The sequence below is a fragment of the Wolffia australiana genome, chromosome 8 (assembly GCF_029677425.1).
Source record: "Wolffia australiana isolate 7733 chromosome 8, ASM2967742v1".
Lineage (NCBI taxonomy): Eukaryota > Viridiplantae > Streptophyta > Magnoliopsida > Alismatales > Araceae > Wolffia > Wolffia australiana.
The window spans coordinates 11057415-11129503 of NC_135842.1; the positions used below are offsets into that span (position 1 = coordinate 11057415).

Consider the following 72089-nt stretch of genomic DNA (forward strand, 5'->3'; position numbering starts at 1 on the left):
GTACCTTGTCATTTTATTTTTAAAGGAAACTTCAATCCTACGCTTTACTAGTAAACATCAGAGACAAATTTAAAAAGGTAATATGTTACTTACATGCAATAAGAATAAAAGAAAGAAGAAGGAAAGAAAAAAAGAAAACGAAAAGAAAGAATTGAAGAAGAAGTAGCCGATCAAGAAAAAGAAGAAGAACAGAAAAAATAAGGAAAGAGAGAAGAAAAAGGTAGAAGAAGAAAATAAAAAAGAAGAAGAAAAGAAAAGAAAAGAAGAAGGAGAAAAGAAACAAGAACAGAAGAAGAAGTAGTCGACCAAGAAAAAAGGAAGAAGAACAAAAAAAATAAGGAAGGAGAGAAGAAAAAGGTAGAAGAAGATAATAAAGAGGAAGAAGAAAAAAAAACAAGAAGAAGAAAAGAAAGAAGAACAGAAGAAGTAGCCGACCAAGAAAAAAGAACAAGAACAGTTAAAAGAATGAAAGTGAGAAGAAAAAGGTAGAAGAAAATAAAGAGGCAAAATAAAAGAAACAAGAAGAAGAAGAAAAGAAAGAACTGAAGAAGTAGCCGAACAAGAAAAAAGAAGAAAAACAGAAAAAATAAGGAGAGAATAAAAAGGCAGGAGAAGAAAATAAAAAGGTAGAAGAAAAGAAACAAGAAGAAGAACAAAAGAAAGAAGAAGATGAAAATAAAAAAGAAGAAAGGAAAAAAGAACTGAAGAAGAAGTAGCTGAACAAAGATGCCAGGTGGAGGTTCAATGTTGGAAATTGAGCACTTAAAAAGTAAAGTACAGGTAGATATCCTGGTAGTGGAAGAGTAATTAGATGAGTTTCATGTAACAGTAGTCTTCTCAAAGCTTGATCCCATAATAGGTTACCATCAACTTCTAACAGAAAGGGATATCATAAATATAGCATTCAAAACTGACAAGGTTTTTTCAAAGTTCAGAATCACACCATGTTGGCAGAGGAACTTTTCTAACCCTTCTAACCCTTCCTAAAGCAACTTTTCTAACCCTTTTCTAAAGCAACTTTTCTGACTGAACTTTTTGAACCCTTCATAAAGCAATTTCTAGTAATCTTCTTTGAATATACTTGATTTGTTGTTGTTCTTGGTGAGAGCACAACGCGCACTTCAAGCAAGCCTTCGTAGTCCTCCAAGAGAATTTTCTACATGCTAACATGATGGAGTGTTACTTTGGATGTATGCAGTTGGAGTTCGTAGGGTAGTGTCTTGACAAGAACTAATGGCCAAATAGTCTAAGTGGAGGCAATGTTGAGATGGCCCTCCTTCCAACATCAAAGAGTTGTGAGGATTCCTTAGAATAACAGGTTACCATTGAATATTTGTGAAGAACTATGCATCAGGCATCCTACTTTGAAACGAGGCCACTTCATCTGCATTTGAGTCTCTCACACGAGTAACGAGTACTATAGCTGTTCGAGCATTCCCCGACTTTATCATCACTTCTTTCAATTAAATCACAAATTCTACAATGCGCTACTCTACTTCTACATTCGGACAGTGTTTTAAGCATTCTAATCAATAGAAGAAGTTGAGAATTGTACTGCTTCTCAATGCTTCAATATTCTTCTTAAATGCATGTTTGCTCGAGTGGAAATCTTAACCTAATGGATCAAGGAGGCAATCCTCACCTCAAATTAAACCTAAAAAACAAACATGATCACATGATATGTTCAAATTTAATGCATTTAGAAGCATCAAATTATGAGTGAAGTGACAATAAAGATGGAGGAAGCCATGATTTCAAGTAGTGATGGACGTTTGGCTAGGTTAGATCTACTTTTTAGAATATATTAACCACGGTATATTGTTAATCGTGTCACACTTCAGCTAAATGTTCGGACAATATTTTATATATTACAATGGGTTGGAAGAAGATAAAAAAAGCTTGCATTCTTCAATCTTTTTTATTGAGCTTTCTAGATTTTGCCAGATCTATGAGCATCTCCAACTTCATACGAACACCAATCAAATGCAAGAAGTTAACACAAACATGTGACATTATCATGTTTAACAGCAATCAAAAGCTCCTCCAACGCATCCCCATAACACAAATTCTTGAAGTGACAAAAATGAATAAGGTAACAAAAGGGAAGAATGGAAGAGTTTATACGAAAGGAAGAAAATGAAGAAGATACCTTCGCCTTCCCACAGTCACATGGGACGAGAGATGGCGTCTTCTTCAGTTCTTCTGAAGGCGAAGGCAGCATCTTCTTCACACGATAGAGGGAAGTGTGCAGAAGCGGGGGGGAAGGGGGGGGGGGTCCCAAATTTTTTGCACAATCGCACACAACCGCACTGCACAGACCTGTGTGCGGTACGGTGTGCAAAAATCGTGTGCAGTGTGAAGTGCAAATTTAGCACCGCACCGCGCATTGGCACATACGCGCATTCAGTCGCACGAACAGACCTTCTCTACTTGTGACTCTTAAAAAATCCTCACATTTTTTCACATTCGAACTGCATGAAGGTTTGTGCGGGTCCCGTATATGCTGTGCGAAGTGTGGTGCGAAGTTCGTACCGCACCGCACTGCACAATCTCACACTTCTCAATCGATCGCACAAGAGGACCATCTCTGCATACAACTAACTTGGATACGTGATAACTAGTTTTTCTTTTCCTTGTGTTTGTCTTTCAGTGGCAATCTCTCTCCCTCTCCGTCTCTCTCTTTCTCTCTCTCTCCCTCTCCCTCTCTCACCATCCCTCTATCCCCCTCTCCCTCTCCCTCTACCTCTCTCATCTGTCTCTCTCTATCTATCTCTTTCAGTCTCTATTTTTCTCTCCCTCTCCCTCTGCCTCTCTCACTCTATCTATCTATCTATCTATATATCTATCTATCTCTATCTCTCTATCTCTATCTCTCTCTGCCTCTCTCTCTATTCATCTCTCTCTCTCTCTGCCTCTCTCTCTATTCATCTCTCTCTCTCTCTGCCTCTCTCTCTATTCATCTCTCTCTCTCTCTGCCTCTCTCTCTATTCATCTCTCTCTCTCTCTGCCTCTCTCTCTATTCATCTCTCTCTCTCTCTGCCTCTCTCTCTATTCATCTCTCTCTCTCTGCCTCTCTCTGTCTCTCTATCTCTATTCATCTCTCTCTCTGCCTCTCTCTGTCTCTCTATATCTATTCATCTCTCTCTCTGTCTCTCTCCATTCATCTCTCACTCTCTCTGCCTCTCTCTGTCTCTCTCTCCCTATCCATCTCTCTCTCTGCCTCTCTCTCTTGATATCCATCTCTCACTACCTCTCTCTCTGTCTCTCTCTCTATCCATCCCTCCACCTGCCTCTCTCTATGTCTCTCTCTATATATATTTATGGTGATGCACACGACCATGCCACATCATTTGACGTGACACTACCACCGCAGGAGGAGATGACCTGTTCATGACACATCATCATCGTCAACCTCGGACCCGGGATCCAAATTTCATTTATTATTAAGATTTTATTTCTGAGCTTTGTTTGAAATTTCTAGTTATTTTCTGTTTCCTCTAAGGCCTATAAATAGGTCATTGATATATGAATCATTGGTAATTTTTGGAATTGAATTTTTCTTCTCAAGATTTTCCCTGGTTTCCTCTCTACTGTTGGCTAATAGCATGATACATGCATAGTTACTTTCATACATTTTAGATGGTATTGGTCTTATTAATCTTGAATTTATCTTATTATTATTTGAATTAACTGAATATTTATGCATTAGATATAAATTCCAATTTCTGCACATAATGGCTATTTTTAACTAACCTCCTTGACCTCTTTGAATTCAAGCAGTTCTATTACTGATGAGTATTTTATAGTTCCACATGTGCAGAAATTTTCAGGAATCAGAAGATACAATTCTTAAGGAGTTTGAGAATTTGGGGAGCTTAATGACTCTACAAATGGGCTTGAAAGGATGAAATGGTGTTGTGGGCCTTTAAAAGAGCAATCAGAGGGAGATGGGCCATGAACTGACCTGCCCATTGGGCTCTCAAATGCCTTACTAATAAAGAAGCTGAAAATTACATGGGAATGCTCTCCACCAATGAGAAAAAAAGAGGCAAAATGGCAAAAGGAAAGAGAATAGAAAATGCCGAACGGGTATTTTGATAATTCTCCATATGTATAAATACTCTTTTCCTCCCTCATTTTCCCTCATTCTAGATGTGCTCTAGCAAGTGGCTGGCCAGCAGGACAAGGCATTTTCAGAATTCAGGTTTTCAACATGCTTGATGTAAGTTTGTTGAAGTTTTCTCTTAATCTCATCTCTTGTTTGCATTGAAAAATGCCTTATCCTGGCAAAATATAAGAATCCATACTTGAGAGGAAGCTTTGAGAGCCCAATGAGTAGGTTAGGTCGCGGCCCATCTCCCTCTGATTTCTATTTTGAAGGGCCACAACATCATTTAATCATTTCAAGCCCATTTGTAGAATCACTAAACCCCAAAACTTCTCCAACTCCTTAAGAGTTGTATCTTCCCATTCTTGTAAATATCTGCACATGTGGAACTATAAAATACTCATCGGTAACTAAACCACTTGACTTCAAAGAAGTCAAGTGCACATCATCTGTTGCCGCCATCAAGCGCCTCCATACTTCCTGCATTGCCATATCACGCGTCGCATGCGTGAAAGGTCCACTCTTTCCTCTTTGGGGATCCACATTATTTTATCCAATGTTTTCTCATGTATTTTTTCACTGCTGTCAAACTTTATAGAACATGTTAGTGGAATAGGTTTGCATCTTCTCATAGTCCATCATTCATGATATTGGATTTGAAGCTTTGTTTTCACCATGACGGTTGTAAGATATTCATCCCGCTCTCCATAGAGAAAAGAGGCTGTTCCATCATCATTTTCCCGGATTCAAATTTTTGAAATCGATCGTGTTGATTTGTGGTCTATTTTATCCTACCGTAGTTGACCTTTAGTCTTCCCTACCCACATCAGTCCTAGCCATCCCTCATCAATCTATCTGTATCTCTCTCTATATCTCTCTATCTTTATCTATTTCCATCTCTCTCTAGAAATCTATCTCCCTCTACCTCTCTCTCTATGTTTCTATCTATCTATATCTCTCTCTCTCTATCTATCTATCTTTTCTTCCATCTATCTAACTATCTGTCTCCCCCACTCTCTCTCTATCTATCTTTTTATATATCCATCTCCCTCTCTCTGTATGAAAAATACATCAAGAGAGCATTTGATTCAGATGGACAGCAAGAGACAAATTGAGGAGGAATGTGATTCATTTTTTTCATCAAATAAAGTGTATACAATAAGCGCACACAAGTATATTTGGATGCAAATGAATAGAGAAGATAATGAATATTATCAGTGAAAAAAGTGCAAAGAAAATACTTAAATTTCATCATTATCCGTGCCACGTCCTCGTATTATCACCATCAATGGAAATATCTTTTCACAAATGCAGAGGAAGAGAAAGATTGAGAAGAGAGATAGATTTCTTGTTTAAGGAACTTTCAAGAAACCTTGAGATTTTTAAACAAGTAACTATCAATATTCCGTTGACTGAAGCAATACAATATATCCCATCATATGCTAAATTTTTGAAAATTATATGCACACCTAGCTGAAAACAAAAAAGAATTCAGTTATCTGAAAATGTTAGTTCTATTTTACAATATCTTCCAGAAAACCATAGGGATCCAGGAGTCCCCCTAATCAAATGTGAAATAGAAGGAATGGTTTTTTTTCTAAATCACTACTTGATTCAAGAGCTAGTGTCAATATTTTGCCAAAAGCATTATTTCATAAATTTAAAGTTGGGGAATTAGAGCCTATCTTTTTAGAATTACAATTAGTTGACGGCTCCATTAGGAACCCAATGGATTATTAGGATATTTTGATGTTAAAATAGAATAATGTTATTTCACAGTTGATTTCATTATTTCTGATATGAAGGTGAGAGAAAATATTAGAAATGACTCTATAATTTTAGGTAGATCTTTCTTGGATACAGCTAGGGCAAACACATATTGGGAAAAGGGAATATAAGAACTCAAATTTGTAAAGGAAAAATTGGAAATTAACATATCCAAGTTGATGAAATATCCAAAAAAGTCCTCAGAAGAATTATGTTTTCTAGATGTCTTTGAGCATATTGAGTACAACTCTTTATGTGCATCATCTCAAGGACTCTTACATTCTTTAATTTTTAATATGGATATATGCTCTTCTGATGTAAAAATTGATTTGAAGTTGTTACATCAATTTTAAATTATGCATTTTTAGGAGTAAAATATAATTTTCAAGTTATTCTCTCATCATATTTATCTTCGAATCAAGAAAAAGAATTACTCAACATGCTTAGAAAATATAAATCTGCCTTTGCATGGTCTATTTCTAATATCAAGGGCATTAAGTGCATCTACATGCATCCATAGAATTTTCACAGAGGAAAATGCTAGGCCCACTGGAGAATGCCAATGAAAATTAAATTCCATCATCCAGGATGTAGTTAGGAAACAAATAGTACAATTGGATAGAAGCTGGATTTATTTACTCCATTTTTTATTGTCATTGGGTAGGTCATGTGCATGTAGTCCTAAGAAAAAAGGAATCAATGTAACTCGAAATGATCAAGGGGAAGAAATTAGCAAAAAGATGCATCAATTATAACAAGCTTAATGCTATTACAAAAATATCACTATCAACTGCCCTTGGTCAGATTTTGGAGAAATTAGCAGGACAAAATTATTTAATTTGTCTTAGATGGATATTCAGGATATAATAAAATAGAAATTCAATCCAATGATCAAGAAAAGACTACTTTTACTTTCTCAGTTGGAACTTTTGCATTTAGAAGAATGCCATTTGGACAATGCATGGCATCCTACATTTCAAAGATGCATGACAGCCTTATTTTCTGATCTAATTGGAGATTGTCTATACATTTTCATGAATGATTTTTCTGTTTTTTGTCAAACTTTTGACACCTGCTTGTGTGGAACTTTGTGTGGAGAGACGGCTAGTACTTAGTTAGGAAAAATTCCCTCTGCATGGTCCAAGAGGGAATAATAGTGGGACACATGGTCAGCAGCTGTGGATTAGAGGTGGAAAAGGCCAATGTGAAGGTGTCAATAAACCTTTTGCTTCTCACCAACGCGAAGGACCTTAAAGGGTTCCTCAGCAACGCAAGCTTCTATAGACTGTTCATCAAATATTTTGCTGAATTATCTAAATCATTAACTAAATTATTGGATAAAGATTTAAATTTCATTATGGACGATGGAGGAAAGCACGCCTTTTTGCAGATAAAAGAGGCTCTACTGAAACCACCTGTTCTACAAACTCCAAACAAGAATAACCTTTTTGAACACATGTGTGATGCTTCCGAGTTTGCAATAGGGGTGGTACTTGGTCAATGAATTGAGAAGAAGCTCATGGCCATCTATGATCCTAGCAAGACCTTAGGAGATGCTCAGGTACAGGAAACTACAACTGAAAAGGAATTGCTAGCTATTGTGTTTGCATTAGATAAATTTAGATCATACATAGTAGGTAGTAAGATAGTTATATTTTCAGATCATGCAGCTATTAGATATTTAATGAATAAAAAAGAAGCAAAACCTAGACTGATAAGATGGATACTAGTAGTGCAAGAATGGATAGACATGGGTTTGAAAATTTTGTCGATGATCATTTATCCCTACAAAATGTTAGTAACCCAATTCCAATTGTTGAAACTTTTCTCAATGAGTATATCCTTAAGATTAGCTCTATAAAAATTTCTCTCTTGCACACATAGTGCACTATATAGCTTCATGAAGAACCCCAGAGAATTAGTTTGAACAAGAGAAGAAGAAATTCACGAGGGAACTCCAATATTATTTTTGGAAAGATCCTTAACTATTTCATCTAGGGGCTGATAAAATTTAAGAAGATGTGCCCCAGAAAATGAACATAGAAATATCTTAGAATTATGTCATTCATCATTTTGTGGTAGACATTTTGCACAACAAATTAATGCTGCAAAAGTTCTTCAATGCCGGTTCTTTTGGTCTACGTTATTTTGGGATTAATATGAGTTTTGAAAAGGTTGTTTAAAATGTCAATCCATGATTAATCTAAGAAAGAATGATGACATGCCATTAAAACCAATTATATGAATTGAGATATTTGATTTATGGCATTTAAATTTTATGGGGCCCGTGGGTTATGTGTCCAAAAGGGTTGAGGCAATACCCACGAGAACAAATGGTCATAAATTAGTACTGAATTTTTTGATGAAATATATATTCTCTAGATTTGGATGTCCAAGAGTAATAAATAGTGATGGCGGGTCCCATTTTAACGATTGTCATTTCATATATTTACTTAAGAAATATGTAGTACATCATACGATGACCACTCCACACCATCCTCCAGCTAACGGCCAAATTAAAGTAAGTAAGAGTGAAATCAAGAAGAATATAAAAATGATAATTTGGCGTGACGGTAAAGATTGGAGTGAGAAATTACTGGATGCTTTGTGGGCGTATGGAACAGCCTATAAGGGGCCCATTAGGATGTCCCCTTATAGACTCATATTTGGAAAAGCATGTCATCTTCCTGTTATGATTCAACACCAAGCTAATTGGGCAATTAAGAAATTGAATCTCGATACGGAGCATGCAACGAAAACTGTTTGTTTCAGCTTCTAGAATGTCAAGAGTTAAGAAATGAATCATTTGATAATTTACAAAGCCAAAATAAAGGCATTTCACGATAAAAAAATTAAAGCGAAGAAATTTCCATGGGAATCAAAGAGTATGGCTTTACAATTCTTGTTTAAAGTTGTTTCCAGGGAAGCTTAGGAGCAGATGGGATGGACCATTTATTATCATTGAACTGCTTGATTATGGAATTGCTTTGGTTTCAGATCCAAAGACAGGTTGACAGGTTAAAATAAATTAACAAAGGTTGAAGCCATACTTAGAACTAGAACCTCAACCTATGGAACCTACGATAGACCTTTGTGATGACCGAGGAGTTAGTCTTGCATTACTATATTTTGCTTAATTTATATATTTGATTCATTCACTTTTAAAAATTTTTAAAAGTTGTCTTCTAATAATTGGCTATTAAATTAGCCATTCAATCTCATTAACTATCTTTCTAGATAATTTTTGTTTTTAGGAGACTAATTGCAAAGAGGCAACTATACTGAGCACGAGGATCCACGACAACACAACAACATTAGTGGCACAACAATCACGGTTTGACAATCCCTTCTCCTAAAATTTAATTTATTGAATTAGGGACAATGCAGATTTTATTTGGGGGGGGGGGGGGAGAATATTGTTAATTTATGAATTCATGAGTCAAGTCAAGTTGGGTGGTGAACTGAGTTTCTAAAAATCCAGTATTTTTTTCAAAATATCTCCCTTCATTGAAACCAACCCCGCCTTGGGAAATTTCTCCATTTTAAATCCTAGAAATATACCTCTTAATGGTAGGAACCGTGATTCGACCCATGATCTCCTCCTAAGTGGCTCAGATATCTGGTAGGATGAGGAACAGACATGAAAATCTAAGGATTGAAGTACTATTTTCTGGGTTGATTGACGAGTGAACCACCCATCATACCACTTTACACTATTTGAATCTCTCAAATGGAAGTGATCTTTATTAACTAGATTCTTTCTTGGGTTAGGGGTGATCATTCCTTCAAGCCATTCTTGAAATATATATTAGCTTCATCTTTTCTATGATCCTACCTTGATCCAGCTCACCCAACATTTTTTAATCCTATAGGAACCCATCTATACCAATATCCCTTATTCATTATGATAAGCTTTACTCGCATATCTCTCTCCTCCTTCCCTTTGCGGTACCATTCTTTCATCATTATACTTTCCTATGTCTTCGTATACATCATCTTATCTCATCATTTTTCTTAATAGCATGAGAATAGTGTTCTACGACATTACTTAAACAAAGACCTCTTTTTTATGAAGCTTCCATATTTTGCACCCCTTTACAAAAAAAAGACAGAAAAAAAGAATAAAAAAAGGGGGAAAAAAAGAGAAGAAAAGATTTTTTATATGTTGGATTTTTTTTCTGGAAACTATTAGCCAGAGGAACTATTTATCACTGCGTGCATCATTTAGTGTTTAGGTGGAAAAGCACTTATGTAGTCCACCATAATGAAAATTATCCTTCATCATCATCATCTACACCCTTCTAGTATTCTGCTCATTCATTTGTTATTAAGGGTAATTTATCTAAGTATTACATATCAATCTGATATCCCTTTCCTACCATTACCCATTCTTTGAGCCATTCACCATTCGCTTCTTTCATTTCTCTTAGTTAGATATAAATTTCATTGCTCATGTTTCATTGATACATTATTGGTGTTTTGTGCTAAAAAAAAGGAGAAGAATGCTCATGTTTTACCTTCAAGTAGGAGCAAGGTTAGTAGGGAATCTCTAGAAGTGAACATAGTAATTAAAAGTGAGAGAGTACCCCAGATTAGTTGGAAAAAGATGGCATCACATTGATTATAGCATCATACCTTGCGAGAAGTAAGCTTCCCTCCTCATGACCACCAGCTCTTTTCGAAACCATGAGGGAATTCATCATTTATGGTCCATCAATGCAGGGCATATTATTACTTAGAAGTATACTTGATATCATCAACACTTCATACGTAATTTTCTAGGATCACAATGTGAGTAATAAGCCAACGGATCTTCAAAAGCCGTTCCTAAGAGACTAGCAATGATTTAACTTGGGACATCAGATAACATGCATTTTTAGTACCCTAACAAGACCCTATTTACATGTTTATTTGCATTAAATTAATAATATATGCATGTTATAAAGCTTAAAATTATTAAGTCTATTTTTAGAATGATTTCTGAATTTTCTGCATTTTTATGTATTTTTTGGGATTTTTCTGACATCAAATTCTGAAATAATATAATTTTCAAGTCAGAATATGATTTTTCTAGAACTTTTCGACATTGAATTTGTAAAGATTTGACTTTTCTAAATAGAAAATTATATTTATTTGGTTTTTTGGATTTTATTTTATTTTATATGAATTTTAGAAGATATTTTAAATCATTTATTTTTGCGGAGCCACGTGTCCCCTTTCCATTAGCTGAACGCTTAATGATTAACGACAGCAAATCATTAAGTTAGGCTGTTATGGCATCGCGAAATGCCATAGTATATGAAAAAAGAAGAACTTTTCCCTTTTTCCCTAGCGCAAGGGTGACGTGGACCAATCACAAAAAAGGACGCTTCTTTTTTACAGTAAATGCTATGTGCACCAAGGAGGAAAAGATAAAATCTACTTTTTCTTCTCTCTCTTTCTCTTTTGGAAGAGTCAACAAAGACGGCCAGCGACGTGGCAGTGCGACATGGTGCCATGTGTACACATGGCACTCATTTGCTGCTGATTGGACCAAATAGAAAAAAAACTGATGTGGCACACGCTGAAGTGCTGCCACATTAGCCGCATGGTAGTACTTTTTATATATAATAATAATTGTCTTATTTTCTTTTTGTCTTTTTCCTCGGGAGGTACAAGTGGCGACTACAAAAAGTAAGAGCGCAGAAGATGAGAAGACATGGAATTTTAGCAATTTGACAGTTTAACGGTCAAAAAAGAGGAAGTGTTAGAACCGAAAATATGAGAGAGAAAACATCAAGGGCTAGATTGCTCCAAATTCAAACGGCTATCTTTGCCAATCCACAGGTCTGACTAAGCTGAAATTTTTAGCAGTGCTTCATCTTTCCCCCTCTTTCCATCTATACCCTTTGATCTATAAATTAAGGTCTGGATCACTGTGAAATTCATCTTGAACTTGCTTCCTACGTGTGTGGGTTGATTGAAAGATAGTGAGTTTTGAGATCCATCAAGTGTGTTTTTAATGTCTTGGTGATAACATGATAACTTAATGGATATTTAGATACATTTTAAATGATTGTGGTTTTATTAAGTCAGAATTTATCATGTTATTATTTGATTCAATCAAATATTTATGCATGAGCTATAAATTCTAGTTTTTGCACAGTATTGTTATTTTTTACTAAACTCCTTGACATCTTTGAAGTCAAGCAGTTTTAGTACTGATGTGTATTCTATAGTTTCACATGTGCCGAAATTCACAGTAATAAGAAGATACAATTCTTCAGGAGTTGGAGAATTTTTTAGAGTTTAGTGATTCTGAAAAGGGGGCTTCAAAGGAGAAAAAGGGTGTTTGGGGCCTTCAAATGAGAAATCAGAGGAAGATAGGCCACTACCTGACCTGTCCATTGGGCTCTCAAAAGCCTTCCAAAGAAAGAAGTTGAAGATTACAAGGGGAAACTCTAAACCCATGGAGAAAAATAGGCACAAATGGCAATAAAAGAAAATACAAAATACCCAAAGGTTATTTTAGTAATTCTTCCAATCTATAAATAATCTTCTCCCTTATTTCCCCTCATTCTGGACGTGCTCTAGTGAGTGGCTGGCCAGCAGGTTGTTCAACCTGCTTAATGCAAGTTTGTTGAAGTTTTCATTCAATCTCGTTTCTTGTTTGCATTGAAAAATGCCTGATCCTGGAAAAATATAAGGACCCAGACTTGAGAGGAAGCATTAAGGGCTTGAAAGACTTGCATTGAGGCTTTAGGAACATAGATTTCCATTTTCACATCATCCTCCATCCATTTACCATTAAAATCCATCATTTTCTCACACTAAATACATGTTTTCCCTACTTTCCCTCTCTAGAATCATTTCATTCTCTCTATAGATCTTCATTCATATCCCTAGTTCATCCTCTCAAAATTTCATCAAAAGTATCCTTCATTTTCACCTTCAAATTCTATCTCAAACTTCTTCTACACTCTCTCTTCATTTTCTCTCTCTATCTCTTCATTTCAGTCATTTTCTCTCTCTAAAACCATTTCTTTATCCCTCAAAAATCCATTCCAGTCTCTCTGTAGATCATCTTTCATTATTATTTTCAAATTCAAAAAAAATTCGTGTTTGAATTCCATCATTTAGGGTAAAAAAAGTGGAGAGTGGAGGACTTGGTCAAATTGACTAAGTCCTAACTAAAAAGAATCTTCGACAGAAGTTCGGAGAAAGAAAGATAGAAAAGAGAGAAGAAGAAGAAGAAGAAGTACACTTAGAAGAGGTGGAAGTTAGATCATTGTATTATCCTCAAGGTGTCTCTTTTACATGGGTTGAATATTTATAGTACTATATCATGGCCTTAATATAGCAAGTTTACGCTTTAATCATATATCCGTTGTAACAGATAAAACAGATATATAATTTGAATTGGTCAGTTTAATCTTGACCGTCATAACTGATGTGGCGCACTGATCACAACCGTTGATCAGTGTTGTGATCCTTCCAGTTATAGCGGATATATTAAATCCCGACCGCTATACCACATGGGTGCATTGATCATAATCGTTGATCTCGTGCTCCCTCTATCTACGGTTTGATCCTAATCTTCTAGGTTTAATCATGTCCCTCTATGTTTAATCCTAACTATCTTTGAACCTATATTAGATCATGACTGCTAATTCTCTAACGAGTATATAATACTTAGTTGTTTCTTTAGTTACTAATCTTGATTAGTCCCTATGCAGCTGGCCTCTGATTTTAGGCGAGTTGGCGCACTTGTCTGGTGCTGACTCCTTAACACTAACCATATTGGGTCAAGCCCATTAGGGCTTAGCCCATTTTCTAAGTCTTGACTTAGCAGAATTGGGCTGAACCTTAGTGGGGTGACCCACTAAGGCCAGCCCTATAAGGGCTACACAACGACCATCGGCTCATCCGGTCCGGCGGCGCCGCCGCCGCTGCTGACGATAGCGGGAAATGGTATTTTTCTTATTTTGTATATTTAAAATTCTAAATAGAATCGGAAAAATCCCTAAAATTAATATAATAAATATTCAGTATTTTTTAACATCTACAAAAATTCCAAAAAAAATATTTAACTCTCATTTTAAATATTTCTAGTATATTTGGTGTTAATTAAATCCAATAAAATTTTAAAAATATTTATTTCCTATTTCTAGTGTTAATTAAAATTTTAGAAATTGGTCTAAAACATTTTTAGTGTTTTTCTTTATAATTATGATTTAATTTAGATCATAGGAATTTATATAAATTGACTAAATAGCCATAAAATCTCAGAAATTATATATCTCACTTTTAAACTCGCTTCCTTCATTCGAAGCTTGAGAAAAATTCTGAAATTAGATATCTGCCTCTCTGTGGATCGACCCCTTACTTTCCCTATATTAATTATAGAGTATTTAAGTGGAAATTTTTCATAAATATTTTTGGTTAAGTCTGAATCAAAACAACGACATAAAAACCCTAAATTTGGACTTAAGTTTGACTTATAAATTTTACAACCTTTTACTCAATATCACTATCTTGTTAATTATATTCTTGTCTCTATCTTTTCTCTAATCATTAATCAATATAGCATGAAAATCAAATCCTTAATCATCATTCCCCATGGAGACGATCCATACTCATCACTAACAATATATTCCTAAGTACGTACGGGTAAATATATTTTTATTGAATAATCTCAATTACTGACGACGAATTAAAACCGTAAAATTGAGTTTATCACTCAAGCATATAGTATTTTAGTAACTCTATGTTTATGTTTTATCATGACTCTAGGATAAGAACATAGCAAAATATTTAATTGGTCAATTGATGACTGAGACTCTATCTTTTTGGTCCCCTGATTACTGATGACTTAGAGTCCATATGTCCTTAGTTGGCATAAATGAAAATTTTTAATTGGTTCTTCTATTTCTGACTCTTCAACTTCTGAAGCTCATTTGTCCAATCCTCTTGAGACAACAGGTTCTCCGAAAAAGATATTTGTGGTCTCATGTTGATATTACTACACTTCTATCAGATAGAGATGACCAAGGACACTTTGAATATCGTATCTTTTGGAGAGTATTACCTATTTAATACATTTCCACTTGACTTTTGTTGTTAGTATTTTTCTTCAAATTATTTTAATTTTTTTTTACTATGCTAAACAATTAAAAAATATAATAAAATAATCAGAAACTATAAATATATGGGATTTTCTCTAAGTACAGTTTCTTTGTTATGAACTGCCCACCACTTGCCTTATCATTTAATGTCCCAATGATTGAATGTGTGCTTTCATCCACTTGGAGAATGCCCTTGAGGATCACCCTTGGCTTTTTTATTATCTTCCCCCTTTCTTCTAAAATTTTTGGATCATATTTTCTATTAGCATTTACACATCAATAATGACATCTACAATCAGGTTGATTCACGTCATGGTTTTGTAAGTGGTATGTAGATCTGAGACACCAAAGACGTCTTGTGGACAGATAGTTGACTTTGAATATGACCTAAAAGTTTCTAATCATGGGATTCTAAACAGCCGTAGTTTAGGAGTATCAAGAAGTTCACGAAGATGATTCAGTGGTCAAGATGGGATTCTCCACCCTCGTTATTAGAGGAGACAGCTCAAGGAAGATGATACAATTAAGTCTTCGCCCAAGGCTGTGAAATATCTAAAATAGTTCTGTGATGATTTCCAAATGCATTCATATTCACTCAAATGACCTGTTAGAGTTTGACTGCTGACCGTATCCTAAGTCATCCTTTGAGAATAAAATGGACGAGAGACTATATACCATAACCAATGACAAATATATTCCATGAGTGGGTCAATAAATACTCATTTGTATCTTCTAGAAAATGAGGTGTTGCTTGGCACCCCATGTGTTGGAGACTCAGCCTATTGCTTGAGTTCAATTTATCATACATTAATTAATCTATATGATGATGTAGTTAATTATTTTGGAAGGTCAATAAAGGTTACTGGGCCACTAGAATTGTTAAGTAGACTAATACACAGGCCTATAGAGTCAATCACAAATGTTCTTTTAGACGTCATAATATGTACTTAAGTTTTGGAGGTTTTCTGAAGAATACCCACTGTTTTTTATAGTTGAAGTCCCTTAATGAAATTTAACAAGGAAATAATTGTTCAGGGGTCTTCCCCTTCTTCTCCCTTCTCCCCTTGACTCCACTCCATTCTTGACACAATCGGGATGGCAGAATGACGACAATGGAGGTCGCGCAGATCTGGTCGAAGGGAAGGTGGAGAATTTGGGTGTCAAGGATCGCCTGGATACTTCTATAGGGTACACACATGAGTAGCTCTTTACATGGATACTTTGAAGGAATCATAGATGAGATCCGTGCCAAGGTGATTTGTTTCGTGTTTTAATGATGTTGATACTATTCCATTTAAGTCTTTTGATGTGAATCTTTTTGAGTTCTTCATCCAGGTCAAGGCGTCTAGAATCCAACAGGTTAAGTCTCTCTAAAGAGAGAGAGAGAGAGAGAGAGAGAGAGAAAGAACTGTCTTGTTGGCTCGTGATGATAGATCCACGTTTTCCTCATAACTATGAGGTCAAACTTGTTTGTAGTATCAAATTCATAGAAAAGAAGGTCCCTCTTCTCATGTTCACGAAGCTCTATCCAAAAACATAGAGTGGGATAACTCACATATCCCTTATAAAAAAGTATCTAAAATTATGTGAAGGTATTCATTTTTCATTGTGGTTGGTTTTTTAAAACACTTCATTCTCGTGATTTTTTTGCGCGAGGATGTGGGGAAATTTCATAGATAAACTAAAATAGTCTTTTCATTTTAGAGACTAATCCCAATGTTTATTAAAATATAAAACTGAGGTGAATAAGTTTTTTTTGCTAATAGGAGATAAGAAGAAGCTTAAGCCACGAACTGGATCAAAATAAGAGGCCTCATTACTTGAGGAAAAAGGTCCAAATTAACACTCTTTGGAGACCATATCAAGAGATGGCATCAATTGTGGAACTAATTCCATGATATGAAATAGGAAACTATTATCCTATTTGGGGGATAGCTGAAATTTTGGATTAAGGCTAGATTCAAGATGTATCAAACCCTAATCCCTCGGACTATATCCAGTGCCTGATAACATTAGATTTCCTCAAGAATTCCCCTAGCTCCCTCTCTGCCATCGCCCCGACCTGTTGCTACTGCTTATGCCAAGAGGGGGCCACCCGTGCCACCATGCTACATTACACCATGTTTCCATCTAGTTTTTGTTTTCTGCACTTCCCTGTCCATGCCTCTCTATCCCATCATATCACACCATCCCTAGATGTCATTATCACTTCTATGTACATCATGCCTGTCATGCACCAACTCTACCCACTCCATGATGTATCTGCCTCTATGCACCATGTTGCCTCTGCCCTACACATGTTGCACTAACCCTCCATAGGTCACCTCCATCGTGTCATACCACCTCCAACCTCCCGGCACCACCTTACCCTATTCACATTATGTCGCCGAGCCACTCTGCCCTACGGTCTACATTACCAGTAATCACAAAGCTCATTTACCAGTTGGATCCATGTGGCCCCTTCAAAACATCATCAGCCCTTCCATAGAATGCCTCCCCAACTCTATATATCACCCTACTCTAAAATGTCAGTGCAAAAGGTCCACTCTTCCTTTTTTGGTGATCCAAAGTGCTCTATCTAGAGCTTTCCCTCGTGTTTGTTTATTGTCGTCAGATTTAGTGCAATACTATGGTAGAATATTTTTTTATTTTCTCAAAGTCAACTATTGGGGTTTTTGGATCTAGAGCTTTGTTTTACTACAGTGGTTGTAAGAAAATACTTCACCCTCAACCATAAAAAAGGGACTGCACCTTCATTTATATTTTCTACATTTAAAGATTGGAATCAATCCTGTTGATTTGTGGTCTATGTATCCAGCCCTAGGTTTCCCTTAGTTGTCCAATCCTTCCTATGCTTTAGTCATCCTGCATCACCATTTAAGCATGTCTTCACCCTATTATGTGCCCCATCCTTGAATTATGTACAAATATGTTGTTAGCAACCTTAGGGCATCAGTCCACTTGGTTATACTCTTTCTTAAGGATATTTATAGATCAGGAATCAAAGTCATCTGGAGAATAATAAGAAGAAACAACACAACCTCAGGCCCAACCGATGTAGAAATTAGGTTAGTATGTTCCATCTAACTTTTTTCACATGCTTTATTTTATCTTTATTAGTAGTTTTTATTATTCATGAATATATCCCAAATCCATAACTTTATGATGACATCAACCATAAGTCAAAATCTACCGCTGGCCACAGCTGGATTATATCACTCGTCAGCCCCATCCTCCCAAAAATACCCCACTTTGTGCGCAAGTGCCTACAAAACTTTGGTGAAGGTATATCAGTTGTTTCTTATTCATTTCTTGCCCAAAAAAATTTCAATTTTTTATTCAAATATTATTATATTAGTAGAATTTATTAAAACAAGAAATAAGTATTTCTTTCATGTATTGGAAAAAAAATGATTTCATGAGTTTCATGTCAACTTTAATGAAAACTAATGCTTCTAAAATAATTGAAAAAATCCAAAACATAGATAAAAACTTTCATAATCTCAAAATTATTTTTTTAATAAAAGTCACCTTTTTTCAATACCTTCTCTCAATGAAATCAACATATTATCACATCTGTGCTCAGTGAGGACATTATTAAAAAAAAATTCACAAAAAAGAGCCAATAAAATATATATTTAACCCTTATTTATGGTTTGTCAAATTATATTTTATCCAAGGAGCCATTTATGAGCAGAAGCTGCATTAGGTGTGAGTTTAGGAGCAGAAGTGAGTTTACGAGAGGGTGTTGCATTGAGAAGATCTAAGTGAAAATACCCCTTGAGCAGATCTTGACCATCCAAAACCTGGTATCAGCATTTCTCCTTGGATGAACAAGCTAGTGATCATGGCTCCCACATCCCTCCATTCTGTGAAAAATAACCCCAATCAAACCTTACACTGGTTTTAAATCTATCTTTATTCTATCTGAGATCGACTCTGATTTTCTTTTCATGGTCTATTTCATGATCCCTAGGATAATATTTATGCTTCAAAAATAGCACCCAAACTCTACAACCTAGGGGTGCTTCCCCTAAATGGAGCAACATCTATGGATGCATCTGTCTTTCTCAAATTTAAGAGAAATAATTTGTTAAAACCACCTTACCATGATCCCTAATTTTTTCTCTCAAACTATCATTTTTCACAAGCCTCTCATTTATAATTATTACTTGACCAGTGAGCTCATAGGGCCCTCTGAGAGAAAATTGTGTTATGAAGAAACTCTAGGAAATCCTATTCACTTATAACCTGGTCAACAATGTTTCTCCATTGATGTCCAAGCTGGTGATCATCACATTCGAAGTCCAATCCATGAATAGTAATCATCATTCAACCTAACATAAATCTGAAATAAATCATATCGTTTCTCCAAAAAAAAGTCAAGGGGTACCTTACGTAACGGTTATCATGCATATTTGGATTCCTTGAAGATATTGAATATGACTTTTGAAAAGAGATTCTTACATAATGCAAAGAAAAAACCTCAAGTCTTTCTTTTTAATCATGGTGTCATGATACCATGGGTTCTAAAAGAAATAATACAGCATGCGGCTGGAAAAAAGAGGGGAGAAGAACCCGCACGTGTGACTACACATGGGAAGTCAAACAAATCCATTGGTAAATAATTGGAGGTGGGGGAAGGGACTTCTTCATTCTATATAAGGATGCCAACCAGGGGAAGAAAGGTTATTGGACATTCAACTAAACTTTTAGAGAGGGAGCGTTTGAGGAGATCGAGGCTGCATTCGATTGGAGAGCTCCTGAAGGCCCAGCTGGTTCAGGAGATCCCCCTTCTGTCTTAGGATGAGTAATGTACCAATTCTTCTAGTGAGTATTTCTTGTTCAAAAATTCATTTCTTGATTCTGAGGCCATAGCCATTGGTCTTGGCAGTCATGATGGTCAAGGAACTAAAATTGAGAATTGAGGATATTGAGACGGATATTGGAGAGATGAAGAACGAAACAAAAGACGTTGTGGAGTTTGACCCTTATTTATGGTTTGCCGAAAAGTCCAATGAATATTTTCATAAACTGAGAATAGGGACATTGATTCTTATGAGTCAGATTATTACTACAAGACTTGATTCATTCCAATCCAAAGAGAAGTCTGAAAGGAAGGGGAAAGAAGGGGAAATTACTCAGCAGGGAATGAGGACTGAAGAGACGAACTAGGAAGGATCAACTTCGACTGTCATTGATCATACACACATCATTGTCAGCAAAGACTAAAGTGCCCAGCTTTCAGAGGTGAGGATGTTGAAGGATGGAGAAGTGCTGTAGACTGTACAAATTTGAGGAATGTGCTAGATTGGAAAAAGTGATGTCTTTTTTAGAGAGAGCATCTCTACAATGGTACACATGGACAGAAAATCGGTACACCTTCAAAATTTGGACTGACTTCAAATTACAAATTATAAAACATTTCAAGAGCATGTTATCTTATAATATAATGCATCAACTTACAGACATCAAATAAATTGGCACTACCAAGGAGTGCAAAGGAATTTGAAAGAACTTCTATCCTGCCATCTTACAAGGCTACCAATATACCTGAAGAGGGAGGCATCAGACATAGTAAAGCGTTCAAGGACCAAGTAAAACAAGGGCAGAGTTCACATCAGAGGGTTCCACACGAAGTGACAAAGAACAAGAAGAGATTACTACTTACTAAGGAAAAGTACTTTAAGTGGAAAGAACAAGGCTTATATCACCATCCCAAAGATAAGTTTGGTCAAGGTAATGTCTTAGAAATCCTTGCAGATCCTACTTATACCAGAGGATCTAAATCATACAGAACATTGAAATGAAGATAAATATTGGTCGGAGGATGAGGAACAGCCAGTGGAAGGAAACTCATTGACTGACAGATATTATCATATCCTATCCAGCAATCCTAGAATCCAAGGTCAATACTCCATCTTGGGTTTTGACCAACCATCAGTGAAACTTTCAACATAATTCAATGATCATTAAAGTTAATAAAATGGCTGCTTAAAAAGTGGTAAACCCCGAAAATCAGGGGCTTTCCTAGAATTGTATGGGAGGAAAGGCTACATCTTTTGGCGTCATCCAGAAAGCAGTACTTTTCTTTTTGCCTGTCCTGAGCCTATGGGCTCATTTGCTGTCTCTAGAGCCTAGCATCATCTAGACCAATCATCTAGGATCAATGTCAGCATCATCTGGAAGCATACCCCTACTACTGGGTCAAGTAGATTTCGATAGGTCATTTCCATTAGTGTGAAATCAAAAGTATGTTCATCTTATGATGTTTTGGTAAATCAAACAACTAATCTGAATGGACTAAGAAGATCATATATTTCACAAATACAACCACTTCAAAGATTCTTAAAGTTTTAAAGGCCGAAATTCTAGGATGAAATGATGGTTTTTTTGAAAGATAGGATGAAATGATGGTGTAAGTTGAAACACCACTATACATGGGGTTGATATTGATATTAAATTGTAATTAAAACTAACATAATGAAAACTATTCAAGGTGAACTGTCTTTCCCATCAAACAAATGCAAAGAGAAGAACTCAGCTTTTGTTTCAGTCAACTAGGCACTAAAACAATATCACATGAAACTAACGCAGCTTTTGATACTAGAGGGCACAACTTATGCATGGGATGGATAGATTTTCTTGGTCAACCTCATTTCAAAAGTTATTTAAGTCCATGAAAGGGAATATTTGATGTAAAAGAAAGAAAAAAAAGAGGAAATGATCAAATGCAAAAGATATTTCTGCCATCATTGGTAGCACCTGTGGTATCTGAGATTCGGCTCCCCACGCGGGAAAAGCTCTGTTTGTACAGACTTTATTATTAGCGGATCGAAAATTTTGGAAGCTACTTACTATATAAGCAGCTACTTTGACGGGTGCCCTTCTGCAGACCCACTCTCCACCCTGCTGCCATCAGCACTGGCTACGTAGAAATAAGCTGCCACGGATGCCCCAACAGCCAGGGACAGACCAACGCATCCAACCATCCATTTCTGCCGTGTCTTCTTCTTTTGCCGCTGCTGCCGGGCAAGCTCTGCGTCAAAACAACAATTAACTTTGTTCTTAATTTTCCTATCTGAAGAGGAAAGAATTGCTTAGTGCTTTTATTGTTAAGGGTTTAGTGTTTAGTGGGAGAAAGATGAGTACCAATTGCTTCCTGGTTCCTCTGACACATCTCCCGATTTACGGCCTCATAGTACTGGAGGCGATCATTGAACCGGGCAATCTCGCGGTTCTTAGCCTCGGCTGCAGCCTCAGCCTCCGTCCGGGCAACAGCTGTTTCCAGAGCCTCGGTCACCATCCTCATAACCACAGTCTCCTGCCATAACTGATGCATTCTCTGAAGTGTGTTCTGGAGATGCTCCACAGCCTCCTCCGCCATCTTCCTCCTCTCTATCTCCTCAAACAGATTTAGTCTGATGGACCGGAGGTCGGCCTCAAGGCTAGCCCGGGAGAAGGAAGCATCAGCGATGAAATCTGCACATCAAAAGTAGCATCTATGAGGCAATTATGCATTTTTTTCCAATGAACACTGCGCCAGGAAATTTTGAGGGCAATGAGATAAGAAACCTTAAAATTTATTACTTAAGGAAAACTTCAACATGTATTATTTGTGATATATTAATGTAAAGAGAGGAAGGAGGGGAGAGAGAGAAAGGGGGGGCGAGGAAGGGTGGGGCAATATCAGTTAGCGAGGGAGAGATAGAAATGGAGAAAATAGAGAAAGAGAGAGAGAGAGAGGGGCGGAGATATAAGTTTGGGGGAGAGAGAAAGAGAGGAAGTGAGAAAAGGAGGACATGGCAATCGGCCGCATACAGATTCTTATTTATTTCTCAGATAATAAGACGACAGCTCCATTTGAAGTTGAACCACAAATATTTATAAACAACTAGAAGGAACAAGTTAAGAAAGAAGCATCTCATAAAGTTAGCCACAGTATAATGGCTCCCATAAACTAATCATTCGAATCCAAAACGATTTGCAATCAGCTTATTTGAAAACAAGATAAGACGAAAATTCTCCAACACTTAGATTACAAAAGAAAATAAATTTTCATTTTACAATGATTTTTTTCGCAGCGCAGAGGATAACAATAAAATCTTTCGCAAAAAATATCTTAAAAAGGACTCAGGATAAAACAATTCAGGCAAGTACTGCACATCCAGACAACATAGAAAGAAGTTATCCAACTTCTTTTAAAAGTGTGAAAGTAACTACGAGAACTACATCCATGTGAGGATATCTGAAATTGGGTACAGACATACTTTTCCAAAAACACTGACTAGAAGTTAATAGTCAGAATAGAAAGACACCGTTAGCCTAAAGAAAATTAATATTTTCATGACAGTGGAAAATGGACTCTGGATTGAAGAAATGAATATTATCATTGGTACTCTCATCAACAAGTGTGAGACTAAAGAAAATTAAACAACCATAGCAAAAACACAGGACAAACTCCCCCTGGAAACGGGAAAGATACACCGTTAGCGTCGACCTACTGTATATCAGATAGAATTCCCTAATAATCAAGTGACATTTCAGTCATTTCCCATAAGAGCGTTTTGATCTTATAATCATGCAATGGTTTTCACATATGGACAACTTGTACCGCATGAAAGCATAGTTTGATGAGAATCTACATCAACGTTCCTATCAGAATCTTTTAGAAGCTGCTTAGGATCCTTTGCCAGCCCAGACCTGCCGTATCAGATTTCTACAATTCTCACATTAATAACAATCAACCAGTTCTCAGAATTGCTATCTCGCTTACTGGTATAATCCTCCAAGGAGAATATCGATATAATGACAAACTTCACTAAATGTATGATTCCACTTTCAAGAAAAATACCAGGAGTTTACCAGGATTAGCAAAGTACTCCGAGAGTCAATTGGATGAGGGACGAACCACAACCACTATGGCATCCGTCAGCAGAATTTTTTTGGGGGGGGGAGGGGGGTGGTAATAGAGAGAAAGGTAAGAAAGATATGGTGGGGAGACGAGACCAATCGCCCCTGTCTTCCTCTGAGGAGGATCTTCCGCTCAGCTCCTTGTTGACACTAACAAACTTCAAGAAGCCTACGATGATTTATTTACTCCTATTTATAGGTGCAGATCTCTGCCAATAAGTGGCCTTACATGTTGTCTGACGTGGCACCGGTGAGGCTGATACGAACCTTGATCCAGGCTCATATCGAAAGGAGGGTGGAGGACGAGGCGAGGTAGAAGTTCCCGGGGTAGAAAGATGAAATGGGAAGGATCCGAGAGGAGGCCGAGCAGAGGGGGTAGGGATCGGCCGAGGACGAGCCACCTGAAGACGCGGTGAAGTAGAGACGATCACGAGGGCAGGGGATCGTTGAGGGAGAGAGGAAGATCAGACCTAGACGAGGAGAGGGGAGACAAGAGGACCTTGCTTCAATCTACTTCTTCTTGGCTGCCCTCCTAAAGGGAGGGCAGCCCTATTTAAAGGAAATAAAATGATAGCTAAATGATTGAAATGCCCATGGAGGCTAACATGAGGAAACTACCCCCTAGGATCTTATCAGAGGCAGCTTCTCTTCTTCCTCTTCTCTAGGTAGGTCCGGGGAAGACCCATACTACAAAAGACAGTAAATTATGACTTCAGTTCAGTTTCACAGTCTCCAGAACTGACCAGAAAGTTCGCCTCATCTAATCGACAAGTATACCCTCTTGAGAATACTTTTTAAGTCATTTTCAAAAAAAAAAATACTGTTTATGTAATTTGAAAGTCCTTACAAGCATATTGACTGACTCGATATTCCCCTACAAACACTTGAGACTGGGGACACGTGATGGTAAAATTATGACCAAGATACTGAAGCAACTGAGGATATGAGACTGTTTGGAAGCAATATTTACTAGAAAATTCATCTCCTCATATCACATGGAGGTCATAATGATCCATTACCCCTCATATGCACAACATGAAGCGTAAATTAAGAACATTCTGGCTCAATAACAAGAAATTCATCCTCATATGGCCAGATTTAAATTAATTAGCAACCATTACCCCACGCCCAAGCCAAAATCTATCTTTTAAAGACAAAGCAACAGCACGAACATTCACGAATGCTACCAGGCTACAAAATACTGTCAGCAAAGACCACAAGGCTACCTTCACTTAATTTCTATTTCTTCCCAGTTCCTCCACTACGGATCCAAAGTCTTCCGCCAAGATAAGACAATAAAGTGGTCTACAAAAACCAAAATGAATATTCAGAACCAAATTTCCAAGATCCCAACCCCTGTCAGGGCCATTTTGTTGATTTCAACTAAGATAGCTTCCCTCTGTAAAGATATTATCCTCCCCTAAGGAGGGTACCCCAGAAGCCGTAGAAATGTTTTCAAACTCTCACTGTTCCTTTGTAATCTTCCTATTTTATCGATCAATTGATCTATCATTTCCTGTATTCCAATTAAAATCGTTCCTCAATTGAGACCTACATCAAGGTCTCTATCACAATAAAAGAATGCATCAAAGTATGATTAGATATAAATAATGCATCAAAGTATGAAAACAATTTTTTTGCGTTTCCAATGACTAGAAAAAGGATAACAGCCAGAAGGGGAAGAGTTCTCGATGAAAAAAAATTTCTTGACTTCCGAAATATGAAGAGACAAAAAAAGGCTACCAGACTGAGTGGGGGAAACTTATCAAATGAAAAAATTGTTTCCTGAGTTTAAAGTACATATAATAAAGTTCTTTGCAAGAAGTGCTGTTTGACAAAAAGAAAATTAGAAAGGACAAAGATTATATATAACGTCATGAGTTTGTTTTATATATATAAAGCACATATAACAAAATTATCCGCAAGAAATGCAGTTCTTAGAAGAGAAAACAAGAAAGGAATTCTGAAAGACGAACAAAAAAAGAAGTTGAGAGATGTAGAGAGAAACTCAACCTTCATGGGCATCATAGAATTCGCTCTGACCGCTGAGAGGTGTACCGCATCTCCCTGATCCACTACGGCGGGCGCTACCAGAAGCGTCTTCTGCATCACTGCTGCTCCTCGTACTCATCACTTCTCGAGGATCAAAGAAATCGACATCCGAAGCTTCATCCACGCCTAAATCGAGACATTCCTGCCCAACTTGCTCACTACAATTCTCACCCTCCTCTTCCTTAACTCTTTCCTCTCTGAAAGCATAATTCCCTGAAGAATTGGAAGATTGGAGCGGGCCCCGGTCAAAGGGTTCGACTGTTTCATCACTTCTTGAAGGAAATTGGGCAGGTAAGCGAGGCAAATCTCTGCGCTTGTGATTGACAACGTAAGGAGACGGCGAAGACGAGGAAATCCCGCTTGTAGGAACGATCAACGCGGCTTCCGGCGTGGTGTAAAGCTGAGGGGAGATGTAATACCCATTTGCCCTAGATCTTGCAGCGCCCTGCGGAAGACTTCTACCCTTCTCCTCTTCAACGACGACGACCTCAGATTCATTGGTGGGTCTTCTGCGCAGGATGATGGGCTGCTGCTGGGCGCGTTGTCGGTCCTTGAAAGAGGCTCTGGCGCGTCGGATTTCGCTCTCTTTTGAAGGAGGGGAGTCGAGGGTTTGCGGGGAAGAAGAAGAGGCGCCGGGCTCGATGAGGGTTTCGAGGGCAATCGCCGCTACGCTTGGCATCGTTTTCGCGATAGGAGACGATTCTGGGAAATTCCTTCAAGGGTTTGGATTTATACTCGACAAGGAATCGAGGGCAGCGAGGAAGGAGGAAACTTGGGGAGGTCAGCGGCGGCGAGGCGGCAACGTGGAGACTTTGCCTAAGCGGGATATACAAATCGGAGAAGGAAACAGGATGGTGATGCTTAAATGACGAAATTGCCCCTCTGTTTCAAGTCTTGTTTCCTTTTTTTATTGGTCTTGATTTCATAAACATTAAGGTGCAGAAGACTAAATTACCCCTGTTTGAAGTCTTGTTTCCCTTTTTTATTGTTCTTGATCTCGTGACCATTAAGGTGCAAAAGACTAAATTACCCCTCTGTTTGAAGTCTTGTTTCCCTTTTTTATTGTTCTTGATCTCGTGACCATTAAAGTGCAAAAGACTAAATTATCCCCCTGTTTGAAGTATTGTTTCCTTTTTTAATTGTTCTTGATCTTATGATCAGTAACGTGCAAAAGACTAAATTATCCCTCTGTTTGAAGTCTTGTTTCCTTTTTTAATTGTTCTTGATCTTATGATCAGTAAGGTGCAAAAGACTGAATTGGGCCTTTGTATGAAGTCATCTTTCCTTTTTTTTATTGTTATTGATCTCACGACCATTAAGGTGCAAAAGACTGAATTGGGCCTTCGTATGAAGTCATCTTTCCTTTTTTTATTGTTCTTGATCTCATTACCATTAAGGTGCAAAAGATAGAATTGGGCCTTTGTATGAAGTTTTGTTACCTTTCTTATTGTTCTTGATCTCATGACCATGAAGTTGCAAAAGACTAAATTATCCCTCTGTCTCAAGTCTTGTTTCCTTTTTTGTTCTTGATTTCATAAACATTAAGCTGCAAAAGACTAAATTACCCTCTGTTTGAAGTCTTGTTTCCTTTTTTTATTGTTCTTAATCTCGTGACCATTAAGGTACAAAAGACTGAATCGGGCCTTTGTACGAGTCATCTTTCCTTTTTTTATTGTTCTTGATCTGATGACTATTAAGGTGCAAAAGATTGAATTGGGCCTTTTAATGAAGTCTTGATTCCTTTTTTATTGTTCTTGATCTCATAATAATTAAGATGTGAAAGACTGAACTGGGCCTTTGTATGAGGTCATGTTTCCTTTTTTATTGTTCTTGATCTCATGATCATTAAGGTGCAAAAGACTGAATTGGGCCTTTTTATGATGTCATGTTTCCTTTTTTATTGTTCTTGATCTCATGATCATTAAGGTGCAAAAGACTGAATTGGGCCTTTTTATGATGTCAAATTTCCTTTTTTATTGTTCTTGATCTCATAAACATTAAGTTGGAAAAGACTGAATTGGGCATTTGTATGATGCAACATTTCCTTTTTTATTGTTCATGATCTCATATCCTTTAAGGTGGAAATGACTGAATTGGCCCTCTACTTGAAGTCAGGTTTCCTTTTTAATGTGTTTTATCTCATAATATTTTAGGTGCATATGACTATATTTCCCTTCTGTTTGTAGTCATGTTTCCTTTTTATTTATTGATCTGATACCATAATTTTCAGGAGGAAATGACTAATTTTTCCCTCTATATGAAGTCAACTAACATGTTTATAAAATATTGGATCATCTATTAGGATGATAGCAGAAACTTTAGCAGATCTAATAACCAGGACTTTTGAGTTGTGAGGATGAGGTCATCTTCAACCATCTTATTTTAATTAGTTTTGTTCATGGAAGACTTCATTACCAAAAATAAAAATTATGACTGAAAGCCAACCATTTGGAAAGGTACATCCAGTTGAACAAATGAGGATGACATCATCATTCAATTATTGTTGCCATTGACGAAAACCCTAATCTGCGGATTGATGAAGAATCATCATCTTTGTCCACAAATTTTGTCATCTTCATCGCCATCTATATCTGCCTTGACCAAATGATGGTGAAGATGGCAGTTTGTTATAAACAGATGTATGATGATGACAACTCTCAAAAACAGGATGACACTTTGTTGGCATGTGGACTCATTGACAATGTTGAGCCCTAAGGGTAGAAGTGGCTATAGTGAAATTATCTACGGATATCAATCCAGTGATGTGGATATGGTTAGACTTGGAGGATGGATCATCATTGGTTTCACCCCAAACATGTGGATGGAGGACATTACGTAGTCATTTCCATCATAAGCTATAACTCCAAGATGACAGGTGATCGATGACAGAGAATGATGGGAGGGAAAGGGAGAGGTAGAGAGTAAGAAGGAAAGTGAGAGAGTGAGAGTAAGAGGGAAAGAGAGAAACTGTGAGATAGAATTCAAGGTGAGGGACAGGGAACAAGAGATGTGGTCACGTGATCAAGAGGATACATGAGGTGGCAGCAGTGGGATGGCCGCAGGAGGTGGCCAAGGAGAGGTGGTGTGGACAGCGGCAACGGTTGATAATTGCCTAGAGAGGGAGAGAGAGAGAGAGAGAGAGAGAGAGAGGGAGGGAGGGGGTCATTTATGTCATCCATCCCAATATCCGTCACGAACAAATGACTGAACAAGGCTGATAATATAGTGGTGATGATGACCAATGTGGATGGATAAAAATTGAGACCCCGATGAATCTCTATAAAGATGAGTGAACTGATGGCTACTCAGTCCCATTCACATATAGAAATTAACACCAAAAACCACTAGAAATATTAAAAACGAGAGTTAAATTTTTTTAGAATTTATGTAGATGTTAAAAATACTGAAAATTTATTATATTGATTTTAGGGTTTTTTATGATTTTTTTGGAATTGGTAAATACAGAAAATAAGGAAAATACCTTTTTCCAGCAATCGCCTGTGGCGACGGCGGACCGGATGGGTCGGCCGGCCTTGTGTGGCCCGTATAGGGCTGGCCTTAGTGGGTCACCCCACTAAGGTTCTGCCCAATTCGGCTAAGTCAAGACTTAGCCAAATGGGCTAAGCCCTATTGGTCTTAACCCAATATGATCAGGACTTAGTCAATTTGACTAAGTCCTCCACTCTCCCCTTTTTTTGCCCTAAATGATGGAATTCAAACATTTTTTTTATAAAACACTTTGAAGTGAAGAATGAAGGATTATCTAGATGTATACGAATGGATTTTTTATGGATATATAAATGGTTTTAGAGAGAGAAAATTACTGAAATGAAGAGATAGAGAAAGAAAATGAAGAGAGGGTGAGAAGAAGTTTGAGATGGAATTGGAATATGCAACTGAAGGGGATTTTTGTGAAATTTTGAGAGCATGAACTGGGGATATGGATGAATGTTTAGAGAGAGAATGAAATGATTATAGAGAGATAAAGTAGGGAAAATGAGTGTTTAGAGTGAGAAAATGATAGATTTTAAGGGTAAATGGATGGATGATGATATGAAAATGGAAATCTAGGTAAATAAAACCTCAATGCAAGTCTGGTGAGACCTCAATGCTTCCTATCAAGTCTGAATCCTTATATTTTACCATGATCAGGAGTTTTTCAATGCAAACAAGAGATGAGATTGAATGAAAAGTTCAACAAAACTTACATTAAGTAGGTTGAACAACCGGGATTCTGAAATATGTCTTGTCCTGCTGGCCAGCCACTTGCTAGAGCACGCACAGAATTGGGGGGAAGGATGGAGAAAATAGTATTTGTAGATTAGAATAATTACTAACATACCCCTTTGAGTATTTTCTATTGTCTTTTCTTGCCATTTTTGCCTCTTTTTCTCAATGTGTTGAGAGTTTCCCCTTGCAATCTTCAACTTCTTTCTTTGGAATGCTTTTGAAAGCCCAATGGTCAGGTCCAGAAGTGGCCCATCTTCCTCTGATTTCTCATTTGAAGGCCCAAAACACCATTTTTCTCCTTTCAAGCCCCATTTTGAGAATCATTAAACTCTCAAAAATTCTCCAACTCTTGAAGAATTGTATCTTCTCATTCCTGTGAATTTTGGCACATGTGAAACTTTAGAATAATTATCAGTACTAAAACTTCTTGACTTCAAGGAAAAGGAGTTTAGTCAAAAGAACCATAATGTGCAAAAATTAGAATTTATAGCTTATGCATAAATATTTAGTTAACTAAAATAATAACATGATAAAATGTATCATAATTCTGGATTAGTAACACCTTAATCATTTAAAATGTATCTAAATATCCATGCATTTATCATGTTATCAGATGTCCCCTCACTTATTTTGACCTATAAAGCCCCCCTCCCCATATGCCCCATTGGATAAGTTTTTTCCTCATTGAGATTTTTTGCCTTCTCTTAGTGCTCTTCTTGTCCTGAGCAGTTTTACACCCTATTTGAGGACTAAATGGTTTCACCCATTTCCTTGTGTATTCATGGGACAAAGTTGTTGGCACTATGAATTCATAACCCAAATACTCTTATTTATATTTTGAGGGTTCAGCTCAAATATGCTAGTTTATTATGCAAGTTGTGACACTTATCAAATGATGAAGTACCAAATTCTTTATCATGCATTCACTAGTTTATTCCATTTCTATGGAGTCCCTTTACTTTCAAATTTCATGAGAAGGTGTTTCGTAAAAACTAAGTGTGCCACTGAAAATAACATAATCCTCATTATTTTTATCTGAATCTACGAGTTGACGTTCACTGGTATAAGAAAACACTCAATATTTAAAATATTTAAATAATAAATCAATATTTATTATGTTATTATTTATCTATATCAAAAATATATTGTTCCCGCATCATCTAATAATGTGAAATTTTGAATCAGAGAAATTTATCCACCTGTATAAAAATGGTTGTGAAATTGAGCAGAAGCCCTCTTGATTCACATGATTTTATTGGTTTTTTTTTATTATGTTTTCCTATTTAGCAACTCCTACTGATCTTGATTAGCCATTAAAGGTACCACTTGCCACTTTGTGATCTTTTTACATCACAGTAAATTATCGAGAAGCAGGTTAATATCTTATCATATCAGATATAATCTCATAATTAAAAACATTAATAATATGTTGCAAAAGGTTGTATTACATACTCTTAGATATTGTGTATTAATTACATTATAATGAAGAATGGGTAAATAATTTTATTGACGGATATTATCTGGGTGTCAAGCCCACCACATTTCCATGAGTTATTTAAGTTCTTTGTTATAAATATGTATTCATTGTTATTATCACGTGATGTTTAAAGTGAAGTCCCCAAATAGATTTCATGAGTAAGTGAATTATGATAGAAAATAATAAAAATGATCACTAATCTTAAATTGTATTATAAATATTCATATTTTTTGGATACTTGAGAAGAACGTCGAGCTGTCCAAATAAAAAATTACTATCTAGTTCTACTCATACGGTAAGAAATGGTTGATCATATGGCCATTAGCGCAGAGTCACTAAGGACATACATTGGTTGCTCTTTAGAAAGAATTCATTAAAGTGATCCAGATGAATACATTAATGTATTAGACCTAGACGTCATTGAGGCTGATTCATGTCATGGTTATGTAAGTGGTATGTTGACTTGTGACGCCAATGACATCTTATGCACGAGTGGTCATGTTTCGACTGAGATGTATGAGTCCCTAACCATTAGATTCAAACATGTCTTGACTCGGATATAGCAATAAATACATGAAAGTGATTCAATAGTGAAGACGGGTTTTTTTACACTCAATTTAAGAGGAGATTGACGTGTGGAAGAAGATGCATCAAGTCTCTGGCCAAACTAGTAGGGACATTGGAGAATTTGTTCTCTAATGACCCTCATTATGCATCAATATTAAATGAATGATATAGGATTTGACGACTAAACATCTTTTCAGATTTGATCTCTAAAACACATTACAACTAGAATACCTTGTGGGGAAATTTTTCCACCCATCCTTGACTAGGGAAAATTTTGGGTTAATAGCACGAAATATCCCAAAGTCATTCAAAAATCTGAGAGTTATCTAAAACTTTTTTTTGGCACGGTATATCCCAAACTCGCTTAGTCGACGAGGGCATATCCCGGTGATGACGTGGAATCCATCGTGGCTGCCAGGTGGATTTCCGGCCAGATTTTGACATGGCGGAATCCACCTGGCAGCCACGATGGATTCCACGTAATAACAGGGATTCCGCTTGCCAGGTGTTTTCTGATAGAGAGAGAGGCATTCTAGAGAGAGAGGAGAAGGAGAGAGAGAGGCATTCTAGAGAGAGAAAGAGAGGCATTCTAGAGAGAGAAAGAGAGGCATTCTAGCGAGAGAAAGGGAGCAAGAGGCGTTCTAGAGAGAGAAAGAGAGGCATTCTAGAGTGAGAAAGAGAGGTGTTCTAGAGAGAGAGGCGTTCTAGAGAGAGGAGATCCCCCAAGCAGAAAATCTCTCCCTCCCCTCTCCCCTCCCTCTCTCTCTCTCTTGAACCCTTGATAAATCTCACTCTCTTTATCTCTCTCCCCCCCTCTCACTCTCTTTCTCTCTCTCCAATATCTAAGACGATTGCCGATAACCTTCCCCCTCTCTGTGTCTATGTCTCTATTTCTGCGCTTCCTCTCTCTCCTGCGTGATTCGATTCAGTCGGGTCTCTCTAGAATGCCTCACTCTCCCTTTCTCTCTCTAGAACACCTCTCTCTCTCTAGAATGTCTCTCTTTCTCTCTCTATAACGCCTCTCTCTCCCTTTCTCCCTCAAGAATGCCTCTCTTTCTCTCTCTAGAATTCCTCTCTTTCTCTCTCTAGAATGCCTCCCTCTCCCTTTATCTCTCTATCTCTCTCTAGAATGCCTCTCTCTCTCTATAATGCCTCTCTCTCTATCGGAAAACACCTGGCAGGCGGAATCCCGGTGATGACGTGGAATCCATCGTGGCTGCCAGGTCGATTCCGCCAGGTCAAAATCTGGCCGGAAATCCACCTGGCGGCCACGATGGATTCCACGTCATCACCGGGATATGCCCTTGTCGACTAAGCAAGTTTGGGATATAACGTGCAAAAAAAAAGTTTCGGATAACTCTCAGATTTTTGAATGACTTTGGGATATTTCATGCTATTAACCCGAAAATTTTCTACCCTTGACTTGCTTCCTAGGAGAGCTTCTTCATGCCCTTCAATAGCCCAGCCTCTAGAAGAATCCAAGTGACTACAAGGTTGTTGAGTCTCCTCTCCTTCTCTACTTGTTCTTGAAAACCTTATGGATGTTCTTGCCATCACAGAGTGCTTATGAAGTGAGTGGAGAAAGTAGAGAAAGAAGTGGGGGGGAGGGGGCGCCCCCAAATATGGCTGGCATGGGCACTGAAAATGGGTGCTCACCTTATTTATACTTATGAATAATTTCTCATAAAAAACCCTTACTAATAAAGTATATCTTCCAATGTCCTTTAGTCTTATGTGTGTGACCCTCTAGGCCCATATATCAATCTAGTTAATAACTTTAAATTTCCAAAAATATTTATTTACCAACCTTCTTAGTTAAATATTTCATCATTTAAATTAATTAATCTAGGATTGATTTAACCCAATGATAGGTTAAGATTTCAGCCTGGGCATACCAAACTACACCTCGTGCTCTAGAAGATATGAAGTAGTTTTTGAACTCCCATGGAACCCTTGCCATTATCAGTTACCATATATGTATACTCCATCCACTCGAGACTCTTGAAAGACTTAGGGTATGATTAATCATCATACCCTAATCCATCATTCAATTATTACTAATGCATAACGGGGCTCATTGGGGGCTGCCTTCTCCATATCCTCACTACCTTGGCAAGGGATTTAGCTGCATCATTGTCCATGAGTCCATTTCCACATATAGAGAGCATCAATGATCCCACCTTGAAAACTCAATCACCTATTTGTGCTTCTTACTATATCTGAGTTGAGACTTGTTTGAATCCTATAGTTGGGGACTTGTAAATGATAGTCAAAATGTAGTCGTTCAACCATGATATCAAATAAATCATGTCAATAGATCACTTATACATCTGTGACATGAATCAATCGGATTGACATTTAAGTATAATATCACTTAGCAATTCAAATTGACCTATTCAGTGAACTCCTTCTGTTAAGAGCACCCGCCATCTTTCCCTAGTGTTTCCACACTAACGACATAGGATCAACCATACTTATTTCTTAAGTAGGATCATACTATGTTGTTCTATCCATATAATTAGATTTACATCTCGACCATATATCAAATAAAAACATTTAGAATACTAGTGATCATTATATTATGATAGCATCATAATTCATTAGGTCAATGCATGTATCCATGTACTTCATTATAAACATCACACATTATAATAAATAAATGAATGCTTCTTTCAATGACCTTAAATAAAACATGGTGGTGTGATGGCTTGACTACCACATAATATCCATGACATAAATGGCTGTGAAAGAGTCTCCTAAGGAGTCATATTACGTAAATTATTGGGTTATTTATGGAAAACAAATATACGTGTTTATGAGTTAAAAAAATTATAAATGTGTGTTATCAACCTCTAAATGACCAAATATATTTTGTAAAGTGATATTCATCTTTTGAATTTATTGGTAATTTTAAGGATTTTTCTGAAAGAAAGTAATTTATTATTCATGATATTTTTTTATGAAATTTTTTTCCTTATATTTATGAAGATATGAATTTACTAAGTCAAAAACTATATTTACTATATTTTTGACTTACTTTTATTTTTATACTAAATTATTAATATATATTTTGCCTCGAATAGGTGCCCGCCATGTGTCGCCATTCGATTCATCAAATGGGGACCAATCATGAGTAGCTGCAATTATTAGTAGAGCTAATCATTGCAAAAAGGCATTATTATGGCATCACAATGCCATAATGTGCCAATCATTTTCAGACACTATCTTTAATTATTTTTGTAGGGGTGAGGTGGACCAATAGAAAAAAGACATGATCTAAATTGCAATAAATGTGATAGGACAATCAAGAGAGAAAACAATAAAAAGGGAGAAAGATAACTCAACAATAGCAGCGGTACATGTAGTGCACAAGTGAGCCCCCACAGTATATTAAAAATGAGAAAAAAGCTAATGCGGCATGTCACTTAATGAAGAGGGAATATTCCTACTTTCTGACGTGAAAGTAGGAATATTCATGACGTGGCATTTGCAAGTGTGTCATTTGAAGAAAAAGGGGAAAAGGAGGAATCTCATGACGTGGCATGTGACAATGCAGTGCACGGTGATGTGGCGCCTGCCACGTCACACAATTATTAAATAATAAATCTCTCTTTTTGTATTTTTCTCTACACATGATCATGGAAGGCGAGATGATCACACCAATCATTAAATATCTGGTGATTTGAGATCTTAACCAAAAATGGGAAAAGAGGAAGCGTCCGCACAGATGATGAGGAGAGAGAAAAATGAACGTTCAGGATTACTTCAATATCAAAGTGCAATACCTGACAATCCAGAGGTCAGATTGAGCTAAAATTTTCTAGGATGCTCTGTCTTCGTCCCCTCTTTCCATTTGTGTCCTCTGATATATGAATAAAGATGTGGATCGCTACCAAAAACATCCTTAAACTTACTTCCTACTCATGTGGGTTGATCGAAAGTTAGTGAATTTTTTAGATTCATCAAGTGTGTTCTGGGTGTCCTGGTTGTGTGGGAAGAAGCGACACTGAAGAGAGGGAGCTTACCTGTAGTCTCAAATCACCATGATCCTGGTCGAATGTAAGGATCTATGGTTAGCATCTTCGCCTTATGTTGTTCTTTCTCGACATCATTGGTAGCTTAGATGAATTTCACTACCACATCTCGCCATTACATCACCTCCATACGCTCTTGAAATAACATCTTACCACCTTCACGTCATCATCTTGTTATTAACTTACTTGCCAATCACCATATTTGACTCGTTATCAACCCCATTTTCATCACTCTTCACGTCATCATTACTTCATTTTTGCATTCACTCGACCTTCCCAAAACGAAAATAAGTCATCTTAATATCACCACCTTGCCCTTGCATTTTCTCATCACTTGATTTCGCATTTAGTATGTATCTCATCTCATCTCAATAATCACCAAATTAAGAATATTAAATCCTCAATCATTGTTCCTTATGGAGACGATTTGTACTCATCACTAGCTACGACTATTAATTGAGTGCATCATTATATTTTTTATTTAATAATCTCAAAAATAACAACAAAAAGTTTAAACCCTAATTTTGGGATTATTAGGGAGGAACCAGAAACAATTTTTTCACAAGGTACATAAAGTTTACAAATTGTTAGAAAAAGAGTTTTACAGGCTTCCATTCATGGCCTAAAACCCAACATGTATCACCCCTATATTGTTGAACCGCATCATAATTATCTAAAAACTTTAGTTTGGAAATTGCACTTTATTCATTCAAAGTCAATTAAATAATGAAGGCAAAATATTTTAATAATAGTTCATTGCTTTAGTGAGTCATTAAACAATATATCTGGCTAAGACTGGCGTTGTCTACATAGTTCATTGGATGATAAAAAATTATTCAAATGTTCTAGATAATTATGATAGATTTTCAAATAGTGAACTAATGTTAGGGGAAAATTATTTTAGAATCATCGTAAAACTTATTAAGTGAATGGTTTTAGAATCTTAACATCACAAACTACTTTGTATGACATCATACTTTTTATTTATAGATAATAAATAGAATCAATGTATTTTATTTTGTACCCCTAATCATAGGTGAGATGATCAGGCATATCTTCCATTTATGGTAAGTGAGACAATAATATCAAAATGGATATCAAGAAGATATAAATTCATTTAGGGGGGAGGCATCAGACTTTACAATATCTTCCCAAAATTATTTTTTTTATCCTCCATATTATCAATGTGGATATTATGTGACCGTCAAGTCAATCACACCACTATGGTTTTATTTAAGTTCATTGAATGAAATATTTATTCATTGTTATTTGTGTCATGACCTAGTGAATTATGATGAGATTATAATATAGTGATCACTAGTCTTTAAACACGCAGTGTAAATATTTCTATTTGATGGACACTCAAAATAGACATCGAATTATTCAGATATAATAGCACTATATGGTCCTACATATATGATAAATGTGGTTGTTCTTTAAAAAAATAGTTCACTGAATTGATCCATGTGAATGAATGGTATTATACCTAAACATCAATCAGGTTGATTCATGTCATGGTTGTATAAGTGATCCATTGACCTGAGACACCAAGGACATCTCATGGATGGACGACTACATTTTGACTATGACTTATGAGTCTCTAATCACATGACTCGAATAAGTCATAGCTTGGATGTAGTATGAAGCTCATGGAGATGATTGAGTGGTCAAGACGTCGGTATAAGAGGAGATTGACTCACGGAAGATGATGCAGAAAATCCTTGGCCACGACAATGAGGATATTAGAGAAGGAGTTCTCCAATAATCCCAGTTACACATCCATACAAATTGTAGGATGGATTAGGGTTTGACGATTAAACATACTCTAAGCCATTCAAGAATCTCGTGTGAATTAAGGATTAAACATATACGGTAACTAAATGATGGTAAAGGTTTTATGAGAGAGTTTGAACACGACTCGATACTTATAGAGCATGAGGTGTATCTTGACACCCCACGAGCTAGAAACTTAACTTATCGATTGGTTTAAATCAATCCAATCGATATGTTGAGGTATTTAATTAATAAGGTTGGCTAATAATTTTTATTGGGACACAAAAGTTATTAACTAGAATGATACATGGGCCTACAGAATCACATGCATCAGATTATAAGGGCATTGGTGAATATATTTTACTTGATGAGTTTTTGAGATAATTTTAAGTAAAATATAAATAGGGGAAGGGGCACCCATTTTTGGAACCTAGGCCAACCAGAGATGGATACCCCCCTTTCTTCCCTCTGAGTTTTCTCCACTTTCAAAGAAGATAGTGTTCATGGTTAGAAGGTCTACAAGTATTTCAAGAAGATTCAAAGAAGAAGTGTAAATCAAAGAGCAAATTGATCGAGTGGATACTTCTAGAGGTCAGACACATGAACAACTTTAGAACAATCTTGAAGGGAGCAAGTCAAGGGTGGAACAAGTTTCCAACAAGGTACATACTATGTATTATTTTTTGGAGATTGATTTGGAATCGAACGATGCTTCCATTGCATAGAAAATTATTTTATATCATTGAATCAAGGCACTAGAACCCAACAACCATCACTAATTTGTTTTTTATAGATCATCATTTCCATGTGTAGTTTTTTTGAACATGTGATAGAATCATAAGAGGCTAAGAAGTTATTCACTTGCTTAGTTTCCTAGCAGTTACTCCCTTTTTATCCCCAAACTTTGGCCCTTTAATAATGGTAGGATGTTTTGACTTCACCATAGATCAATTTAGATACCTAGGATCAGATGCATGGGGCATATGTCTTGGTATTCCTTTGACTTGGGAATTAACCTTTAGAGTTTGAGATTGCTCAAGTGTCTTGGTATTTCTATCAGATTTTGGTTTGGGTCGTTAATTTTCTCATAGAATGCACTAATAGTTAACCTGGTCTAACCGCGAACTTGAAAAACCCTCATGGACATATTCAAGGATGCTAAATCATCTTATAGGAATCCAGGATTGGGGAATTTTGTTGTGAGATGTTTTTTGGGATATTTTTAAGGTAGTATAAAATAAGGAAAAAATGTTTGTAAATGTATACAAGTTTTCAGAATAAATTTGGAAGGTATTATTTTTTTACATGAAAGAAGAAGGTGTGCCCACCTAATTAGATAATGATGTAACCCCTATGCCCATTTTATGAGGCCCATTAGCAATTAGTCGCCCAACAAGGATATCATTCTAGAAGCTGTAAAGATCTATAGAAAAATACCTACGCACCCAAAAAAATCCTTTGATAGAATCATTTGACAGACTTTCTCTTATAGAATCCTATGTCATATTTTTTGTACCCTTCAAAGATTCTTCTCTCAAAGAATCCTTTGACATATTCTTCTTTTTCCACAATATGCAGAATATCTCTGCTCAAGCTTGTCAGAGCTTCAGATCATCTTGTCAAGATCTTCTTTAGCCACACAATATCTTCTGGCAAATTCTATAGGCCTCACAATTTGCAGAATATCTCTACTTAGGCCTTCAGGTAGCTAATCATCTGATTTAGCTTGTAAGTGTTGTTTTTATCAATGTTTTGGGTTGTCTTTTCATGGGTACTGCCAGTATGGATAACCCTGCACTTATTGTGATTTGCATAAGGCCCCAACTTACCTTTGAATGATCATTATTGAAGTGTACTATTTTATTGAAACTCTTGTTTCTCACCTCTAAGCATTCTCTTTACTAGAGAGTGCTTCAGTGATTGTGGATTCAAGCACAAACCCCTTGTGGACTCAAAGGATTGGAGAAGTTAGGTCTATGGATTGAAAACTCAACTTTATTATGTTTATGATTGAAATACACCAAATAAAAAATCAGAGATTATCATGCCTAAAAATGATGGGCACGTGTAATTAAAAATAATCGGGGTTCAATGGACTTGGGTAAGATTAAAATCTAATCTATGATGACATTCACCACATGCATGCCTGCCTCACCCAGTCACAACATTATTCAATCATTCCTTCAATATTTCCTAAAATTATGAAGCATGTATTATGCCTAAGTGTAGATCATATCATCTCTTGAAGAGCATATAGTTAGCCTTCTATTATAATTCATTTACTCTAATGAATAGGTCATCAATAACAATTCATTGGACACCACTTAAACCCATTAATTATACAATAATTGTAGTGTCATTCTCTAGTAGGCAACATCCAATTTGACTTCATTAGAATCCATTTATAGTTCATTAATTACAGGCTGGTCACCATGATAAGTGAGGGTTTCATTAGACCCTTATATTCTACATTCAGCTTGCAGTGCTTATTTCATTAGAGAATCGAGTTATCATTAATCTTGTATGGCTTTGTGTCTACTTTACTAACTTCGTCTTCAACCCAAAAGTTACAAAATCATTTATATACCCATTTTACAAGACGTATGTAGGCCCCAGTCATGGAAATTGGGTTATGGTAAATATGGCTTTCCATTTTGTTTATCCTTGTCTTGTATGTGTTGATTAGAATGAGTGCTATAGATGAACAGGAATAAAATAAAATAACATATATATTCATTTTCATATATTATTTTATGATGGGATTATCTACTTTCTTCACATATTCATTTTCATTATAAAAAACTTTATCAGTCCTACTTCATTTATCCTTTATCTGGTGTGTCATTTTTGGTTTTGAAGGAGAAAATTTAAAATTATTAAGTGAATACAACTAAATACCTCAATATTGCATTTACCAAAAAAATGATTTATCTATCAGAAAAGTTTGTTCCACAAAGTGACACAATTTATTGAATAGCGCTCCTGTTGTACCCTTGAGAACCCAATGTAAGTATACAGATAATGTATAGGTTATTAAAGAAGTCTATAAAGATCCCCATGACGAGGGTGGATGACATGCATTCATATTTTCATTAACAATCTTTAATATTTCTTGGTGCATTCAAACTAGTGATTTCATTTATCTATTCTCCTGCCTTTCATTTATCACTAAATAAAATGATTTAAAATGTTATTTGAACTCAGGCCACCATTTGTATTCTCAGCATTAATATTATAAAAATATCATCGAATAAAATATTAAATGACTTAAAATGATTTAAAATGATTGAAGGCAAATGAAACTGATATAAAAATATTTAAATCTATGTTTTGATGAATTTAGACCCTGTGATGTATTTTAAATAAAAATTTCATGTGATGTTACTTGATTCATGGACTACTTATGCTCTAAATAATTTAACTCATTAATATTATTTATAGAAAGTAAGTTGAGTTTTAATGTGTTTAAAACTTGAATATGTTTAACGAAACATTAAGAAATTACTGTAAGAGCAATAATTGGCTGGGATTGAACACATATATCAGTTTGGACTGCTTTACAATAGTATTGGCCTAATTTTTTGGCTCTTTAGGATGATAAAATAATTTGGTCCATGAGATCAGGGGATTAATAACATATTACTTATGATTATCTCAGTGATTCAGTTTGAATAGCTTTGAAGTCCAAATAGATAGTATTTTACTGGGGGGCTGAACCTGCCAAACATTGAAAATATAAATAAAAACAGATAATAAACATTCAAGTTAACAAGTCAAATTATAAGGTTATAGGTTTGCAAGAGAGGGATGTTGCGAGAAAATGTGAAATCAGTGTGATTTTGTAATTTCTAAAATCTAAACTATCGAATCGAGTGATCAAATCACATGAACTTAACAAGAGAGAGGTTTAATAATGGTAAGCTGCTGATGATTTCTACCTCCATGCTATGCTAGAAACCATTGCACAATTCCCTGTATTAAGATCAAGAATAATAAAAAACAAGCTTTCATCGAAAACCAACATAATTAAGAAATAAATCTTGGTAAATTATTTACAATGTCATGATCATCACAGAATAGGCTTGCAAAAATGTAGAACAAAGTTTTAAGTTACTCAAAGACAAATATTCTGGGATTAAAAACTGAGCATGTGAGATTTCAGTACTATCTTCCTCTGTCAGTCTGCCCCAGTCCATTTTGGAAGGTGGTAGAGTGATGCTCCATCATCATCTTCCCAAACTTTGGCTCCAGGCCTCTAGCATTACATGCATTTAATTCTAGAATAATGACGTCAGCATGTACAATCTAAAGCATATTACAAATTCACTAATATGCATATAGTTATTGAAAGCAATAAAGCTACAATTCGAAAGTTCAGATGGTTATAAACTCCAATAATTGACTGGGACCTCCAACGTCTCTTCACAAGATTTTTAATTTTTTATTCTCTCTATAAATTGGAAAAAATAAATGCAGGCGGATTCCAAACGGTTACAAGTCCGGGATTCTGAACATAAGAGAAAGTTCAGTCTACGCTAGAACTCTCTCTTCATCTCTCCTGGCTTCGAAGATCGAGACCGCCGCCATTGCGTAGCCGCTGTGTCTAATTCTTCCTCGGCGAGGTTTTCTGCAGTTTGGCGAGGCGGGATTTCGTTGTTGGTTTGATCCTTCCTTTTCTTTTTTTTTTTAACCAAATTATATGACGGTTTCTGTTTACTGTCAGTATTTGCATCAGTTTTGATGGGATCTCCGACTTTATTTTTAATCGATTCATCTTTGCATAATTCTTACTATAAATTCATGGTCTTTCTGCGTGACAAGAAATCGTCGATTTTTGTCGTTTCGCCTTTCTGAGGCAGGATTGGGGAGAAGTCGATTTTGTTGTTGAGAAGTTTGTTTATTTTGATTTGTTGTAGACACCAAATCCACAAAGTTTATTTGTTTCATTATTCATATTCACTCTCACAACAGAACCCATTTTCGTCTTTCAAGAATCCATCTTCCCCTTTCTATTTTCTTCGTTTATTGCCTAGAGGATCGGGAGAAATCTCTTTCTATCGCTCTTCGTATATTTACTCTTCTTTTGTGCATTTACCCGGAAACCCTTCTAAGTTTCCTTCTAAGTTTCGGTCAATCTTTGTGGGAAAGGCTCTGGGAGAGTATATGGTACCGATATTCAACCATTTGGCCATCCTAGAACTAGGTTCATAATGGTCCAGATGATTGTTTCTTTTTTATTTCTTGAATAATGCGTACCAATTGATGAAGTTTTAATTCAATCGCAGGATCTTTTGCGCTGTTGGATTTAGTTTTTAGTGTGAATCAAGGAAACTACTCGAAGAGAACTAGAAATCAGAATATGGAGCTGCTGACTGTGGCTGAACATCGCCAAATCTACAGCAATGGAGGGATGAAGCAGATTTCTGATGCTTTTAGTTCACCCCCTCGCAGAACCGTGGCAGGCATAAATTGCTGGGATTATGAGTCAAGAAGGGGAATTCTGCCATTGCCTTCGTCTGACTTCATCATATTTGGCAGTCCCCAGGCAACAGTATTACTCTCTCAGTCTGTGCCTTTGAAGAAACCAAGGCGTAGCAATCCAATTACCATAAGATCTAGACTGACAGAGAAATTTACCTTCCAAAACGAAAAATATAGTGGTTCAGAACGCTGGGCTGGGCCTGCATACTCTAACTCTCCTCCTCCAAGTTCATTGCCCAAACCCAATTTCCCTCTTTTTCAGCCTTCTGGATCCTTGGAATCTTTCTGCCCATTATCCCCATGCTCTCATGAAAGGCAATTTAAATTATCCTCCAGTGTCTCTCTTGGTAGAACAGACATGGCCACGCAAAATTTGAGACGTATGCTTAACTTAGATCACTGCTGATGGCTGAGTACTATAGTTGTAAATCTATTATGGTTTCTTTTTTTTGAAAAATTTTCTTTTTCTGTGGGATGCATATAGACTAGGTTAAATATGTTCTATAGATTGCCCTTTTTTTCAAACGTCCCTGTTGGAAAGAAAGTTGACTAGGGCTGGCATTCTGGGAACTCTAGCTGTCTGTTGTCTTTTCATTCTGGCTAGAAAAGCAATGAAATTTGTCTTTTCGGCATCTTTGATTTTCTTACGTGTCTTTGGATATTCTTCTCATATTTCTTTCATAGACCCTGCACCAGCGGTCCCCTATCTTTTTTCTATTCGGGGGAAAGCTGTTAAGTGTTCCATTTGATGATGGAGACTAGCTCCATCTTGCTCATTCCATGCCCAGCGGTTTAATTTTGCTTCCTAAGTTTGTGTAATCTGAAAGCATTTAGGGTTCTGTGAGTTCTTTGTATTAGAAGTTATCTCCGGTGGTCTCTTCAGAGTGAAAAACGTCAGTGGAAAGCCTCAGGTAGTATTTTTTTTCTGAATGCTTTATTTTACTTTCTCTAAATTTTCTGAGTTAATTTATTTGCACAGGGAGAATAGTTGGCTCTTCTTTTCGGTTGTTGTCTGTGATGATACTGCAGGTGACGTATAAATACAAACTTTTATCATTCCCTTTTTTCTTTTACTTCATAAATGTTCACAACAAACGTTCTTGAGCAGGTTGATTGTAAGAAATCAAATTTGTCCGTCTTGAGATGGAAGGAGAATTGATGGTGCAAAAATTCAATGGTGATGATTATGGTGAGATTAGTCAAATATGTCTGTTTCAACACTTAAAATTTTCTTATGTTTTTTAATGTTGATGGTGAAATTTGTTGAACAGGGAGATGGAGGAAAACCAAATTCATCTACTGGTTTCTCAAAGATGTTGATGAGGCGATAGAGGTTTTTCTGTAAATTTGTTGAGCAGAATTCGTAATTAGAACACAGTTGGGTCATCGAGACTGCAATCAGAGCAATTCTGCTGCTGTACTTTTTTTTTCTTTGTTTATTATGTCCATCATGAAACTATCATGTACCAAAAGCGAACCAACTTTTTTAATCAATTATCTGCAATTGTTATGTTAATAATACTCATAAGGAAACATAATCAATACCATAGTCATAATTGTAACCATGACCATACTAAACTTATTCATAACCACGAGAAGATCTTTACAGTTCAGACTGGTGGAAAAACTCTGTTGGAACACGCGCAGACTTTATATTAGCGAGCTGCGCTTCATAACACTGAAACTTTTCTGCTTTGGCCTGGAGTGTTTATACATTTATATCCACATCCGATGAAGAAGTTAACTGCTCAAGCAACAACTTGTGAACTTCTTGGGTATCCTAACACTGAAAAAAGATAAAGGTGCTACCATCATTCATCAAGAACATAATTATTTGCAAATATGTCACATTTAATGAAAGTCATTTTATCATGACAGCCCATGAAATGATTGCTTCTACATCGTAATTCTAACTGTATTCTCCCTGACATTTGCTCTCCTATGGACTCATTCTCTGAACCAAGTTTGGTCCCTCCTACAATACTTACACCTCCTCTGGAGACTGATCATGAGAAACTCCCTCCACATCATAGGCTCTTGGTTTGGACCAGGGTCTGTTCTTCCTTGACACCTGTCTACTACAACTCATCCTATCATGATACCATAACATACTCTTTTTTTTCCACTGTTCCCATTAAACTCACACTCTCTCCACCCCAGGATGCGGTACTGCATACAGAAACTACTTATCCTCTAGCGGATATTAGTACTTACCAGAATTCTCATAATTCTCATCTCCTTGGCAGTCATCAACATTGGGCACTCTATCAATTCGATGAGAAAAAGTACCTTCTTACATGATGACTTAAATGAAGAAGTCTATATGAAACTGCACTTGGCGTTTGAAAATATGATAACAACTGCTTGTGTTATTTGAGAATGGAGCCATATGATCTAAGACAATCATAGCAACCCTAGTTTGAGAAATTTACTCAAGCTATGCAAACTCTTCATTGTCGTCTATGTAATCGTGACCGTACCCTCTTTTGTCACCCTACCTCAACCCAGGGATGTGGTTATTCTGATTGTCTAGATTGATGACATTACAATCACACTGAATGACTTCTTAGGAATCACCGAATTGGGTGATAAACTCAAAACTAGGGTAAAATTTATGTTGTTGTGAATTTGAGTTCAATAAATAATATTTATGAACCTTTATTCATGAGTAATTTTTCTAGATAATGATGGGGAGAAGGATTACGTATCTTAGGGAAATATCTCTGTCTATAGAGTGAATTCTAGAAGTGAGAAGGATTACGTATATCGTAAGAGATAGTGTATGGATGAAGATAGGGATCACGAAGATGTAGCAGTATTTCATGTATCATACTAGTAATGGATCGTGATCAAGCGAGTAGAAACTAGAGTTTATGATGTAGAAAGAAGTGAACTGTGGCGGTGAGATGAGATGAGATTAATGATGAGAAGTAGGTCATTTATGGCTTACTAACTTAGGGTTTAATAGAATGTAGGAGGATGGAAAGACGAGATATGAGGAAGATGATAGGGTGGTGTGTGGTGATGAAGGTAGTGAAATAGGAGTAGAGTGAGGAGTGAAATTGGGGAGATAGTGATTTAGATTTTCTATTACAAAAGGAGAGGGAACATGTGACAAGATTGTGACTGTGAAGGTAATAAATGAGGTGAACGGTGGGTGATGATAGATATAGATGATGATGTATGCGAGTGATTTATAGTCTACCTAAATGTGTTGAAGAATAATCAATGGAGGCAAGAGGCTAACCTTAGATCCCTATGTTCCACTAGGATCAATGCATCTTCCTGATGCAGATCAGCCTCCCCACTTCTCTATTGATCCTCTCCAAGCACTAAAGATACCAAGAACACCCTAGATGCACCTTCAAAACTTCATTTTCTTTTAATCTAGCTCTCTAGGAGAAAGTGAGCGTAAAGATACTTTTCACAAAGATCTGGAGCTCAATGTATAGATAGAATTGGAGGGATGGATGGATGGATGGAGGACATCAAGATGAAGCTATCCTTATAAGGTCAGGTCAATAGGAGTTATGGATCCTCAACTACCAAGCCTAGAAGATAGACAATTCCTAGCCATTAATTTAATCGAAAGGTTTATCTCTCCTCATCCTTGTCAGCATCATCATGTTGTTTTGTTAGGTTTTTGTTTTTTCGTGACAGTTAATGTGATGATTGACTCAGATTCATCCTCATCATCCACAAGTCGCATTTAAAGACAAAAGAGGGATAATGGTATTTATGATATAAATATTGAAATACAAGTGGATGTGTGACCTAATGGCTTGTCAGTGTGCATCATATCATTGTCCTCACTCTTCTCCTCCAATGATTGAATGACACCTAGGAGCTATGTGTCCAGGTGCATTCCACATGTACACGTGGTGCCATGTGTTCATGACACGTCATTAGTGTCGCAACTTTTGACCAGTCAAATGATTTGAAAATCAATTTTTTTAAAAATCAAGCCTTGGTCTTTGTGTAGCATTTATTGCAAAAAAGTTTGTATTGTTTTGATTCGGCCACATCGCCCTGCACTGAAAAAGCGAAGAAATTTTTTTTAAGCATTAAGGCATCACTCATCACGATTAATGATTGGCTGATGTCAATAATTAACCGAGTTTAATGCTTGGCTATTTCCAAACATTAATCTTAATCTTTGGTTGGTCGCTAAACATTCTAAAATTCATATTAAATTAAATATAAGCCCAAAAAATATAAATGTATATTTTTAGACTTAGAAAAATCATATCAAAGTGAATATAATGCCAGAAAAGTCAGGAAAAATCATATTCTGAACCCACAAATTTATTTGCTTCGAGAATATTTTGTCAGAAAAATCGCCAAAAATAGGTTAAAATGTACAGAATTTAGGACATCATTTTCAAAATAGATTAATCTTTTAAAACTTGATAACACATACATATAATCGATTTAATGTGCATAAACATGTATATATGATCAAATTAGGCTACTTAAAAAGCGTATTATCATTGGGAAACCAACTTTATTCCTAGTTCCATATGTGTGTGGTCCCCTGGGCCCAAGTACCAATCTGTTTAATGACTAGACTAGTTGTTATCACATATACCTTGGCTTAAATATAGTCTTCTAGGGTTCGAAGAAGCAACACATTCTCGTCGAGAGAGGGAGAGAGAGGGAGATATATGTATATATATATATATCAGAGAGAGAGAGAGAGAGAGAGAGAGAGAGAGAGAGAGAGAGAGAGAGAGAGAGAGAGAGAGAGGGTGGGAGAGAGAGGGCGGGAGAGAGAGAGGAAAAGAGAGAGAGAGAGAGGAGAGAGAGAGAGAGAGAGAGAGAGAGAGAGAGAGAGAGAGAGAGAGAGAGAGAGAGAGAGAGAGAGAGAGAGAGAGAGAGAGAGAGAGAGAGAGAGAGAGAGAGAGAGAGAGAGAGAGAGAGAGAGAGAGAGAGAGAGAGAGAGAGAGAGAGAGAGAGAGAGAGAGAGAGAGAGAGATGATGGATAGTATGTGGCCATCAAGCCAAATCACATCCCCATGTTTTATTTAAGTTCATCGAATAAAGATTAGTTCATTACTACTTTAAAATGATTATTATAATGAAGTCCATGAATACATGTAATGACATAGTGAATCATGATGAGATCATAGCACATTGATCACAAGTCTTGAAAGACACATTCTAAATATCCCTATTCAATGGATAGTCAAGATGGACATCAAATTATCTGGATAGAATTACACTATTTGATCATACTTTTATGATAAGTATAGTTGATTGTGTTTCTATAAGGGTGGTGACACTAAATGCAGATTTTGGGTGCGCTTTGGAGAAAGAGTTCACTGAATTGATCCGTACGAATCCCTGAATGGTATTATACCTAAATGTTAATCAGGTTGATTCATGTCATACTTGTATGAGTGATTTTTTTACTATTAATTAAGAGTGTTTAACCATGGGATTCCAACAAGTCATAGCACAAATATGGGAAGTGAAGGATATCATGCGTCCATCAAGCCAATCACACCAGCATGCTTATTTAAGTTTATTGCATAAAATATTTACGTTCATTATTATTCTGGCGTGATGTTTATAATGAAGTACATGAATACATGCAATGAATTATGATGAGATCATAATACATTGATCAGTAGTCTTTAACCATGTATTTTAAATCTTCCTATTCTTTGGATAGTTAAGGCAAAATCAAATTATCTAGATAGAATAACACTAACTGATCCTACCTATACAGTAAGTATAGTTGATTCTATGGCTATTAGTGTGGCAACACTAAGGAAAGATAGTGGGTGCCATTTTGAGAAAGAGTTCACTGAACTGATTCGAAGAATCCCTGAGTGGTATTATTACCTAAACGTCAATCAAGTTAATTTATGTCATGGTTTTATAACTAATCCCTTGAGTAAGGACACTAAGGACATCTCGTGGATGCACAACAATATTTTGATTACGACTTATGATTTTCTAACCATAGGATTCAAATAAGTCATAGCTCAGATGTAGTATGAAGTTCATGGAGATGATTGAGTGGTCAACACGGGATCGTTTGCCCTTACTATAAGAGGAGATTGACACAAGGAAGATGATCCAAAAAATCCCTAGCCAGGGTAGTGAGGATATTGGAGGAGGACTTCTCCAATGATCCCCATTACACATCAGTATTAATCGAATGACGAGTTCGGGTTTGCCGATAAAGTGTACCCTAAGTCATTCAAGAGTCTCACACAGATGATAGATTATACATGTACGGTAACTGATGCCAGTAAATGTTCCATGAGAGAGTTAAAACACTACTCGATATATTCTAGAGCATGAGGTGTAGCTTGGCACTGTACTGGCTGGAAACCTAACCTATGGATTGGGTTAAATCGATCCTTAGTTAATTAATCTATGTGTTGATATAGTTTATTAATAAGGTTGGCCAATAACTATTATTTGGCCACTAAAGTTATTAACTAGAATGATACATGGGCATAGAAGGTCACTAGCATAAGGTCATAAGGGCATTGGTAGGGAAGGGGCACTCATTTTAAGCCCCCATGCAAGCCAAATTTGAGAGCCCCTCCCTTTCTCCACTCTCTTCTCCACTCAACCAAGGAGAGTGTCTTCATGGTGAGAAGATCTTCAAGATTTTCAAGAAGAATTGAAGAAAACGTGGAGATCCAAGCGCCGAGTGATGGCGTTGATACTTCTAGAGGCCAGATGCGTGAACGGCTTCAGAAAGATCTTAGAGCGGCATAATCTAGGGTGGAACAAGTTCCCCACAAGGTACACTCTTTCGCATCCATTGCATTGTGTTTTCCATGGACGAAGGAAGAAACCAAATCCAACAGGAAGAAGCTCACAAAGATGGTTGAGTGGTCAAGGGGGGGATCATCTGCCCTCGGCATAAGTGGAGATTAACCCAAGTGTTTATCTTCATGGATATTCATCCAAACATGGTTAGGGATTATCTTCACCTTGGGCTTGATACACCCAAACACAATGAGAAATTAAGGGTTAACTCCTACTATTGTGGTATAATTATGAGTTATACAACCCAACAATAAAACAGTCATTCCCCTAAAATAATTAAGATTCATCTGATTAATATTCTAACATATATTCTCAACTTTAAATCTTGGATAATTGTGAAATACAACACTAATTGAGGTAACAAAAAAAATTGCGTGGGAAAAATATTCACATATAGTTAAAGACTTGAAAAATTTTAAACATAACTCCTGAATTATTAAAATTTGGTGATAAATCTAAAAGAGATTAAACCCTAATATTTCTAATATGACACTGATGTCATTAATACAAATTAACCCTAATATTTGAATTTTCATTTTATTGAATTCAATCACTTCCAATGGAAATTGTATTGATTTAATTAAAAGTCAAGGTAATAGGTAACTGAAATTTTATCAAAGAAATCTCTCATGTTATTTTATTTTTAAAAAATATAATTTGAACATGTAGATAATATATCCTCAATCCATATTCATATTTTGGAGGGTAAAATCCTATGTTCTAAATATGTCGATCCAACATGTATGCTTTATTATCAATGTCAAAATTCAGTGTCAAAGATCTGGTGGCCAGAGACATTTATTATATTCAGAGATTTGAAAATTTTAATGGACTGGAAAAGCTAGTGAATCTATGATCAATATCCCATTTTGATAACAAAATTATTGTATTTGGCATCATTGTTTCTACATCTTTCATGACTGATTATTTTGGTATATATTATTATTAACTTCTCTGGAGAAATATCATTCCTTTTTCAAGACTAGTATTTACACTCATTGAATAAATATTTATAATGCACAAGATTAATAATTGTATATTTCATCATTTTCGAAAATCTTTGATCTTTTATATAATGTTTAAAACATATAAATCTTCACTAATGACAACCTAGACAATCAACACAAATAACCACTTCATATAATTTCTTAACACATGTGCTGCAATAATGTTTGATCATATGAGTTAAATTTATTTAAAAGTGCCCCCAAATGTAAAATAGATCACAAATTTAGAACCATAAATTCAAACTTCAAATTTTTTATATTTTTAAAATATTTTTTAAACTTTTGGAGAGTAAAATTGGTTACCGATAACGAAAATATGTAGGCTTGATAAAATAGCTAATTTTCTAAAATATGATATTAAAATAATATAGTGACAATACATAACAATTTATAACGTAATTGTAGACATATATTTCAATATATGTAAACATTCACATGTTTTAAAAATATTATGGAATTGAAAAATAGTAAAAAATACATAAACATATGTAATTGCTTTTGGACATCTAACAGTTAGACAATGCATAGTTTTTAGAAACAATAGAATGTTGGAAAGAAAAAAAAATTTAGGAAAACAATATTACGTGGCTGTCAAGTCAAAACCCCCATGTTCTATTTTAAAAAATGTATATTTTTCAAGGAAATAAATATTTTTTTAATTCTGGTGTGGTGTTTTTAATAAAGTCCTTGAATGCAAAAAATGATTTAGGGAATTCTGATGAGATCATAATATGGTAATCATGAATCTTCAAGCATGTATTCTAGATAGTTATATTTTATGGATACTTGAGCTAGACAGTACGTAGAAAATATCATTTGATTTTATTTAGTGTGGAGACACCAAGGACACACGGTGAGTGGTATTTAGAGAAAGAGCTCACTAAAGTGATTTGTATGAATCCCCTGATGATATTATAACTTAATTTTAATTGTCTTATAGAAGTGGCCCATTGACCCAAGATACCAATGATATCTTGTGCTTAGATAGCTATATTTTGACTAAGACATACAAGTGTGGACCAATGAATTGAAACCTGTATCAGCTCAGATATTGCATAAAATAATACAAGGTGTTTACGTGGTAAAGATGGGATTTTTCCCCTATGTATAAGGGTAGATCAACTCAGGGAAAAAGATGCATCAAATTCCTGATCAGGGGAATATTTATATTGGAGAAGGCATTCTCCAACGATCCCAAACATGAATTAGTGTTAACTAAATGATGGATTATGATTTGATGATTAACTATAATACTCTTAGACATTTGGGAGTCTCGCAAGGATAAAATATAATTTATATAAGATAACCAATGATGGTTAAGGATCCATGAGAGAGTTCAAATAAACCTATGTATTTTATAGAGTATGATGTGTATCTTGGCACCCAATGAACTGGAAACCAAACCTATACATCGGGTAAAATTTGATCATTGATTAATCAATATATAATTAAATATTTTTAATGACTAAAATTGGTGAATATACTTTATTCTTAAGAAAATTAATGATTTTTTTTAAGAAGTATAAATAGGGAAGGGCACCCATTTTAGGTGCTGATGCCAGCCAGATCTGCACCCCCTTTATTCTTTCTCTCACTCTCCATTCACTCCACTACAAGGCCTTGATGGCGAGAATATCAACTTGACCGTTGACATGAGTTGCAGGAGAAGGAGAGGAGATCTAAGAGTCATTTGATTGTGTGGATAAGTCTAGAGGCTGGAAATGCGAATGTTTTGAAAGCACTCTCCCAGGGAGCAAGTCAATGGTTGAACAAGTTTCCCATAAACTAATTCGATTGCTCTTGCTTCATAGATCAATTAGTGTTTTCAAGCACTAAATCATAGCATCACTACCCAACTCTTAGTCAGGAATTAGGCTAAATAATTTTTATCCCATTTAATGACTTGAGAAATCATCAAATTTACTGACTTTTTACCAAATTTTACAACTGTTTACCATCTTTCTTTTGATAAACTTTACAACGCTTGGTGAAAATTTCATCTCTTTATTTTTGTGTTAATAAAAAAAATTCTTTAGCATTGATAAAAAATTCCCCCCATTCCAAAAATTACCACTAACTAAGAGAAAACTGTTCTCAATCAGTTCTTCAGAATCGCATTATTGAGTTCTATGAAATAAGGAATTGTCTTTTAAGTGGAAAAATATTTATACACATCCATTATGTCACAAAATCTAATGGTAGAAACCAAAAATCACTACGAAGGCTCAAAAATCATTTGTGACTCAATGTATCATGAACATGATGCAGCTTCCAATCTTATTCCAGTAGAAAAAGAAAAAATAGATAGACGTCCATAATGCATTGAGGATATGGAGAACTCTTGGAGAATTTATTGATTTTAACAATAGATAATTTATGTATGATATGTAGTATATATGGATAACACTGTGTTCCCATTTGTGAAACACTTAAACAGAGTCATGAAAATAATCATTAAAGTTTTGGAAAGTCTCCACCTTTTTGTTGATTTTCAAAAGTCCCCACAATATAATGCAAATCAGCCATTCTTGCAGCAACTGATTAATCATAGCCATATATGAGTTTGTCTTCAATAAATATAAGTCTTTCACTTGCATCATTTGTAAACATTAAATTGTCCATATTCATGCAATTGGTAATATTTAAATAATTTTCCTGAGAAATTCATCTTTGGCAGAATTAAACCCATGAATTATATGCACCAGTATAATATTTTTTGTGTTGATAATATTTCATGAACTAAAAATTCATATAGTCTTAGTTGTCTCTTTTTCACTTGCACTATCAAAGAAAATATAATGAATGATGAAAATAACTTGTTATTTATATTTATAGACAATCCAATATAATGTAAAAAGTTTGTTATATAAATGCCATGATATAAAGGCTCTTAATGCTTGTTCTTGTGAATAAATGTCAAAACACATAAAAAGTGCTCAATAACTTTGTTTGAGTTTAGTTTCACAGTTATCAAAAGTTTTATAACGTCATAATTCAAAACAAAAGGAGTACGATAAATATGATAATGCAACATTTTCAGCCTGTTATTAACTTATGGGTGGTATTAAAGAAATATGATAATACAACATTACCAGAATTTAAGTATGTAATCTTTTTTTTATTTAAATAGGCAGATGCCTGGATAATAGTTTTTCCTCTTGGATCATCCATGCCATTAATTAGTTTGAAAAGATCGATCTGACAATAACATGCTGGTGTCCAAGAGACTCATTTGGCAGAGCATAGACCTGATTGAATTTGAAAATTATAATTGGTGGAATCATTGATTGATCATTTAAATGGTTGGGAAATCAAATCATGATCAAGAGTTTTTTATTGGTGGAATCATTGATTGATCATTTGAATGGTTGGGAAATCAAATCATGATCAAGAGTTTTTTGCTAGGGTAAGAGATGATATTATGTAACTCAATCATGATCAAAACCAAAAAAATATTAAACCAAATCCTCATTTTAAGGTAAATCATTTATAAATATCCACATCACTACAAAGCACTGAGCAGAACTCACTTTATCATTTAAGTTTACTTATCATTCAAGGGTTTAATAATTTCTTTCTGACCATTTTGTAGGATATGAATGTATACCCTGACATGTATGATTTGTAATATGTTCAGAATAGAATGGCGTTGTATGGAAAACATGTTACTCATCCATTTCTATAATATCATGTATAAACTTAGCAACGTAGTTTCATTAAATAGAGAAGTTTAAATATGTTATTCACTTTAATACCAGTTCTTCAATAGAAATCATTTAGTAATACTTTAAATGGAAATTTAATTAAAGACCCATTGTGATTAAATGATAATATTTCTTTAATACAATCAATTGAACCGCATAAAATCTTAATGTTAACGTTGTGCCTTCTCAAAAATGAATTATGTCAATTAGTATATTATGCTTTATTTGTCGCATAAAAATGATTTACAAAACATGATCTTCAACTATTACCATATTAAAAAGGATGGCTTTAAGATCCTTATTCTCTCTGACGTGTTATTATTTTTGAATCCCAGTTTTCTTTTAAAACACATTCTATCCTGTATTTGGGAAGATATTGTACTTATAATGCTTCCATTAAATTTTTTCTCCCATCATAATGTGCCAAAGAACTTTCTTTAGAATATCCTTCTACTTTTTATGAATGCACAAGGAAGCATGCAACTAATGAATTGTGCATTTCATTTCAGACGGGATATTTACCACTTAGACAGGCTTTTAATGCAATGTCTATGTAACACATACCATCAAGCTATTGGAACTACTGAAAAACAAACATCTAAGAAATATTATTTTTCCAGGTTATATTTATAATGAGAAATGATTTATGATTTTGAATAGTTCAATTTGAAGATAAAAATTTTATCAAAAGTATTATTGAATGGTAATTGGAAATATAATTAATGCCTTGATTATATATGCAATTTATGTTTATTATTCAGAAATTATATAAAATAATTTTTTTTTGATCTAGACCATGAAATTTAGAATTTATATATCATGTATGCACACCAAGTGAACTTCCATGCAAGAATATTAGCTTGGTTTTATTCAGTGTTTCTATATGCTCAAATAACATTTATACACATCTTAATTTTCATAGTTTTTTTGGCAAAAATTAAACCTTTCAAATTTGAACACACCATTAAAACACAATAAACACAATTTTGATTTAAAATTATGATTTTTACTCTCTGTAAGCCTATCTGTGGAGTTTGCTGAAGTCGATAAATTAATATGGTCGTAGTTTATCCCTTTATGTCTCCACAAAATTTACCCATCAAAATCTGTCTGGAATATTTTGCTAAATTTCTCTAAATTTCATTAAATATTTTGCTTTGAAACATTAATATCTCAATCCATGTTTTGATCAAATCTTAAGCTAAGATAATTCAGAGCTATACACACGTGATACCTCCAAAGAAGAATCTTCAGATACATACATCTTTTTTAATTTTACATAAGCCTATTTACCACTTCAAATATAAAACAAATTGACACCTGAATGACTGAACTTAAGCGGATCCACTTGACACAATATCTCAAGTAAAGTTGCAAAGCTTCGGAATTGATTCACAAATCTTAACTATAAGAGAAGACTAATTCAGAGAACCAGTTACTCCAGCCATCAAGTCTGCAAGGGAAATTCCTTATGCTAAAAACACCAGGAAACTCTCTTTCATGGAGAACCTAAAGAAAACTTTAAAATAAAAAATCTATTTAATTGTATTCTCAAAGGGTACACTACGTGCCAGCTAATGGACTACAAAAATAAAGTCATAAGGAGTAAACAAGGAAGATATTATCTCATCTTTGATAAATCTCACAGGTTGAACAGCCTGCAACTCTGATGAAGAGGTGCATAAGATTGTTTTCAACCCAACAGAAGTTTTGAAACTCCGGTGAAATGTTCATCAGAATGATATGAAATGTCTAACATTACAACTCTTTCAGATAGCAGTCATGTGATAGGATGTTGGATCATATCCAATAAATGAAATAAAAACTAAGATATAGGATATCGCAAGAAAATTACGGTTGCAGCATTTTTCTGGCCCGCAAATATATAAATAATGGCCCAATACAATGTAGAGCCGTTTACGATTACAGCATTTCAGAGGCGAACCTCTTGCATCCTATCTAACGGCCAGAAACCCATTGCCCTAAATCTTTACGATGATTTCATCAGTGAATTATTTTCATCTTAGTTTTCATATATAAATAGAACTTTTATTTCAGTTTAACGAGACTCTGTAATATAAAACCATCTTTCAAGACTCTTAGTCTATTTCACAAATCTGGGGTATGAAAAGAGAGTTTCTGGTTACAAATCTTTAGGCGAAGGACGTGAGCCGATATTAATATCATCAGTTTATTGACAATCAGATGAGCCGTCCATCCTGCTATATCACCAGACTAAAAATAAGTCATAATTTCTTGCGAAATATTTTTTCTTTATGAACCCTGAGGTTTACCGGCAAAGAAAGCATCCATGATCCAACTTTTCTTCGAGAATATGAAAATTTGGAATGAAATTTGACTTCACTATTATTTGTGCAAAGATTGAAAATGGAATGAAATTTTGTTGAGTTGTTCGTTTCCCATAAAAAAAAGCTTTGGGATACCGTCTCTTTCCTCCGATTTTATCCGGACTTGACTACGAAGCTAGACATTGCTTCCGGTCAATCTACGAACAAAGAAACAGACCGTGGCCATTCGTAAACGTCAAATATTTTTGTTTCGCTGGATAATTATAAGGATATGGATGAACTACTCTAATTTCTATTAAGATAAGTTTGTTATCTGGAAACGTAACGGTCCTTTTCTTTTGATCGAGACTACCCAACTAAGATAAACATGCCCGATAAAACATTGAAGTCTAGTCATGTTTGGGGACCCAAGGTAACATCTTTTCGTACAAATAAAAATGTTTTAAAATTTCAGACGTCCGCGAGCGGTTTTGGGAGAACTAAGTTGAAATCTTCGCATGAACTGAAATGTCTTCAATTAATATTACAAAAACCAGTTCCTCTCTTTCTATATCATATGGAGGGTACGAAGATGAAATTGAAAATTCTAATTACATGGATCGTATTTTTCAGGGCTGTTCTTAGGCGGAGAGGGGCACAACCCGATGCTTCTGGAAAGCCCATGACAAAGAAATAACGAGGATAAGGACAACTCCCCATCCGTGACGACAGGAGATCTCCGGTAAGCTTCGCAGCTCATCAGGATAAGGATGATTACTTGTTACAGTTCACGTCCACATCTACAGCGTATTACATGGCGCCAGGTCAGTACTCAGTCGGTCGGCACAGACTCAGTCGGTCGCCGTTTCCCCCGAATCGGTGGGTACCGTCCACCTCTATTTAAACCTTCATCTTACACTTCTATCGTATTATTATCCTTAGCGACAAGTTCAAGAAGAAGCAGCAGCAGCGAACGAAGAAGAGATGGGTTCTCTCATGGCAGGGTGGAACTGTCCTATGCTGGACGCTGAGACAGGTGAGGAGGGGGAAGATAGAAAACTCTCTTCCTTTTTCATAGTTCTGATGATATATAAATGTTCTAGTCTCATAGTTTCTCACAGTTTAAATGACATGTCTTTGGTATGATTTGCAGCTAAGTTGGAGAGGAACAAGTCACTGACCAAGGAGGAGATCGAGAGCTTCTGGAAAGTCCGGCGGAGCAGCCTCGACATAGAAGAAGATGGAGAGATACTGCAGTCACCGCGAAGCCCTCTCAGCCCGGGTGGAGCCGAGCGAGAAACGGGGCGCCGAAAGGCTTCCCTTCCCTGGGGAGGCACCGAGAAAGTAGAGCCTACATCCCCTTGTTCACCCACAGGAGACTGGTACTTCCCCTAATCCCTCTAGAAATAGAACTGAACTATTTCTAGAACCTTGTCTTTTTCCTTGGTTTGTTTTGCTAAAGCTATTGATATCTTCAGGTGGACAAGAAGCAACTGGGCGTTTCTTAACGAGCCCGCTTCAGATGAAGTCCCCGAATCGGCGCACAAGTACGCAGCCCAGTTTCATGTCGCCCGTATGACAACGGGAAGAGCTGCACTGGACGAGATGAACCGGCCGCACAGCGCCCCGACCCCTCGCAGCCGTTTCCTGTGACTGGAATCCTACAAAGAAGCCTGTTAATACTTTGTTAATAAGTCAATCGAGTACATGCTACCGCCACAGGATGTGTTGCTTGCATCGTGTATATTCTTATCTGTTGTACATAACATCCCCATTCAACTGGATATTAGTCTTTGGTATTGTCTATATTTCAATGTTTGTCGTTATTGAATTTCGGTGATAATGTGAAGAATACCTTGATATTACCGACGTCCAGAATGAGAGGCAAGGATACAATGATTAGCATCGTCTAACTGTAGTTTTACTTTGTCCGACGAACGCCCTCTGGTGAGCTCTTAGTGTTTATGGAATTTAAAGGCGGTAAGAACGCCCTCCTCGTATTTTCAGAGTCTCCCAGAAAATAACTATAATCTTTAGTCAGTTCACTTCACTCGCTTGCGTATTATTTCAATACAGTTTCTTTTTCGCTCTAAGCGAAAAAAAACAAAGGCTTGGTGCAGGAGAGAGAGCCTATTGGCTTGATAAAGACAAACGGCAATAAATGGATCCAGAGAGATTACGCTAGATTAAAAATATTAGTATATGAATCTTAGTTTAGGGACTGAAAACAATTATTATTCTTCTTCATGAGAAGACAGAAAGCAGGAGCCGAAGTGGACATCATTCATCGAGGTAAACGGGGGCACGACGACGTGAAGGCACCTTATTTTCTCCTGCCTCAAAAATTGCAGTCGCGCATCTTCTAAAGTCCAGGTTTCCAGTAAATTTTTTTTACAGGTGCGAATTTCCTTATTGGGTCCACACTTCTTGGAGGCATTTGAAGAGGAGCAATAGTAAAGGTTTGAACTTTTATAGAAGCGAGCAGTCTCAAATTATTCGCCATTTGTGCAACAGTTAAGAGTAACATTTCAACCTGACAGCAGTTTTCATGGGACGGGTCCTCACTTGGATTCCTTTCATGGGTCAATAAAAGAGGCCTTCTCCCTAGTTTAGGAACAAAAAGAGTCGTCCCAGAGGTCCTTGGAGAGATGAGCGAGTGAATTGAGATTGCAATATTGGAATTCATCTAGAGGTATTGAGAGGAGTCTCTAGCTCTTGGGTGATAGAAGATTTTTTCCTCTGGGGTGTAAGCTTCTTTCTGTATGCTACATATTAAGTTTCAGAGTTTGTTGATTTCCAATATTGTCTCTGGTCTCTCTAAGTCGTATTATTTTCATGTAGCATTGAGAAAGTCCCTAGTTCAGTCAGCCTAAAAACGCTCTCTTCCATACATGTACCTGGAAAATAAGGTTTTATATGTTTTAACGACCTTATGGTTAGTGAGAGGTACTATTATTGCTTTAAACCTAAAAAAATATGACAATGTGAAAAACATTCCCTTGATACAGAACTGGACGTAAACATAAATAATTAGGTGTTGACTTTCGAATTTTGGGAAAATTGGAATCAATGCTGTGAAAATCCTCAAATTTATAGACCAAAGTTGAAAGATAAATAAGAAGATCAGCAAACTGGGATCGAATCAAAATGGACTACAATAGATAGAAAAAGAGGAAAAAAATCTAAATTTGGTGAATTTCACTAGGTTATATCAATTTTTTTCTTCAAATGAATTCCAATTTTCCTTAGCTATGACGATAATCTAATAGTTTTGAGTATGACATTGGAGCAATATCATAATGAATTATATTAATATATGTTTTAATGATCCTATATTGTTCCAGCTCACTGACCTCACTTTTTGGGAAAAAAACTGTCTTCAATTATAATATTAAGGGACTTAATGCACTGATTAGTTGAAACCAAAATAAAGTCATTTTGTTTCATTTTAACATGACTAGAAAATCTACCGGTTCTAATAATGTTGTGGGTGATTTTGAAAGATAGATAAGTGGGGAAGGCAAACTTGAGAGGAGATATAAGACTCTTCCTCTAAGCATCTCTCCCTGCTAGATAATCTCAGCAAAACTCATCCACTGGGGTATCCAGTCGAAAAAACTCCATAAAAAATAAACACTAGGTAATATTTTTTATGGTTACGAAAGAATATTTTTGATAGTTTCATCCACTAGGTAACCAGAAAGAATCATCCACTTGTATGGATTATACCTGGTCATAGTATCAAATTTTTTATGGTTACGAAACTTTCATTCCCAATTTCGCCACGTTCATTTAGTGGTTAAGAATAACATCAAGCTTGTTGGGATATTTTTTTGTTAATTCATATTATCGGTCTCCTGTAGCCATCTCCATTGAACTCTTAGTAGTCAGAACACAACATCTAGCCAAGAAGGAATACTAATCTCGCTAACTAAAAACATTAATGATCATCCATGACCTCACATAAACATCATGAACATGATGCTCTCTAGGGTAAGATAATATAAGTAATATCATAACAGTCCATGATAGTAGAAATGTTAGGGTATCATGCAGTAGAGTTGAACTGCATAAGACGTTCATTGAAGTCCAAGAAGGATAAGTCCCAAACACTCATCCCATTAGAATATTCTATGACTTTATCCATCATGCATGCCTAATTGACCTGCCACGTTCATGTGAGTCATGGACATGTTGTAATAAATGAGCTGAGGTGTTCCTAAATATCAAGGTCTAAATTGATAGCTTATTAAAAGTGTTTCCATGGTGGAATACTCTTGATAAATTATAGTACTGTCTATATACAACACTGATCATTCTTGGCTTCTTATTGCTCCTAAATTAAGGTCTATCATCTCTCATTCAGTTTTCATGTGCCAAAGTTTCAAACCATCATGAGAAGATACTATCATAGAGTGATTTTGACCTCACGTATGGAAAATTTAAGTTATAGACTAAAAAACATACAAATGCATCTTATTTGGTGAAAAAAGAAAATTAACATAATATAAACTGAAGTTCAAGCACTTGTGGATAAGAGTGTGGATATTTAGAGACAGCTATAAAGTACAATGAACACAGACAACCTAGAAGCATGCATTCATTATTAATGACAAAATTGATAAATACAAGAAATGCACTAATGTTTCACACATGAGTTGTATAGATCATAATACAATTCTGGGTTACTACGAGAGGTATGATTAAAGCCTACAGAATATGCAGGATGTAGGAGTTGAATGTGTGAATCATCCTTTAACCCTTGTTGGATTCTCTGGGCTTGATTGATCGTTCAAAAATGCCATTCAAAGTATGAATCATAGAAATAAAATTAGTTCAAACTAGAAGCTATGTGATGATAAAATCAACTTGTGGGGAACTGATTCCAATCTAACTTAGTCAACTGAAGAGTACCTTCAAGTCATTCATGCGTCCAACCTCTAGATATATATGCATGCTCATTGGAACAATAGATCTCCTCTTGAACTTCATAAATTCTCTTTTAAAATTTGATTTATCTTCTCACTATCTAGTCGAATTCAAGGGATAGATGATTGGATAAGAAAGGGAACACCAAAACCTAGTTTGCATGACGACAGCGCACCACATCAGTGACTTTGCCTTTTCATCCAATAAAAAATTTGGCATGTGCATGCCACATCGCCCGGCCATCATTGTTGACCATTCCAAAGAGAGAGATAGAAGAAAAGTCTTTATTTATTGTCTTTTTCCGCCTCAGGCTACACACACATATGTTGGGAAAAAAAGTGTTCCTTTTTTATGATTGGTCCACATCAGTGCACCACAAATATTAAAAAATAATGTCATTAGTATTAAATGCGATTATGGCATTGCTAATCGCGATGCGATAACAACTTAGTTGAATGATTGGCTAACAACAATCATTAATTGAGCCAAAATATACAGGCTGTCGCCAATCATTTTACTCAATCCTGATTCATCACCATTTGACGAATCGAACGACGACACGTGGTGTTGCAAAATAAAGGACATAAAATATAGTCAAAATTTCATATTTAATAAAACAAAAGCCAAAAAATACAGATATATATATATATAGACTTACAAAACTCATATCTTTACAAAATGTCAAAAAACTCCAGAAAAATCATATTCTGATGCCACAAATTATATTCTCCCAGAATCTATCATCAGAAAAATCTACAAAAATGCATATATAATAAATAGAAATGTAATCATTTCAAGCTTGATAAGATACATATGTATTTGAATTAATTCAAATAAACATGTAAATATGGTCAGATTAAGGTACTTAAAATTCATGTTATCATCAATTTACCATACAAATTGGAGGAGACAGAAATCTTTTGGAGAGTGAAAATCAGATGGCTTAGATTTCTCCAATTTCAAATGATGAATCTAACAAGTCAAATTCAATTGCTGCTGTAATTTGACCGAAGTTCCATATTTCCGTCATATATCCATCCGACATCTTGGACTGATAAATAGAACCCCCTATCATTGCAAAAAATAGCCTCACATTTTGGTCCTAGTTACTATTAGCAGAATGATTTTCTCATCCAAAATCTTGTTTTAGTTTGTTATTGTACTAAAAGACTGAATGATGGAAAGACATGCAGATCAAGATGTGTAAAGACAAGTTATCATCACCGATAGCCTAGGTTTCCACTATCACTCATACCACCTCCAACACTACCAGTCGTTAGTGTGTATCCACCGCCATCTCCATCTTACCAGTGACATTTTAAACTGTCGTTATTCATCCTCACTCCACTGCTTGTTGGTACATGTCTCCTATCATCCGTTGCAATCAATGAATGCATCCTTTCATGTACACAATGAATTATCACTAGGCATTTCTGAACCACCAACCAAGATATTTATTTCAAATTAACGAGAATTACACTAAAATTCTATTAAAACTCATAAACTATTTTATAAATTCTGAATAAATTAGGCTAATTAGGAAAGAAAATTATTGTAGAATTATTATGAATTAATTTTCACTAGAATCTTTTTCTTTAGGTTCAATTACTACAAATAAATATAAAAAAAAAGGGAATTATAACTAAAATTCACTTATGGATTCAAACCTTTCTCGCCCTATGCTCCTAATCAAACATATAAATATAGTTGCATAAAACAGAAGAATCAAAAAACATATTTAACCCTAATTTCAGGTTTGTCACTCAGTTGGACAATTTAATCAACTTCATGCACTTCTAATTATATTTGAGGTTTGACAAATTTGAATGACGGGATCACAAGACTTGTATGTCGTAATCAAGACACGATTGACCATCCCCAAGAGTGTCTTAGCACACATAACACAGCCTTGACATGAATCAACTTGATTAATGGATATATATAATATCATTTAGGAACTCTTACACATTCCTTCTGTGAACATTCTCTTAAGACCACCCACCATCCATATTTAGTGTCTCTAAACTTATGGACACAAGAGAAATTATACTTACTGTATTAGTAGGATAAGATACTGCTATGATTTGCAAATATTTGGATGTGCATCTCTAGTATCATTTGAATAGGAATATTTAGATCGCCTATTGAAAGAGTAGCCTTCTATATATTATGATCCCCTTGATCATTGTGTATATTCAAGGACTTCATTATATACGTCACACAAGGATAATAATCACAAAAAATTATTTCAATAAACATAAAAATGATATGGAAGTGTGATTGGTTTGAGAGCCGCATAATATTTATCAATTTCAACTGGCCAAAAGGTCAAATGATGTATTATCTTTGGTAACCTACTGATTGACAACATAAAAAGGATCTTCCGTCTCAGTTGACTAGATAAAAATTCACAACCCCTACTTTACTATCAAAAGGATGACTCAGTAGTGTTTTATTATTTTTTATGATATTTCTTAATGGACCAATAGGAGACCATATCCACAGACTTATTTCAAGTCATAAAATAAATGTGTACTTGCAAATTCTTTCCTGGAAGTTGAAACGGTAATTTCATAACATTTCCACCAAAGGTGTGTAACCCTGCTTTCAAGGAGACCATCTCCATGTTAGTATTAGTGAAATTGCACATTAGATTATTACAAGACATACTAGGGATTGTCTTTTATGAAATATATCCCATTTTTCTTTCATTAAGTTGTAAAAATATAGTATAAAAACATATTTTTAACTATTTAATTTGATTTTATCAGAAGGTGAACTAATAAGGGAGAAAGAGATAACAAAAAATATAACTTAATTTGGATGTGTCCATTATTCTACATCACTATTTCTTCCACTATTTACTATGTACATCCTAATCAATATATGCTTCATGGTCAGTATATAATTAGAAGGATGTGGCATTAGTAGACAAAACAGTAAATAATAAAAACAATGATGTGACACAAAAGAGAGAATAACCACAAATGGAACCCTTTTTAGTTCTCTGAGATATTGTTCATCTGAACCCAATCTGGGTGAGAATTTTTTTATGATTATCAAAAAAATTTTAAAAATTCAAAAAATAACTAGATTCAACATCAAAAGAGGGACACCAATTCATGGCTTCTAGCCATGCAAAAGGCCTTCCCTGTACATGTGTGAATCATTCTCAATAATGCAATCCATTTAACATGAGTTTTAATCGAATTTGAAAGTCAGTGTAACACATTCTCTTTTACGAAAAAAGTTAGTCGATCACCAATCGTTTACCTTAGATTACTTCCAAGCCAATTACATGTTCTATATCTCATTGGGTGTCCAATGATGCAATATGTTGACATAATGCATGTGTGGTGATTGTAATGAAGTCTATGGAAACATGATATGACTAGGTGAATTATTATAGGATCAGAATAAGTAGATGAGTATTATTTTAAAAATGTTCTCAGAAGAACAAAATCAAGATACCCAAAAGTATACAAATATATGTAATGAACTCAAATTTAGGGTTTTAATTTGTTGTTGCTATTTGCTTTAATAAATAATAAGTTATAAATATTTACTTGTAAAATAATTTGATTAGTAAATGATGAGCAAGAATCATCTCGACAAGGAATGTATATTAGGGTTTAAATACTATTGAAATGATGATTCAAGAGAGATGGGAGGGGATATGTTAAAAATGGGGGATTGTGATGTGATGAACATGAAGTGGTGAGAGGGTGATAATAACTATTTAATAAGGATGATATGAATAATAATATGAAGAATACGTAGGAGGATGTGGATAGATCAAATATAAATGAGTGAGTGAGATAGATGAAGACGTAAAGTGATGATGGATGTAGAATATGAATTATGAGATGAGCGAACGGATATGAGTGGATATGGATGGATGATGGTGAAATATAATGGTGGAAGAATAAATGGTAATCATCTAACTGATGTATATGACGGAAGGGTGGATATGTGGTGTTGAGATGGAGAACAGGATGTAGATCTAACTAAAGTGATGTGAAGGAGAGAAACCGATGTAAGGCAACATTATAATAACAGATCCTTATTTTCCACCAAAATTAAGGTGCTTTAATAGCACAGATCAGCCTCTCCACTTCTCTGGTGATCTTCCCGAATCACTCAAAACACAAGGAACACCTTTATGGACCTTAAAACTCTCATTCTCTTTCAATCATCACTCTCTAGGAGGAAGTGGGTTCAAAGGTGGTTTTTACAAAAACCCAAGGCTGAATTTATATACTCAACCCTATGTATAGAAAGAGGTGGAAAAAGGAAGCTCCACTCGAAATTCCAACCTAAAACTCCTGGTTTGTCAGATATCGTGATTTGAGTTTGGATCATTCTCAACCCTCTAATTTTCTCTCTCCTCCAATTTTGATAAAGTCAAGGAGCCATAAAATATTATACTTCCATAAAAATAGATATTCATTCATAAAAATATTATAAATATGTATTTTTAATTTAAAAATATCTCTATGAATATAATGCAAAACAATTCAAGAAAATGTTATATTTTGACTTTAAAAAAATTCTTTCAGAATTTGACATTAGAAAAATCATTTAAAATACTTAATAAATTCATAAATAAAAAAAATAAATTTAATCATTTTAGTATTGATAACATAAACATAATAAATTTAATTATAAAAAACATATAAATATGGTCATATGATATGTGTAGAAAATATGGTAGTCATTATTGTGGAGACAAGGCATACAGTGGGTTTTCTTGTGAAAAAAAAGTTGACTTGACTGATGCACATGAATCCATATTTGAGATGATACGAACAGCTGTATAGTTAAGTCACATCACATTTTTACATGTGGTCCTTAGATTTTAGACACCAAAGACATCAGAGGTAATGGACATTTATACTCTTGAGTATGGCCTAGGAATTCATATTAGCTTTGATGGAGCAAAAAGGCCACTGCTTTGGAAGGGCTTCACCGCATTATCTTGCTAGAGTTTTTTTTCTCTTATACGAAGGGCAGATGAATAGATGATGGATTACATACTCCCAATAACTAATGATGAACTAATAAAGTCAGAAAATAAATATTATTGGCCATTGGGATTACTAACTAAATTAATACATGGACATAAAGGGTCACACACAAATGATATTTCAACATTAAAACATTTGCATAAAACTTAGGGGTTTTAGTGAAAATTTTAAGTTAAAAATAGATAGGAGAAAGCCTTAGATGAAATTTACCCATGCCAAAACTTTTTGAGTTTCCGTTCTTCTTCTTTTGTCTTGCCTTGGGTTGCCTCCACTCCTAATGGTATTGGAATAGTGAAACAATGGTGAATTAATAATTGGGTTCACCGAGATGGATGAGATTTGATGTGCCAAATATCGATTCAGTAAATTTAGACGCTGGATAGGTGATGTAATCTAGCTAATTCTTTCGAAGTACCGATTTATCCAATTTGTAGAAAGATGATTTGGTAATCGGCCTTTAAATCTCTGTTAAAACTTCATATTTTCTTTCTTTGCACATATACTTACAGTTTCATACTAATCTCAACATCATAACCTAAAAAATTGGCTATCATAATTATTTACTCCATTGAATGATTAAGCCATATCATTGTTTCCCAAATTATCAAAAAAATTTGACGGTGAAAGTGAATGACATCCTAGGGTTGAACAAAATATTTGGGTGCAGGTAGTCCGATCCTAGGGTGGTTGTCGTTACATTGCAGCAGCAAAAACATCAGAACTGGCGCTTTCTCTTGCATCATGATCACCACACATTGAAGTAACAAATAAGGTGATATAAATGGCATTAAATATATGGTTTTTGATTTTGAAATCCAATGATATTTCAAAATCTATACTCTAAAATTTTGAGCAAGAACACAATTGGAAGAGGGTTTGTCAACAACTAGGTGGCTATCTAATAGTTTCTAAATTCAGTTATGGTTCAAACAATATTAATGGAAGTGTCAAATAAAATGTATCTTTTTTGGTAAATCTGAATTATTTTATGTAAATTTTGATACTGTTTTTAGGGTTTTTGAATCTAAATTTTTGTGCAGGTTTAGGCAAAATTAATGTTATCACTTTGGAGGAATTCTTGAGAGTGGATCATGAGGATTTCAAAATAATACCAATTATGATTCTCGATAGCATGCATGAGATTCCGCTAATGGTGAGGATATCTAGTTGAAAGAGTTGGGGGTTGAAAAATCGAAAGTTTGAAATACTATGAGAAGGCAGTGAGGAGATTGATTGAATTTGTGTAGGAACACTACCACCTCACATTATGGATACCCGATCCGACTCATGTGTCCAACCTCTTCATTAAATTAAATTCTAAATTGAGAAGGGTTATTCTTATCTTCAAGTATTAGGCATATAATATCTTCTTTTCTTTCAGCTACCTTAACCCATTTTAGTTTCATTTGTTCACCTCCAAGTCCATATATCTATCTTATTTTTAAAAGCCTCTTCACCTTACATGCTGGCCAACCTTTAGGCCATGCTACTTATCCATGTAAGAACCCATCTCAGCCTTCTTTCTTACTAATGATATGCTTTATCCTCCAAGTCCATCTATTTATCGTATTTTTAAAAAGAGATTATATAGATAGTTACTTTTTTTTTTCTCCTTTTTCCTAATTTTCACTCGTCATCTTCTCAGCCTCATTCAGCTATCTGATCTTCTAGAGAGCTACATTACCCTAAGAAGAAACGATGCACCTGACCAAGGGCATTTTGAATATTATGAATGTTGAATATTCTTGCTTACTTTCCTCTTGCCATTGAACCATTTGAGGCAGTTCAACGTTACCTTTTTCAAATTTTTTGTACAAGTTTGTTTTACCCTTGAAAAAAATAAACTAAAAAAATAAAAAATGAGGAGATTCTTCATACTCATGTTTCATTGAATGTCCACAGGATTGCACTTGTTATTTTATTAAATTGGAAAATTCCCTTGAGGATCATCTTTGTTTCTATTTATATATTTCCCCTTTATTCTAAAATTGTGGGAGTAAGCTATCTATTTAGTATTTAAACCTTGATGCCATCATATGTATCCAGTGTTAGCTCTTACTTTTAAGCCATACATTTTTTGTCATGTTTCTTCACCCTTACAATAAATAGGAACCTCATAAACCCACATTGTTTCAAATTTTTCATATGTGCTTACGTAGGAGGAGAATAATGCCTATTTCACTTAGAGAAGTAAGGTCACTCTTGTTCCTAGCATCAAATTCATAGAGAACTAGGTCCCTCTTCTTATCTTCATTAAGCTTTATCCTTGTTAAAATGGTTCCCTTTCATGTCCATCGTAGGCAGGTATTAAAATTGTCCTGAAAGGTTTTCCTTTTGTTTTATGACTGATATTTTTAAACACTTTAGTATCACCTTTTTTAATTTTCAAGGATGATTGAAATTTCAAAGAGAACTAGGCGACATTGGTAAGGGACTATCAGTTAATTTTTTTGAGGGCATTACATAACATGAATTCGTAGGGGATAATAATGTATGATTATGACATATTTAATTATGAACTTTTATGTCTTCAAAAAATATTTGTGTTTAAAACTAAAAAAAAATTTATATAGACCAAATTTATTCAATTGATTGGTTTTAGATATTAACCCCACCTGATGCTCTTGTATCAAGTGGACTCTTATTACTATTGTAATACATAATTTTTGTAAATGAAAATATGAAATTTTCAATAAAAGTGGATTTAATGAGATCTCTAAGACATGAATTCATAATTCGAGGAGGACAAAGGACCCAACTTAACCTCTTTAGAGACCATGTCAAAATGAGTCATTAATTTGTGGAATTAACCCCATAAATTCATATTTTGAAGTTGATTTATTATTGGATGATAAGAACAAAGGTGGATAAATGCTGTATTTCAAGATATAACTACATACTGAATCCCTAGAATTAGATGCAAGGGCTGAGAACGTTTAGTCTCCTTTATTCAGCCTCCTCTACTTAAGCTTTGGTTCTCCCCTTTTTGTATCTAATCCTTGACTTATCTCCAACATATTTTTTGAGGTCTTCATACCTGCTCTAAACGGATTTGACCCTTAGTATGTGATGGATGTTATGGGGCCCTCAAGACAAATCACACCACCATGTTTTATTAAAGGTCATTCAATAAAATATGACGTTCATTATTATTCCATTGTGAAGTTTATAATGAAGTCAATGAATATGTGTAATGACATAGTGAATTATAATGAGATAATGACATAGTGATCAGTAGTCTTTTAACTTGTATTCAAAATATTCCTATCTGATGGATTGTTGAGAAGGACATCAAAATTTTCTGATAGAATAAAACTATTTGATCCTACTTGTACGATAAGTATAGCTTATTCTGTGGCTATTAGTGTGGCAACACTAAGGACAGATAGTGGGTGCCCTTTTGAGAAAGAGTTCACTGAATTGATACGAAGAATCCCTTTGTGGTATTATTACCTAAACATCAATCAAGTTGATTTATGTCATGGTCGTATAACTGATCCCTTGGGTTGAGACACCAAGGACATCTCTTGGATGCACAACAATATTTTGATTATGACTTATGAGTTTCTAACCATAGGATACAAATAAGTCATAGCTCAGATGTAGCATGAAGTTCATGGAGATGATTGGGTGGTCAACACGGGATCATCTGCCCTTAGTATAAGAGGAGATTGACTCAAGGAACATGATGCAAAAAATACCTAGCTAGGGTAGTGTGGATATTGGAGGACTTCTCTTATGATCCCCATTACACATCAGTATTAATCGAATGACGAGTTAGGGTTTGCCGATAAACCATAACCTAAGTCGTTCGAAAGTCTCACATGGATGGTATGGTAGATTATACATATACGGTCCTGATGACAGTAAAGGTTACATGAAAGAGTTCAAACAATACTCAGTATCTTCTAGAGCACAAGGTGTATAGGTTGGCACCGCACGAGCTGGAAGCTTAACCTATCGATTGGGTTAAATTGATCCTTAGTTAATTAATCTATATGACGATATAGTAAATTAAAAAGGTTGGCCAATAATTGTTATTGGGACACTAAAGTTATTAACTAGAATGATACATGGGCCTAGATGGTCACACGCGTAAGGTCATAAGGGCATTGGTGGATACATTTAACTTTCTAGGGTTTTTGAGAAAAACCTAAGGAAAATATAAATAGGGAAGGGGCACTCATTTCAAGCACCCATGCCAGCCAAATTTTAGAGCCCCTCCCTTTCTCCACTGTCTTCTCCTCTCAACCAAGGAGAGTGTCTTCATTGTGAGAAGATCTTCAAGATTTTCAAGAAGAGTTGAAGAAGAAGACGTGGAGATCCAAACGCCAAGTGATTGCATGGATACTTCTAAAGGTTGGAATCATGAACAGCTTCAGAATGATGGCAACAAATCTAAGGCCATGATAATGAGGATATTGGAGATTGCGTTCTCCAATGATCCCCATTATGCATCAATATTAATAAAATAACTGATTAGGATTTCACTATCAACCATACCCTAAGTCATTCAAGAGTCTATCATGTTTGAAGGATTATAAATATACGGTAATCGATGATGGTAAAGGTTCCATGAAAGAGTTTAAATAGCACTTGATATCTTCAAGAGCACAAGGTGTAACTCGGCACCGCATAGGCTAGAAACTTAACCTATAGATTGGGTTAAATCAATCCTTAGTTAATTAATGAGGTTGACAAATAATTTTTATTTGGCCACTAAAGTTATTAATTAGAACAATACATGGGCCCAGAGTATCACACATGTAAGATCATAGGGTCATCGGTGAATATATTTTACTTGGTGGCTTTTCGAGAAAAACTTAAGTAAAATAT

The 72089-nt window shown here is 35.5% G+C and overlaps 2 protein-coding genes and 1 long non-coding RNA gene across 3 annotated transcripts; 2 read left to right on the forward strand and 1 right to left on the reverse strand.

Annotated features, from left to right (window-relative positions):
* Nucleotides 1-21703: 21703 nt before the first annotated feature.
* LOC144706727 (uncharacterized) lies at nt 21704-26764 on the reverse strand. The gene is made up of 3 exons (XM_078579732.1): nt 25906-26764; nt 22132-22461; nt 21704-22018 (listed from the first exon to the last, which is right to left on the reverse strand). Exons 1-3 carry the CDS (start codon nt 26621-26623, stop codon nt 21849-21851), a joined length of 1218 nt encoding a protein of 405 aa, XP_078435858.1. The 5' UTR covers nt 26624-26764; the 3' UTR covers nt 21704-21848.
* Nucleotides 26765-43915: 17151 nt separating this feature from the next.
* LOC144706685 (uncharacterized) lies at nt 43916-45025 on the forward strand. The gene is made up of 4 exons (XR_013582300.1): nt 43916-44417; nt 44486-44535; nt 44615-44695; nt 44778-45025. It is a non-coding gene; the product is annotated as an uncharacterized LOC144706685 (long non-coding RNA).
* Nucleotides 45026-58174: 13149 nt separating this feature from the next.
* On the forward strand, nt 58175-59103 carry LOC144706854 (DNA polymerase epsilon catalytic subunit A). The gene is made up of 3 exons (XM_078579916.1): nt 58175-58333; nt 58451-58679; nt 58776-59103. Exons 1-3 carry the CDS (start codon nt 58282-58284, stop codon nt 58948-58950), a joined length of 456 nt encoding a protein of 151 aa, XP_078436042.1. The 5' UTR covers nt 58175-58281; the 3' UTR covers nt 58951-59103.
* The last annotated feature ends 12986 nt before the right edge of the window (nt 59104-72089 follow it).

Excerpts from the sequence above, each read along its gene's own strand:
- LOC144706727 (XM_078579732.1), bottom strand. The coding sequence starts at position 26,623 with ATGCCAAGCGTAGCGGCGATTGCCCTCGAAACCCTCATCGAGCCCGGC. Across the intron at positions 22,462-25,905 it reads ATTCTATGATGCCCATGAAG|ATTTCATCGCTGATGCTTCC; the intron begins GTTGAGTTTCTC and ends TTTGATGTGCAG. Across the intron at positions 22,019-22,131 it reads GAGGAACCAGGAAGCAATTG|AGCTTGCCCGGCAGCAGCGG; the intron begins GTACTCATCTTT and ends GTTTTGACGCAG.
- LOC144706854 (XM_078579916.1), top strand. The coding sequence starts at position 58,282 with ATGGGTTCTCTCATGGCAGGGTGGAACTGTCCTATGCTGGACGCTGAG. Across the intron at positions 58,334-58,450 it reads TATGCTGGACGCTGAGACAG|CTAAGTTGGAGAGGAACAAG; the intron begins GTGAGGAGGGGG and ends TATGATTTGCAG. Across the intron at positions 58,680-58,775 it reads TGTTCACCCACAGGAGACTG|GTGGACAAGAAGCAACTGGG; the intron begins GTACTTCCCCTA and ends TGATATCTTCAG.